The sequence below is a fragment of the Mustela erminea genome, chromosome X (genome assembly GCF_009829155.1).
Source record: "Mustela erminea isolate mMusErm1 chromosome X, mMusErm1.Pri, whole genome shotgun sequence".
Taxonomy (NCBI): domain Eukaryota; kingdom Metazoa; phylum Chordata; class Mammalia; order Carnivora; family Mustelidae; genus Mustela; species Mustela erminea.
The window spans coordinates 68,369,992-68,442,080 of record NC_045635.1 but is presented as its reverse complement, the minus strand read 5'-3'; the positions used below and the strand labels follow the sequence as shown (position 1 = coordinate 68,442,080).

The following is a 72,089-nucleotide window of genomic DNA, read 5'->3' as shown; positions in this document are numbered from 1 at the left end:
AGAGGTTACTACCTATGCTCTCCGCTAGAATTTGTGTAGATTCCTGCAAGTGTTGAGGTCTTTCATCCATTTCGAGTTTATCTATCTGTATGGTGTGAGAGAATGGTGAGGTTTCATTCTTCTATCCATAGCTGTACAGTTCTCCCAGAACCATTTATTGAAGAGATTGTCTTTTTTTCCACTGGAGATATATATATATATATATAATTTCCCTGCTTTGTCAAAGATTAGTTGACCATTGAGTTGAGGGTCTATCTGGACTCTCTACTCTGGCCCATTGGTCTTTGTGTCTGTTTTTATGCCAGTAGCATGCTGTCTTCGTGATCTCAGCTTTGTAGTAAATCTTGAAATCAGGCAACATGATGCCCACAGCTTTGTTTTGCTTTTTCAACATTCTTTTAGGGATTCAAGGTCTTTTCTGGTTCCAAACAAATTTTAGGATTGTTTGTTCCAGCATTTTGAAGAATGCCATTTTAATTTTTATCAGAATAGCACTGAATGTATAGATTGCTCTGGGAAGTATACACATTTCAACAATGTTCATTCTTCTGATACATGAGCATGGAATTGTCTTCCATTGGTTTGTGTCTTCAATTTCTTTCATGAGTGTTCTGTTGTTCCTTGAGTATAGATCCTTTACCTCTTTTGTTAGGTTTATTCACAGGTATCTTACACTTCTTGGTGCTATAGTAAACAGAATTGATTCTCTAATTTCCCTTTCTATATTTTCATTGTTAGTGTATAAGAAAGCAACCGATTTCTGTACATTGATTTTGTATCCTGCCACATTACTGAATTGCTGTTTGAGTTCTAGTACTTCAGGGGTGGAGTCTTTTGGGTGCTCCATATAAGGTATCATGTCATCTGCAAAGAGAGAGCTTGACTTCTTCTTTCCCAATTTAAATACCTTTGCCAAACAAGATAAAGTGCTGAAAATTATTCACTGAACCTAAGTTTGCCTACTTTTGACTACCTATTAGTCAAAAGAAACTAAAGATATTTGGGTCTATTATTAAACATGGCTTGTATCATGCTGCAAGATTTTTTATGACAAAGCATATGCTTCTAGAATTTATAAAAATAGAAGTCTGTCAAGCCACAGAATGTTAATATGACTCACAGTTATATATTTCTTAGTTTCCCCTAGAAATTATGGTTTTTAAGTGTCAAGAATTTGAATTACTATACATAACTAAAGCTATTAGAAACAATAAAAGAAATATCTTCTTATGCAAGGGAAGTAAAATATGTGTTTTCAGTAAAAGAGAATATGAGGAATGAAACCTAAATTTTTTGAGGAAAAACCATTGCAGAAATTTTGTGAAATAGGAATTTTGGGGAAGGAATTTTATGTGTGGTCATAACTGACTAAGATCGGAATTATAAATGTTTAATGTCCAAAGTAAGTTGCTGAAAGTTAAGATTTGGTTTTTACTTTGGTAAAAATACAAAGTTTTTTTTTGTTGTTGTTGTTCTTTTCTTTTTGTTCATTCGTTTGTTTGTTTTGTTTTATTTTTAGTTTTAGTTTTAGTTTTCAGTCTGCTTTCAGGGAGATGTGGCCCATATATACTATACAGTATTATGCCTCCATCAGTAAGGATGAATACCCAACTTTTGTATCAACATGGACAGGACTGGAAGGGATTATGCTGAGTGAAGTAAGTCAAGCAGAGAAAGTCAATTACAATACAGTTTCACTTATTTGCAGAGCATAAGAAATAACATGGAGGACATGGGGAGATGGAGAGGAGAAGGGAGCTGGGGGAAATTGTAGGCGGAGACAAACCATGTGAGACCGTGGACTCTGAAAAACAATGTGAGGTTTTGGAGGAATGAGGGTGTGTGGGAGGTTGGGTGAGCCTGGTGTTGGGTATTAGGGAGGGCATGTATTGCATGGAGCACTGGGTGAGGTGCATAAACAATGAATCCTGGAACACTGAAAAGAAATTTTAAAAATAAGTAAAAATTAAAAAAAAAGAAGTTTGTGGATGTTTCTTTACCTTTTAAGTGATATGTCTAGAAAATTTTTTTTTCTATATATTGTATTTGTATAGGTATATAAGTGTTCTAGACATTATGTGAAATTCCTAGAAATCTGGTATGTCCTGGTATAATGCATTCACTTATAATTATTCTTACCTTTGAAATCATTGTCAACAAAACTGAGGCTCAAACTAAAATACTGAACATGAGTATTAAGAAAATGTGCTAGTTGTCTTTTATGCAAAGAGAGCAACAACAAAATCTATAAAATTCGTGGCACATATAGATAAAGTCCACTCTGCTTCCATGAAAAATGACCATTGTTGCCAGACTTTTGCATCCTGATGTTCTTTTAACATGATAACAATTTGCTTCTGAATCAGACAAATTAAGATGGGTAAACAATGGCTGTAAATTAAACAAACATTTAGGGTTATGGGAAACCCAAGATAGCTCTTTGATTCATCCCATCTTCCCTGACAAACCTCGTGTGTGTGTGTGTGTGTGTGTGTGTGTGTGTGTGTGTGTGTGTGTTTATTCACCTATCAAAGTGAATTTAAGAGGTTCAAATTATGGATAGACATTTTGGGGGAAATTTCTATAAAACTAATTCTACTAGCAATATCTGACATATCATGTCCAAAATCTTGGAAAAACTGTTTTTGTTCTCAGAGCCCATAGACCTCTATCTGGAATTTTGAGCATCTGCAGTTGGATTTCATTCACCTGACAGTATAAGTTATTAATATGCACTTGTTATTGTATGTTTTCTGTATGGATTGGTTATTTACTCTGATGCAAGGCTGATATGGTTGCAGTGACATGCAAACTGTCAGGTAATATGTCTCCCACTTGAGGTATACCATCCATAATCTCCAAGGATCAAGGAACCCTCTTCTCTGGACAAATCATATGGGCCTTAATGAAACCTTGCAAATTTATTGGCACTTCCATTGTTCATAACATCCTCGATAATTATGTAAGATGACGAAAACTAGTGGTATTCTCAAACATAAAATTTCTAAACTTGCTGAAATTATTGGACTTCTGTGTCTTAAGGTATTGCCCCTGGTCTTGCTGACTGTTTATGGTACCACCATTGTAAAATGTGAACTCCCTTCACATAAGACAGTCACCAGCATACCAGTCAGTGTACACTTGTATACAATCTTCTGCTGATACCTTGTTGACTATGTTAATATGATCAGCTACTCTAAGTCTCTAATGGCTTATATTCAAGACTATTTTTAACAGGTTTAGGAAGACTTCAAGCATCCCAATTCAAAAGATTCTGTCAGTCACAGTCTAGAGTCTGGTGTTGGATATTCTGGAAGCATCATCACAGAAAGACAGCTCTAGAGCCCCATTGGAAGAGAACTTACCAAGTTCTCCTGAGGGACACTCTTGCTATATTAGATGGTGTTAAATCTTGTGTGCATATAATGCAGCTAAAGAAGACCCCAGCTGACATCTGGTCCTGTGCTGAAGACCTCTGAATCAAAGAGATGAGGAAAAGAAGTAGTTGACATTGAGATAGACTGCTCCCACCCAAGACAATGGATCAAGATTTCATACTTCAAATAAACATGAATGCTTTTCTCCTTCTTTTCCATTCTTTTACTCTGGCATCTGCCTAGAAATACAAGACCCTCATCTGTGTCTCCCAGTAGTAAGGGAGGTAAACACTGGTATTTAGAACATCCTTTTATCTTAGGGTAGGAGAAAATCTAACTGTACTAAATCAGTCAACTCCTGAATTTACATTGTCAAGTTAGAAAGGACAATCAAGAAGCTTTCATAATTCAGAGATTCACTCCTTCTTTTGGCACGGTTCCTATTTTCTTGGTTAGGAATAAATGTTAATGAGGCTATGATCAGGAACTTCTCCTCAATTCTTGAAATTCTTACACAGTGTGCTGTTAAAGGAATAGTGACCTAGCAAATGTCCTTAGACTATCTGGTGAAAACTGTTCTTAAAATAGCATAGCTCTTGAATGTACTGTAGCTGAACAAGGCTTCGGGTGCAATGGGCAATGCCACCTGCTGTACCTGGATAAACACCTCTGGCAAAACTGAAACTCGGTTACACAAGATCCCTAACCAAGCTATTTGAATTAAAGGGGAGACTCCTTCAATGGAGCCTCTCTTCACTTATTTGATTTTGATTGGTTTGGGTCTTGGGGGTTATGGCTTCAAAGTCCACTCTGAACATTGGGAATTTTCCTGTTTATAATCTTTTTGGTATGCTGTGTCCTCTCAAAAGCTTTGAATGAGTGCCTGCAACAACTAACTACCAAGCAGATGATCTCCCTGAAACTGAAGCATCACAGAAACAAAGAAAAGTACTAACTTAAAGAATATGAACATGAAGCTGCAATGTGTGACTATCACAGAGGTGAATAAAAAATGTCATTATCTATGGATATCACACAAAAGAACAACAAAACTTCAAGAACTTCAGAGAGGTAGCTGATAATGGTGCTGAATGCCTTAAAGTTTTATTACATCTCTCAGTTGAACTGAGACTTGTGCTAAAACAAAAACAAAAACAGTTGTTTAAAAAAAGGCCTAAAATACAGTGATTTAGGCCAAATCACCAAACCAGGGCGTAATACATAACCTAACTGCAGTTTCAACCTCCCCCAGAAATGTAGTCTTAACTAGTCAGTCAGGAATTCTCTGATCAGTACTGATGAGGTAATTTGTCATATGGCCCTCTTTATTCCCCAAAGGAAAATCCTTTCTTTTCTTTTGCTAATAATTTCTTACCCTACTCTCCTTCCTGTAAGACCTTTTAATTATTTACAACTGCTGGGAGTTTCTCTGTACTTGTTAGATGGGATACTGCCTGATTCACAAAGCACTTAATAAAGCCAATATGATCTTCAAATTTACTTGATTGAATTTTGTTTTCTAAAAGAACCTAAGCCAGTTAATTAACCTAACCTCAGTTTTCTTATGTACAAAGTGAATTACTTACCTTATTTATCATTACCATTAGCCACGTATTCATTGTCAGCATTTTTTTCTATTTAAAAATATGGTGGTCTTAAAGGTTCAAACACACATACATTGAACCAATTACAAAATTGTTAATTAGCATCCTGTAATTCAATTTAAGCATGCAAATTTAAATAAGGATTTGAGAAAATTAACATAGTCCTAGAATAAAAATGAATATTATTTTCAAAATTATGGGGTATATTCCCCAAATAGGTCAACCATTTAATTCTTCAAGACGTAAAACATGTAGTAAAAGAGCAGAAAATTAGGCATAATCAAATACTGGTTATCAGGAGTGAACTTGTACAGTATTTATAGAAAACAATTTGAAAATATAAATTCAGAATTTTAATAATATTTATAAACTTTGGCCAACTAATTTCCTTTTTAGAACTCTACTTAAGAAACTTACCAGAAATACACTCACAAACCTGAGCTTTTTGAAATAGCAAAAAAGTCATAACTAATATAAATATTTAAAAATAGAAAATAAATAACTTAAAATACATTAATATAGTGAAAAACTATGTAATTATAAAATCATAGTATTAAACACTTGCAGTATGAAAAAATCCTCATATAGTTTTTTGAGAAGGTTATAAAACAATACACATAATATGATCTTAGTTTTATAAAAATTAAACAAGACCATACATACATTTTTAAATGCATGCACACACACAAAGGAAAGAAATCTTACAATATTAACTTACCTATCTATACCTATGTGATGGTATTATTAATGATTTCAGGTATGTTTTATCTATGCACCTTTCCCCATATTTGAAATTTTCTATTCTAAATATACATTTTGACAATAATCAGAAAAGGGATTAACTTTAGAATATACACACATTTTTCTAAAATTTTGTTTGACACTCTGAACTTGATGGCAACACTGGCACCATCTGTACCACCATGTCACTATTCCAAATCTTTTTTTTTTTTTTAAGATTTTATTTATTTACTTGACAGACAGAGATCACAAGTAGGCAGAGAGAAAAAGAGGAGAAAGCAGGCTCCTTGCTGAGCAGAGAGCCCAATGTGGGGCTCTATCCCAGGACCCTGGGGTCATGACCTGAGCCGAAGGCAGAGGCTGTAGCCTGCTGACCCACCCAGGCACCCCTCCAAATCTTTTTTGAGCACTGCTGACTACATTTGATACACTGAATTCCTCAAATCAACAAAGAAAACATCTTTATGTCGTTAATTTAGTGTTTAAATAAGTGAATAAAACACATTCTTGTGACAAAGTTGAAACTATGTTGATAATGATTTAATGCTTAGATGCATAAGTTTTCCAAACACTTGTCTTATTATGGTAGATATATGGTTTGTAACTGGAAGAAACAGTAACAGAGACTGCAGTGATTTGTACTGTTCATAATCTGGTTACAGTATTTGTTTACCATGTAAAAGCCTCTGCTTAATTACACATTAGATAATATTAACACTTTTTCAGTGTTAATATTATCTATTAAATTTAATATTATCTATTAAAAGTGGCACTTTTTCAGTATTTATTCCTTTTATCAACATTGTAATTATTATTATAGAAAATCTTACTATTTCAAAGACTTTACTGTAGTGAAGCTAATTTGTAACATTCTTCAAACACTTTTTTCTATTATTGCTAATAATTTTCATTGAATTTTGAGCACCGATAGAATGTGCTTATCACTTTAAAATTTCTCACACAGTGTTTGGACATGAATTGCATGTAATATCATTGGTGCAAAATGAACAAAACTTTTAGACTGTCTCTAGCACAGTGGGGGATGCCCCAGAAGTAATTGAATACAGGGATGTAAGATATCTATCTGGGAAGAGTAGGCCCCTTATTGTGGATGGCTCACCCATCTCGAGTCCCCAGGCAGTGCCATGTCATAAACTCTCCTTAGGCCTACCTGGGGTCAAAGTGCTCTGAGGGGAACACAAAGCTACATTCCTAGACTCGTGGAAGTTTTCTAACTCGGTGTTGTAAAAGTCTTTGTATTTAGTGATTTCAGGATGATAAGATAGAATGTAAATTCAAATAAATCACCTTAAATATTCACTTCAATAAACTTTTAATTCACAAAAAAGGGAAAAGGGATAACTTTAAATCAAAAGTATAGCATACAGAATTCTCTTTATGTAGTGCTAGACTTTATTCACCACAAGTTTTAACTGTTCTTTGCTATTTTATCTAAGTGCTACCATTTATCTAAATTGTTGGCTGTAAAGTTAATCTAGGACAGAAACCACAGGTCATCCTAGATGCAGGAGTAAGAGTCAACTTCAGTATAACAATGAAATTAGTCAGTAGAGTGTAATGTCAAGAAGCATTAACATTTTTTTAAATTTTTTATTGACATACAATGTATTATTCACTGCAGGGGTACAGGTCTGTAAATCGCCAGGTTTACACACTTCACAGCACTCACCATAGCACATACCTTTCCCAATGTCCATAACCCAACCAACCTCTCCCTATATCCCTCCCCCCAGCAACCCTCAGTTTGCTTTGTGAGATTAAGAGTCTCTTATGGTTTGTCTCCCTTCCGATCCCATCTTGTTTCATTTATTCCTTTCCTACCCCCACAAACCCCCACGTTGCCTCTCAACTTCCTCATATCAGGGAGATCATATGATACTTGTCTTTCTCTGGTTGACTTATTTCATTAAGCCTAATACCATCTAGTTCCATCCACATCGTCACAAATGGCAAAATTTCATTTCTTCTGATGGCTGCATAGTATTCCATCGTGTGTATATACCACATCTTCATTATCCATTCATTTGTTGATGGACATCTAGGTTCTTTCCATAGTTTGGCTATTGTGGACATTGCTGCACTCAGTGGACACTCAGGAGCATGTGCCCCTTCGGATCACTACATTGGTATCTTTAGGGTAAATACCCAGTAGTGCAATTGTTGGGTCATAGGGTAGCTCTGTTTTCACCTTTTTGAGGAACCTCCATGCTGTTTTCCAGCGTGGTTGCACGAGCTTGCATTCCCACCAACAGTGTAGGACGGTTCCCCTTTCTCTGATTCCTCGCCAACATCTTTCATTCCCTGACTTGTTAATTTTAACCATTCTGACTGGTGTGAGGTGGTATCTCATTGTGGTTTTGATTTGTATTTCCTTGATGCCGAGTGAGGTGGAGCACTTTTTCAAATGTCTGTTGGCCATCTGGCCAACATGTCTGTTCATGTCTTCAGCCCATTTCTTGATTGAATTATTTGTTCTTTGGGTGTTGAGTTTGATAACTTTTTTATAGATTTTTGATACTATAATTTCACACCTCACATGTATAAAGTATAATATAAAATGAAAACAAGATACACTCTTCATTTTATTGCAAGATTTAATTTCTATAGTTAGTATAAGACAGGTTTTTCTAGGAGTCCTTACATGGTCAGAAACAGCAATAGCAAGCAGTACAAAAGATCAGGCCCAAGTAAATCAGATTACTTTAGACCAGAGTGTCATAATAAAAAACTTCACAACCTTCACAAGGTTCTCAAATAGTATATTTTTAACAAATTATCACTGTTGTTTTTTAAATCACTTTTTTTTAAATAAAATGTTTAGATTACTATTCTTCAATGCTACAGATTCTGACTGACAATAAGTTTTGAGTAAGATTTATGTATTTATTTTTAGGAGGCACACCCAAGTGATAATAATACTTGAGGGGTTTTTTTGTGCCATATTTTGAGAAACATTATTTTATGCTTTGAAAACTAGTTTAAGTAATATGTAATAAAAATAAACAACTTATTTTTTTACATTAAGAGTTTTGTCAATTTAAAGTAGCTTTAGGCACTGTCACCCAACCTACCATTTTTTTCAAACGTCAGAGCCACATCACAATCCCTGCAGTGTTTGTTTATAATTTTGAGTTTATGGGAATAATTCTCAGAATATGGAATTCCATAGGGTTATTATCTTGTCCCCAAATCTACATGTGAATGCAAGCCTTCTGGGGGTCATTTTTGAGAAACACTGTTGTCCCTGCCTTTTGCTGAATGGGAGCTGGGAGGAAGTGTAGACAACAAAACAGGTACAAAATGCAACTTCTCACTAACAAACATTAAATAAGCAGGTGTTAGAGCCAAAAGGCAAGGAAATAGACAAACATAAAGAAAGGGATTTTAAGAAACACACTTCAAATGGACTTTAGGTGCAGTCTAAAGGACAGCTACTAAATACCATGTTCAGCACAATTCTAGAAGTCTAGAAGATAGAGTGGAACAAGTTGTCCATAAAACTTTTTCCCAATATCACGAATGGAACCAGCGTTCATGTACTAGAGGCAGAACAGTTTTTGCCCAAGATGACAGATTCTCAAAAGTCCTTGAGACACCTAATAGTAAGAGTGAAGAATTACAATTGTAGGCAGACCCTCTTCAAAGCAGCTTGGACAAAGAAGCTCCATATGTACAGAGGAAAGCCCATAAGAATAACATCAGACCTGTCCATAGAGACCTGGGAAGCCAGAAAGGGCTGGCAAGATATATTCAGGGCACTAACTGAGAAAAGCATGCAGCCAAGAATACTTTATCCAGCAAGACTGACGTTCAAAATGGATGGAGAGATAAAGAGTTTCCAAGACTGGCAAGGCTAAAAGACTATGCAACCACCAAGCCGACACTGCAGGAAATATTAAGGGGGGTTCTATAAAAGAGAAAAAATCCTAAAAATATCATTGAACAGAAATATAGAGACAATCTACAGAAAGAAAGACTTCAAAGCTAACACGATGTCAATAAAAATGTATCTATCAATAATCACTCTCAATGTGAATGGCCTAAATGCATCCATAAAATGACACAGGGTTGCAGATTGGATAAAACGACAGGACCCATCCATATGTTGTCTACAGGAGACCCATTTTGAACCCAAAGATACGCCCAGACTGAAAGTGGAGGGATGGAGTAGCGTCTTTCATGCCAATGGGCCTCAAAAGAAGGCTGGGGTAGCGATTCTCATAACAGATAAATTAGATTTTAAACTAAAGACTGTAGTCAGAGACACAGAAGGACACTACATCATTCTTAAAGGGACTATCCACCAAGATGATCTAACAATTGTAAATAACTATGCCCCCAATATGGGAGCAGCCAATTACACAAGAAAACTACTAATCTAGATAAAGAGCCATACTGACATGAATACATTAATAGTAGGAGATCTTAACACGCCTCTCTCAGTAATAGACAGATCATTGAAGCAGAAAATCAGTAAAGGAACAAGAGCATTGAATGACACATTGGACCAGATGGACCTCATAGATATATACAGAACATTCCACCCTAAAACAACAGAATACCCATTCTTCTCAAGTGCACATGGAACCTTGCCAGAATAGACCACATACTGGGTCACAAAACAGGACTCAACCAATACTAAAAGACTGACATTATTCCCTTCATATTCTCAGATCACAATGCTTTGAAACTGGAGTTCAATCACAAGGAAAAGTTTGGAAAGAACTCAAACACCTGGAAGCTAAAGACCACCTTGCTTAAGAATGCCTGGCTCAACCAGGAGATCAAAGAAGAACTTAAACAATTCATGTAAACCAACGAAAATGAAGACACTTCAGTCCAAAACCTATGGGATACAGCAAAGGCAGTCCTAAGGGGGAAATACATAGCCATCCAAGCCTCCCTCAAAATAATTGAAAAATCCAGAATACACCAGCTGTCTCTACATCTTAAAGAACTGGAGAATCAACAACAAATCAAAGCAACTCCACACATAAGAAGGGAAATAATCAAGATTAGAGCTGATATCAATGAGGTAGAAACCAGAGATACAGTAGAACATATCAATGAAACTAGAACCTGGTTTTTTGAAAGAATCAATAAAATCGATAAGCCATTGGCCACACTAATCCAAAAGAAAAGAGAGAAAGCCCAAATTAATAAAATTATGAATTAAAAGGGAGAGATCACAACTAACACCAAAGAAGTACAAACAATCATCAGAAGTTATTGGGGCGCCTGGGTGGCTCAGTGGGTTAAGCCTCTGCCTTCGGCTCAGGTCATGATCTCAGGGTTCTGGGATTGAGTCCCGCATCGGGCTCTCTGCTCGGCAGGGAGCCTGCTTCCTCCTTCCTCTCTCTCTGCTTGCCTCTCTGCCTACTTGTGATCCCTCTCTGTCAAATAAATAAAATCTTTAAAAAAAAAAGTTATTATCAACAGTTATATCCCTAAGTTAAGCAACCTAGATGAAACGGAAGCATTGTGGAAAACTATAAACTCCCAAAATTGAACCAGGAAGAAATTCACAACCTGAATAGACTCTAGTAATAATAGTAATAGAATCTAGTAACGAGATTGAAGCAGTGATCAAAAGCCTCCCAAAAAACAAGAGCCCAGGACCTGACGGATTCCCTGGGGAATTCTACCAAACTTTCAAAGAAGAAATAACACCTATTCTCCTGAAGCTGTTTCAAAATATTGAAGCAGAAGGAAAACTTCCAGACTCTTTTTATGAAGGCAGCATTACCCTGATCCCCAAACCACGCAAAGTCCCTACCAAAAAGGAGAATTTCAGACGAATGTCACTGATGAATATGGATGCAAAGATTCTCAACAAGATCCTAGCACACAGGATCCAAAAGCACATTAAAAAGATTATCCACCATGACCAAGTGGGATTCATCCCTGGGTTACAAGGATGGTTCAACATTCGCAAATCAATCAATGTGATAGAACAAATAAAAAAGAGAAGAGAGAAGAACCACATGGTCCTCCCAACTGATGCCGAAAAAGCATTTGGCAAAATCCAGCATCCGTTCCTGATTAAAATGCTTCAAAGTATTGGGATAGAGGGAACATTCCTGAACTTCATCAAATCTATCTATGAAAGACCCACAGCAAATATCATCCTCAATGGGAAAAAGCTTGCAGCTTTCCCGTTGAGATCAGGAACACGACAAGGATGCCCACCCTTCGCCACTCTTGTTCAACATAGTATTAGAAGTCCTAGCAACAGCAATCAGACAACAAAGAGAAATACAAGGTATCCAAACTGGCAATGAAGAAGTCAAACTCTCCCTCTTCGCAGATAATGTGATTCTTTATATGGAAATCCCAAAAGACTCCACCCCTCAAACTACGAGAACTCATACAGCAATTCAGAAACATGGCAGGATACAAGGTCAATGTACAGGAATCAGTGGCTTTCTTAAATACTAACAATGAAAACACAGAAAGGGAAATTAGACAATCGATTCCATTTACTATAGCACCAAGAACCATAAGATACCTGGGAATAAACCTAACCAAAGAGGTAAAGGTTCTGTACATGAGGAACTACAGAACACTCACGAAAGAAATTGAAGAAGACACAAAAAGATGGAAGACCTTTCCATGCTCGTGGATCGGAAGAATAAACATTGTTAAAATGTCTATACTGCCTAGAGCAATCTATACTTTTAATGCCATTCCGATCAAAATTCCACTGGTATTTTTCAAAGAGCTGGAGCAAATAATCCTAAAATTTGTGTGGAATCAGAAGAGACCCCGAATTGCTAAGGAAATGTTGAAAAACAAAAATAAAACTGGGGGCATCACGTTACCAGATTTCAAGCTTTACTACAAAGCTGTGATTATCAAGACAGCATGATACTGACATAAAAACAGACACATAGACCAGTGGAACAGATTAGAGAGCCCAGATATGGACCCTCAACTCTATGGACAAATAATCTTCGACAAAACAGTAAAAAAATATCCAGTGGAAAAAGGACAGTCTCTTCAATAAATGGTGCTGGGAAAACTGGACAGCTATATGTAGAAGAATGAAACTCGACCATTCTCTTATACCTTACACAAAGATACACTCGAAATGGAAAAAAGACCTCAACGTGAGACAGGAATCCATCAGAATCCTAGAGGAGAACATAGGCCGTAACCTCTTCGATATGAGCCACAGCAACTTCTTTCAAGATCTGTATCCAAAGGCAAAGGAAACAAAAGCAAAAATGAATTTTGGGGACTTCCTCAAGATCAAAAGCTTCTGCACAACAAAGGAAACAGTCAACAAAACAAAGAGGCAACCCACGGAATGGGAGAAGATATTTGCAAATGACAGTACGGACAAAAGACTGATATCCAGGATCTATAAAGAACTCCTCAAACTCAACACACAGAAAACAGATAATCATATCAAGAAATGGGCAGAGGATATGAACAGACACTTCTCCAATGAAGACATACAAATGGCTATCAGACACATGAAAAAATTTTCAACATCACTAGCCATCAGGGAGATTCAAATTAAAACGACATTGAGATACCACCTTACACCAGTTAGAATGGCCAAAATTAGCAAGACAGGAAACAACATGTGTCGAAGAGGATGTGGAGAACGGGGAACCCTGTTACACTATTGGTGGGAATGCAAGTTGGTGCAGCCACTTTGGAGAAGTGTGGAGATTCCTTAAGAAATTAAAAATAGAGCTTCCCTATGACCCTGCAATTGCACTACTGGGTATTTACCTCAAAGATACAGATGTACTGAAAAGAAGGGCCATCTGTACCCCAATGTTCATAGTAGCAATGGCCACAATTGCCAAACTGTGGAAAGAAACAAGATGCCCTTCAACAGACGAATGGAGAAGGAATATATGGCCCTTATGCACTATGGAGTATTATGCCTCTATCAGAAAGGATGAATACCCAACTTTTGTAGCAACATGGACGGGACTGGAAGAGATTATGCTGAGTGAAATAAGTCAAGCAGAGAGAGTCAATTATCATATGGTTTCACTTATTTGTGGAGCAAAACAAATAGCATGGAGGACATGGGGAGCTGGAGAAGAGAAGGGAGTTGAGGGAAATTAGAAGGGGAGGTGAACCATGAAAGACTATGGACTCTGAAAAACAACCTGAGGGTTTTGAAGGGCTGGGGGGTGGGAGGTTGGGGGAACCAGGTGGTGGGTATTGGGGAGAGCACATGTTGCATGGAGCACTGGGTGTGGTGCAAGAACAATGAACACTGTTACGCTGAAAAGAAATTTTTAAAAAAGTAAAAAAAAAAACCAAACAAACAAAAAACAAAACAAAACAAAACAAAAACAAGAGGCAGTGCTGAAGGCTAGGGACCTAATCAATATGGACACTGGTAATATGTCAGATCTAGAGTTCAGAATGACAATTCTCAAGGTACTAGCTGGGCTTGAAAAAGGCATGGAAGATATGAGAGAAGCCGTGTCTGGAGAGATAAAAGCCCTTTCTGGAGAAATAAAAGAACTAAAATCTAACCAAGCCAAAATTAAAAAAAAAAAAAAAAAGCTACTAATGAGGTGAAATAAAACAATGGAGGCTCTTACTGCTATGATAAATGAGGCAGAAGAGAGCATTAGTGATATAGAAGACCAAATGATGGAGAATAAAGAAGCTGAGCAGAAGAGAGACAAACAACTACTGGACCATGAAGGGAGAATTCAACAGATAAGTGATACTGTAGGATGAAACAACATTAGAATAATTGGGATTCCAGAAGAAGAACAAAGAGAGAGGGAAGCAGAAGGTATATTGGAGTGAATTATTGTAGAGAATTTCCCTAATATGGCAAAGGGAACAAGCATCAAAATCCAGGAGGCACAGAGAATCCCCCTCAAAATCAATAGGATTCCACACAAAATCAATATGTCCACACCCTGTCATCTACTGGTAAAACTTACAAGTCTTAGTGAAAAAGAGAAAATCCTGAAAGCAGCCAGGGACAAGAAGTCTGTAACATACAATGGTAAAAATATTATGTTGGCAGCAAACTTACCCACAGAGACATGGCAGGCCAGAACAAACTGGCATGATATATTCATAGCACTAAACGAGAAAAACATGCAGCCAAGAATACTATATCCAGCTAGGCTATCATTGAAAATAGAAGGAGAGATGAAAAACTTCCAGGACAAACAAAAACTAAAAGAATTTGTAAACACCAAACCAGCTCTATAGGAAATATTGAAAGGGGTCCTCTACGAAAAGAGAGAGCCTAAAAGTGGTAGACCAGAGAGGAACAGAGACAATATAAAGTAACAGACACCTTACAGGCAATACAATGGCACTAAATTCATATCTCTCAATAGTTATCCTGAATGTAAGTAGGCTAAATGTCCCAATCAAAAGACACAGGGTACCAGAATTGATTTAAAAAAAAATCAATATGTTGTCTACAATAAACTCATTTTAGACCCAAAGACACCTCCAGATTTAATGTGAGGGGGTGGAAGACAATTTACCATGCTAATGGACATCAAAAGAAAGCTGGGGAGGCAATCCTTATATCAGATAAACTATATTTTAAGCCAAAGACCATAATAAGAGATGAGGAAAGACATGCGTCATACTCAAAGGGTCTGTCCAACAAGAATATCTAACAATTTTAAATATCTATGCCCCTAACATGGGAGCAGCCAACTATATAAACCAATTAATAATGAAATCAAAGAAACACGTCGACAGTAATACAATAATAGTAGGGGACCTTAACACCCTCATCTCTGAAATGGACAGATCATCCAAGCAAAAGATCAGTAAGGAAATAAAGGCCTTAAATCACACACTGGGCCAGATGGACATCACAGATATATTCAGAGCATTCCCTCCCAAAGCAACAGAATACACATTCTTCTTTAGAGCACATGGAACATTCTCCAGAATAGATCACATTCTGGGTAACAAATCACGTCTGAACCAGTACCAAAAGATTGGGATCATTCCCTGCATATTTTCAGACCACAATATTCTGAAGCTAGAACTCAATCACAAGAGGAAATTTGGAAATAACCCAAATACATGGAGGTTAAAGAGCATCCTCCTAAAGAATGAATGGGTCAACCAGGAAATTAAAGAAGAATTGAAACAACTCATGGAAACAAATGATAATGAAAATACAGTGCTTCAAAATCTGTGGGACACAGCAAAGGCAGTCCTGAGAGGAAAATATTTAGCGATACAAGCCTTTCTCAGGAAGCAAGAAAGGTCTCAAATATACAACCTATACCTATACCTAAAGGACTTGGAGAAAGAACAACAAAGAAAGCCTAAGCCCAGCAGGAGAAGAGAAATAATAAAGATCAGAACAGAAATAAATGAAATAGAAACCAAACCAAACTAAACCAAAATAAAACAAAATAAAAACAAAACAAACAAACCAAAAAAAAAAAAAAAAAAAAAAAAAAAAAAAAAACGATAGAACAAATCAACGAAACTAGGAGCTGGATCTTTGAAAGAATTAATAAGATTAAGGGGCACCTGGGTGGCTCAGTGGTTTAAGCCTCTGCCTTCCACTCAGGGTCCTGGGATCGAGCCCCGAGTCTGGCTCTCTTCTCAGCAGGGAGCCTGCTTCCTCCTCTCTCTCTGCCTGCCTCTCTGCCTGCTTGTGATCTCTGTCTGTCAAAGAAATAAATAAAATCTTAAAAAAAATAGGATTAATAAGATAGTAAGATTAATAACATAAACTCCTGGCCAGATTTATCAAAAAGAAAAGAGAAAGTACCCAAATAAATAAAATCATGAATGAAAGAGGAGAGATCACAACCAACACCAAAGAAATACAAACAATTATAAGAACATATTATGAGCAACTACTGGCCAGCAAATTTGACTATGTGGAAGAAATGGATGCATTCCTAGAGACATATAAACTAGCACAACTGAACCAGGAAGAAATAGAAAACCTGAACAGACCCATAACCAGTAAGGAGATTGAGGAGGTCATCAAAAATCTCCCAACAAGCAAGAGCCCTGGGCCAGATGGCTTCCCAGGGGAATTCTACCAAACACTTAAAGAATAATTAACTCCTAGTCTCCTGAAACTGCTGCAAAAAATAGAAATGGAAGGAAAACTTCCTAACTCATTTTATGAGGCCAGACTTACCGTGATCCCAAAACCAGGCAAAGATCCCATCAAAAAAGAGAATTACAGACCAATATCCTTGATAAATACAGACGCAAAAATTCTCACCAAAATACTAGCCAATAGGATCCAATAGTACATTAGAAGAATTACTAACCACAACCAAGTGGGATTTATTCCAGGGCTGCAAGGTTGGTTCAACATCCACAAATCAACCAATGTGATACAGTATATTAATAAAAGAAAGAACTAGAACCATGTGATACTCTCAATAGATGCTGAAAAAGCATTTGACAAAGTACAGCAAATTTTCTTGATCAAAACTCTTTGAAGTGTAGGGATAAAAGGCACATACCTCAATATCATCAAAGCCATCTATGAAAAACCCACGGCAAATATCATTCTCAATGGAGAAAAAATGAGAGCTTTTCCACTAAGGTCAGAAACACAGCAGGGATGTCCATTATCATCCCTGTTATTCAACATAGTACTAGAAGTCCTAGCCCTAGCAATCAGACAACAAAATAAATTAAATGCATCCAAATCGACAACAAAGAAGTCAATCTATCTCTCTTTGCAGATGATATGATGCTTTACGTGGAAAACCCAAAAGACTCTACTCCAAATCTGCTAGAACTTGTACAGCAATTCAGTGAATTGCCAGGGTATAAAATCAATGCACAGAAGTCAGTTATATTTCTATACACGAGCAACGAAACAGAAGAAAGAGAAATTAAGGAGTCAATCCCATTTACAGTTGTACCCCAAATCATAAGATACCTAGAAATAAATCTAACCAAAGAGGCAAAGAATCTGTACTCAGAAAACTATAAAGTACTTATGAAAGAAATTGAGGAAGACACGAAGAAATTGAAAAAAAAAATATTCCATGCTCATGGATTGGAAGATCAAATACTGTGAAAATATCTATGCTACCTAAAGCAATCTACACATTTAATGCAATACCTATCAAAATCCCATCTATTTTTTCCAAAGAAATGGAACAAATAATCCTAAAAATTATATGGAACCAGAAAAGAACTCGAATAGCCAGAGGAATGTTGAAAAAGAAAGTCAAAGTTGGTGGCATCACAATTCTGGACTTCAAGCTCTATTACAAAGCTGTCTTCGTCAGCACAGTATGGTACTGGCAGAAAAACAGACACATAGGCATTGGAACAGAATAGGAAGCCCAGAAATAGACCCTCAACTCCATGGTCAACTAATCTTCGACAAAGCAGGAAAGAATGTCCAGTGGAAAAAAGGAAGTCTCTTCAACAAGTGGTGTTGGGAAAATTGGACAGCCACATGCAGAAGAATGAAACGGGACCATTCCCTTACACCACACACGAAAATAGACTCAAAATGGATGAAGGACCTCAATGTGAGGAAGGAATCCATCAAAATCCTTGAGGAGAACACAGTCAGCAACCTCCTCGACCTCAGTCGCAGCAACTTCTTCCTAGGAACATCACCAAAGGCAAGGGAAGCAAGAGCAAAAATGAACTCTTGGGACTTCATCAAGATCAAAATCTTTTGCACAGCAAAGGAAACAGTCAACAAAACCAGAAGACAACTGACAGAATGGGAGAAGATATTTGAAGACAACATATCAGATAAAGGGCTAGTATCAAAAATCTATAAAAAAGTTATCAAACTCAACACCCAAAGAACAAATAATTCAATCAAGAAATGGGCTGAAGACATGAACAGACATGTTGGCCAGATGGCCAACAGACATTTGAAAAAGTGCTCCACCTCACTCGGCATCAAGGAAATACAAATCAAAACCACAATGAGATACCACCTCACACCAGTCAGAATGGTTAAAATTAACAAGTCAGGGAATGAAAGATGTTGGCGAGGAATCAGAGAAAGGGGAACCGTCCTACACTGTTGGTGGGAATGCAAGCTCGTGCAACCACGCTGGAAAACAGCATGGAGGTTCCTCAAAAAGGTGAAAACAGAGCTACCCTATGACCCAACAATTGCACTACTGGGTATTTACCCTAAAGATACCAATGTAGTGATCCGAAGGGGCACATGCTCCTGAGTGTCCACTGAGTGCAGCAATGTCCACAATAGCCAAACTATGGAAAGAACCTAGATGTCCATCAACAAATGAATGGATAATGAAGATGTGGTATATACACACGATGGAATACTATGCAGCCATCAGAAGAAATGAAATTTTGCCATTTGTGACGATGTGGATGGAACTAGATGGTATTAGGCTTAATGAAATAAGTCAACCAGAGAAAGACAAGTATCATATGATCTCCCTGATATGAGGAAGTTGAGAGGCAACGTGGGGGTTTGTGGGGGTAGGAAAGGAATAAATGAAACAAGATGGGATCGGAAGGGAGACAAACCATAAGAGACTCTTAATCTCACAAAGCAAACTGAGGGTTGCTGGGGGGAGGGATATAGGGAGAGGTTGGTTGGGTTATGGACATTGGGAAAGGTATGTGCTATGGTGAGTGCTGTGAAGTGTGTAAACCTGGCGATTTACAGACCTGTACCCCTGCAGTGAATAATACATTGTATGTCAATAAAAAATTTAAAAAAATGTTAATGCTTCTTGACATTACACTCTACTGACTAATTTCATTGTTATACTGAAGTTGACTCTTACTCCTGCATCTAGGATGACCTGTGGTTTCTGTCCTAGATTAACTTTACAGCCAACAATTTAGATAAATGGTAGCACTTAGATAAAATAGCAAAGAACAGTTAAAACTTGTGGTGAATAAAGTCTAGCACTACATAAAGAGAATTCTGTATGCTATACTTTTGATTTAAAGTTATCCCTTTTCCCTTTTTTGTGAATTAAAAGTTTATTGAAGTGAATATTTAAGGTGATTTATTTGAATTTACATTCTATCTTATCATCCTGAAATCACTAAATACAAAGACTTTTACAACACCGAGTTAGAAAACTTCCACGAGTCTAGGAATGTAGCTTTGTGTTCCCCTCAGAGCACTTTGACCCCAGGTAGGCCTAAGGAGAGTTTATGACATGGCACTGCCTGGGGACTCGAGATGGGTGAGCCATCCACAATAAGGGGCCTACTCTTCCCAGATAGATATCTTACATCCCTGTATTCAATTACTTCTGGGGCATCCCCCACTGTGCTAGAGACAGTCTAAAAGTTTTGTTCATTTTGCACCAATGATATTACATGCAATTCATGTCCAAACACTGTGTGAGAAATTTTAAAGTGATAAGCACATTCTATCGGTGCTCAAAATTCAATGAAAATTATTAGCAATAATAGAAAAAAGTGTTTGAAGAATGTTACAAATTAGCTTCACTACAGTAAAGTCTTTGAAATAGTAAGATTTTCTATAATAATAATTACAATGTTGATAAAAGGAATAAATACTGAAAAAGTGCCACTTTTAATAGATAATATTAAATTTAATAGATAATATTAACACTGAAAAAGTGTTAATATTATCTAATGTGTAATTAAGCAGAGGCTTTTACATGGTAAACAAATACTGTAACCAGATTATGAACAGTACAAATCACTGCAGTCTCTGTTACTGTTTCTTCCAGTTACAAACCATATATCTACCATAATAAGACAAGTGTTTGGAAAACTTATGCATCTAAGCATTAAATCATTATCAACATAGTTTCAACTTTGTCACAAGAATGTGTTTTATTCACTTATTTAAACACTAAATTAACGACATAAAGATGTTTTCTTTGTTGATTTGAGGAATTCAGTGTATCAAATGTAGTCAGCAGTGCTCAAAAAAGATTTGGAGGGGTGCCTGGGTGGGTCAGCAGGCTACAGCCTCTGCCTTCGGCTCAGGTCATGACCCCAGGGTCCTGGGATAGAGCCCCACATTGGGCTCTCTGCTCAGCAAGGAGCCTGCTTTCTCCTCTTTTTCTCTCTGCCTACTTGTGATCTCTGTCTGTCAAGTAAATAAATAAAATCTTAAAAAAAAAAAAAAGATTTGGAATAGTGACATGGTGGTACAGATGGTGCCAGTGTTGCCATCAAGTTCAGAGTGTCAAACAAAATTTTAGAAAAATGTGTGTATATTCTAAAGTTAATCCCTTTTCTGATTATTGTCAAAATGTATATTTAGAATAGAAAATTTCAAATATGGGGAAAGGTGCATAGATAAAACATACCTGAAATCATTAATAATACCATCACATAGGTATAGATAGGTAAGTTAATATTGTAAGATTTCTTTCCTTTGTGTGTGTGCATGCATTTAAAAATGTATGTATGGTCTTGTTTAATTTTTATAAAACTAAGATCATATTATGTGTATTGTTTTATAACCTTCTCAAAAAACTATATGAGGATTTTTTCATACTGCAAGTGTTTAATACTATGATTTTATAATTACATAGTTTTTCACTATATTAATGTATTTTAAGTTATTTATTTTCTATTTTTAAATATTTATATTAGTTATGACTTTTTTGCTATTTCAAAAAGCTCAGGTTTGTGAGTGTATTTCTGGTAAGTTTCTTAAGTAGAGTTCTAAAAAGGAAATTAGTTGGCCAAAGTTTATAAATATTATTAAAATTCTGAATTTATATTTTCAAATTGTTTTCTATAAATACTGTACAAGTTCACTCCTGATAACCAGTATTTGATTATGCCTAATTTTCTGCTCTTTTACTACATGTTTTACGTCTTGAAGAATTAAATGGTTGACCTATTTGGGGAATATACCCCATAATTTTGAAAATAATATTCATTTTTATTCTAGGACTATGTTAATTTTCTCAAATCCTTATTTAAATTTGCATGCTTAAATTGAATTACAGGATGCTAATTAACAATTTTGTAATTGGTTCAATGTATGTGTGTTTGAACCTTTAAGACCACCATATTTTTAAATAGAAAAAAATGCTGACAATGAATACGTGGCTAATGGTAATGATAAATAAGGTAAGTAATTCACTTTGTACATAAGAAAACTGAGGTTAGGTTAATTAACTGGCTTAGGTTCTTTTAGAAAACAAAATTCAATCAAGTAAATTTGAAGATCATATTGGCTTTATTAAGTGCTTTGTGAATCAGGCAGTATCCCATCTAACAAGTACAGAGAAACTCCCAGCAGTTGTAAATAATTAAAAGGTCTTACAGGAAGGAGAGTAGGGTAAGAAATTATTAGCAAAAGAAAAGAAAGGATTTTCCTTTGGGGAATAAAGAGGGCCATATGACAAATTACCTCATCAGTACTGATCAGAGAATTCCTGACTGACTAGTTAAGACTACATTTCTGGGGGAGGTTGAAACTGCAGTTAGGTTATGTATTACGCCCTGGTTTGGTGATTTGGCCTAAATCACTGTATTTTAGGCCTTTTTTTAAACAACTGTTTTTGTTTTTGTTTTAGCACAAGTCTCAGTTCAACTGAGAGATGTAATAAAACTTTAAGGCATTCAGCACCATTATCAGCTACCTCTCTGAAGTTCTTGAAGTTTTGTTGTTCTTTTGTGTGATATCCATAGATAATGACATTTTTTATTCACCTCTGTGATAGTCACACATTGCAGCTTCATGTTCATATTCTTTAAGTTAGTACTTTTCTTTGTTTCTGTGATGCTTCAGTTTCAGGGAGATCATCTGCTTGGTAGTTAGTTGTTGCAGGCACTCATTCAAAGCTTTTGAGAGGACACAGCATACCAAAAAGATTATAAACAGGAAAATTCCCAATGTTCAGAGTGGACTTTGAAGCCATAACCCCCAAGACCCAAACCAATCAAAATCAAATAAGTGAAGAGAGGCTCCATTGAAGGAGTCTCCCCTTTAATTCAAATAGCTTGGTTAGGGATCTTGTGTAACCGAGTTTCAGTTTTGCCAGAGGTGTTTATCCAGGTACAGCAGGTGGCATTGCCCATTGCACCCGAAGCCTTGTTCAGCTACAGTACATTCAAGAGCTATGCTATTTTAAGAACAGTTTTCACCAGATAGTCTAAGGACATTTGCTAGGTCACTATTCCTTTAACAGCACACTGTGTAAGAATTTCAAGAATTGAGGAGAAGTTCCTGATCATAGCCTCATTAACATTTATTCCTAACCAAGAAAATAGGAACCGTGCCAAAAGAAGGAGTGAATCTCTGAATTATGAAAGCTTCTTGATTGTCCTTTCTAACTTGACAATGTAAATTCAGGAGTTGACTGATTTAGTACAGTTAGATTTTCTCCTACCCTAAGATAAAAGGATGTTCTAAATACCAGTGTTTACCTCCCTTACTACTGGGAGACACAGATGAGGGTCTTGTATTTCTAGGCAGATGCCAGAGTAAAAGAATGGAAAAGAAGGAGAAAAGCATTCATGTTTATTTGAAGTATGAAATCTTGATCCATTGTCTTGGGTGGGAGCAGTCTATCTCAATGTCAACTACTTCTTTTCCTCATCTCTTTGATTCAGAGGTCTTCAGCACAGGACCAGATGTCAGCTGGGGTCTTCTTTAGCTGCATTATATGCACACAAGATTTAACACCATCTAATATAGCAAGAGTGTCCCTCAGGAGAACTTGGTAAGTTCTCTTCCAATGGGGCTCTAGAGCTGTCTTTCTGTGATGATGCTTCCAGAATATCCAACACCAGACTCTAGACTGTGACTGACAGAATCTTTTGAATTGGGATGCTTGAAGTCTTCCTAAACCTGTTAAAAATAGTCTTGAATATAAGCCATTAGAGACTTAGAGTAGCTGATCATATTAACATAGTCAACAAGGTATCAGCAGAAGATTGTATACAAGTGTACACTGACTGGTATGCTGGTGACTGTCTTATGTGAAGGGAGTTCACATTTTACAATGGTGGTACCATAAACAGTCAGCAAGACCAGGGGCAATACCTTAAGACACAGAAGTCCAATAATTTCAGCAAGTTTAGAAATTTTATGTTTGAGAATACCACTAGTTTTCGTCATCTTACATAATTATCGAGGATGTTATGAACAATGGAAGTGCCAATAAATTTGCAAGGTTTCATTAAGGCCCATATGATTTGTCCAGAGAAGAGGGTTCCTTGATCCTTGGAGATTATGGATGGTATACCTCAAGTGGGAGACATATTACCTGACAGTTTGCATGTCACTGCAACCATATCAGCCTTGCATCAGAGTAAATAACCAATCCATACAGAAAACATACAATAACAAGTGCATATTAATAACTTATACTGTCAGGTGAATGAAATCCAACTGCAGATGCTCAAAATTCCAGATAGAGGTCTATGGGCTCTGAGAACAAAAACAGTTTTTCCAAGATTTTGGACATGATATGTCAGATATTGCTAGTAGAATTAGTTTTATAGAAATTTCCCCCAAAATGTCTATCCATAATTTGAACCTCTTAAATTCACTTTGATAGGTGAATAAACACACACACACACACACACACACACACACACACACACACACACACGAGGTTTGTCAGGGAAGATGGGATGAATCAAAGAGCTATCTTGGGTTTCCCATAACCCTAAATGTTTGTTTAATTTACAGCCATTGTTTACCCATCTTAATTTGTCTGATTCAGAAGCAAATTGTTATCATGTTAAAAGAACATCAGGATGCAAAAGTCTGGCAACAATGGTCATTTTTCATGGAAGCAGAGTGGACTTTATCTATATGTGCCACGAATTTTATAGATTTTGTTGTTGCTCTCTTTGCATAAAAGACAACTAGCACATTTTCTTAATACTCATGTTCAGTATTTTTAGTTTGAGCCTCAGTTTTGTTGACAATGATTTCAAAGGTAAGAATAATTATAAGTGAATGCATTATACCAGGACATACCAGATTTCTAGGAATTTCACATAATGTCTAGAACACTTATATACCTATACAAATACAATATATAGAAAAAAAATTTTCTAGACATATCACTTAAAAGGTAAAGAAACATCCACAAACTTCTTTTTTTTTAATTTTTACTTATTTTTAAAATTTCTTTTCAGTGTTCCAGGATTCATTGTTTATGCACCTCACCCAGTGCTCCATGCAATACATGCCCTCCCTAATACCCAACACCAGGCTCACCCAACCTCCCACAAACCCTCATTCCTCCAAAACCTCACATTGTTTTTCAGAGTCCACGGTCTCACATGGTTTGTCTCCGCCTACAATTTCCCCCAGCTCCCTTCTCCTCTCCATCTCCCCATGTCCTCCATGTTATTTCTTATGCTCTGCAAATAAGTGAAACTGTATTGTAATTGACTTTCTCTGCTTGACTTACTTCACTCAGCATAATCCCTTCCAGTCCTGTCCATGTTGATACAAAAGTTGGGTATTCATCCTTACTGATGGAGGCATAATACTGTATAGTATATATGGGCCACATCTCCCTGAAAGCAGACTGAAAACTAAAACTAAAACTAAAAATAAAACAAAACAAACAAACGAATGAACAAAAAGAAAAGAACAACAACAACAAAAAAAAACTTTGTATTTTTACCAAAGTAAAAACCAAATCTTAACTTTCAGCAACTTACTTTGGACATTAAACATTTATAATTCCGATCTTAGTCAGTTATGACCACACATAAAATTCCTTCCCCAAAATTCCTATTTCACAAAATTTCTGCAATGGTTTTTCCTCAAAAAATTTAGGTTTCATTCCTCATATTCTCTTTTACTGAAAACACATATTTTACTTCCCTTGCATAAGAAGATATTTCTTTTATTGTTTCTAATAGCTTTAGTTATGTATAGTAATTCAAATTCTTGACACTTAAAAACCATAATTTCTAGGGGAAACTAAGAAATATATAACTGTGAGTCATATTAACATTCTGTGGCTTGACAGACTTCTATTTTTATAAATTCTAGAAGCATATGCTTTGTCATAAAAAATCTTGCAGCATGATACAAGCCATGTTTAATAATAGACCCAAATATCTTTAGTTTCTTTTGACTAATAGGTAGTCAAAAGTAGGCAAACTTAGGTTCAGTGAATAATTTTCAGCACTTTATCTTGTTTGGCAAAGGTATTTAAATTGGGAAAGAAGAAGTCAAGCTCTCTCTTTGCAGATGACATGATACCTTATATGGAGCACCCAAAAGACTCCACCCCTGAAGTACTAGAACTCAAACAGCAATTCAGTAATGTGGCAGGATACAAAATCAATGTACAGAAATCGGTTGCTTTCTTATACACTAACAATGAAAATATAGAAAGGGAAATTAGAGAATCAATTCTGTTTACTATAGCACCAAGAAGTGTAAGATACCTGTGAATAAACCTAACAAAAGAGGTAAAGGATCTATACTCAAGGAACAACAGAACACTCATGAAAGAAATTGAAGACACAAACCAATGGAAGACAATTCCATGCTCATGTATCAGAAGAATGAACATTGTTGAAATGTGTATACTTCCCAGAGCAATCTATACATTCAGTGCTATTCTGATAAAAATTAAAATGGCATTCTTCAAAATGCTGGAACAAACAATCCTAAAATTTGTTTGGAACCAGAAAAGACCTTGAATCCCTAAAAGAATGTTGAAAAAGCAAAACAAAGCTGTGGGCATCATGTTGCCTGATTTCAAGATTTACTACAAAGCTGAGATCACGAAGACAGCATGCTACTGGCATAAAAACAGACACAAAGACCAATGGGCCAGAGTAGAGAGTCCAGATAGACCCTCAACTCAATGGTCAACTAATCTTTGACAAAGCAGGGAAATTATATATATATATATATATCTCCAGTGGAAAAAAAGACAATCTCTTCAATAAATGGTTCTGGGAGAACTGTACAGCTATGGATAGAAGAATGAAACCTCACCATTCTCTCACACCATACAGATAGATAAACTCGAAATGGATGAAAGACCTCAACACTTGCAGGAATCTACACAAATTCTAGCGGAGAGCATAGGTAGTAACCTCTTTCACATTGGACTCAGCAACTTCTTTTGAGACACGTCTCCAAAGGCAAAGGAAACAAAAGCGAAATTGAACTTTTCGGACTTCACCAAGATCAAAATCTTCTGCACAGCAAAGGAAACAGTCAACAAAACAAGGAGGCAACACACAGAATGAGAAAAGATATTTGCAAATGACACTACAGACAAAGGGCTGATATCCAAGATCTATAAACAATTCCTCAAACTCAACACACACAAAACAGATAATCATGTCAAAAAAAAAAAAAAAGGGCAGAAAACATGAACAGACACTTCTTCAAAGAAGACATACAAATGGCTAACAGACACATGAAAAAATGTTCCTCATCAGTAGCCGGCAGAGAGGTTCAAATCAAAATCACATTGAGATGCCACCTTACACCAGTTAGAACGGCCAAAATCAACAAGACAGTAACAACAAGTGTTGGAGAGGATGTGTAGAAAGGGGAACCCTCTTACACTGTTGGTGAGAATACAAGTTGGGCAGCCACTTTGGAAAACAGTGTGGAGATTCCTTAAGAAATTGGGAATGATCAAAATATCCATAAGTCTCCATCATTTGATTAAACTTAGCAAAAATCCAAATTTCAAGTTATCAAAGAGATTTGGGGATCTATCTATTTAATTTACATAATAAGGGTGCCTAGCTATTTCAGTCTATAAAGCCTGAGACTCTTGATCTCAGGCTTGTGAGTTCAAGCCTCATGTTCGATGTAGAAATTACTTAAAAATAAAACCTTTAAAAATAATGATTTAAATAATATAATTCATTTAATCCCAAGCATAAAGATAATTACTTTTTGGGGGGTGGAGAGCTAAGATGCCATATAACTAGGGGACACTAAGTTTGGTCACTAGAATTCAGCTATATAGTTATCTAATCTTTCTGGACACTTGCAAAATCAGAGACCTGAGAGAAAATGCTTCAATTCTACAAATAGACAAGTGATCACTTTTTGGAAGATAGGAGGTGCAGAGACTTGAATGTTAGGAGATATATTGGATGATACAGCTGAGGGGAGGGATCTGGCTTAAGGACACTACCACAAAGTGTTATAAGCAGCAGAGCTTATAACAAAAATTGGAACTTTCAGAAGTCTGCAACAATGGGGGATGTCTCTGGCTTAAAGGAGTTCAGGTGGAAAAGTGGGACAGAATCCTAGGTGCGACAACCCAGTTTCAGGATTCCCAGGGTTACAAGAATAACAGGGGTGCCTGAGTGCAATAGAGTTCCCAGGGATCAGAACAGGAAATCCAGGTGAAAGCAGTGAGTCTAGGTGCCAGCTTTCTGGCGTTTGTTGCCCTAAACTGAAAATTGCTGCAATGTTGAGCAATCACTCTCTTGACAGGGACCCATCAAAAGGCAGAAACATGGTGAGACCCCCTCCATGCCACAGGTGTCCATAAAATTTGGAGACTTGAAACTCAGTCAGGTGCCTGAGATAAAAATGCTCGGTCACAGGTTGGATGAACACAGATTTGGATGGAAAACCAGGGAAACAAGAGTGATTGACTGCTTTTCTGTGAGACCTCACTGAAGTGTGAGGGGAGTTAACTTTCACCTGTAGGACTAGAGAGCTAGGAAGAACAATTTTCAACCAACCGACTGGTGCTAAAAGCTTCCGGGGAGCAAAACAGCACAATAGTGCAATGCGGAGCTGCTTACACTGAGACGAGCCCCCTGGCAAAGGACGCACATTTCCACAAGAGCAATGGCACTTGAGATTCAGAACAACAAACCCCTCTCTCAGAAGACCATAAAGAACAACTGGTTCACATCAAGTTTACTAATCACAGAGAATTGCAAAGCTTCACCTTTTGGGAAAAACACTTTTTAAAAATGTGCTTTAATCTTTCAGGTTTATTTTTTCAAATATTTTATTTTTTCAATAGTTTTAAATGTTTAATTTTTATCTATATGTATTATTTTTATATACATTTATTTATATAACATATATTTTATATTTTGTTTCCTTTCATATTTTATTACTTATTTATTAATTTGTTTGTTTATTTATTCACATATACATTTGGGATCTAGTGTCCTTTACCAAGCAGACCAAAATACACCCAGGATCAAGTTTTTTTGTTGTTTTGTTTCTTGTTTGATTTTTTTCTGTTTTTGTTTTGTGTTATGCTTGTCCTTTCACTCTCTTTCTTCTATTATTTTCTGGAAAAAATGATGAGATAGAGAAATTGAGACCATAAAAAGAACAAGAATAAGTGTTCCTTGCCAGGGATTTAGTAAACGAGGATAAGTAAAATGTTTGAACTAGAATTTAAAACAATGATTAAAAAGATACAAGTTGGGATTTGGAAAAAAAAAAAAACTGAGAAGACACAGGAGAATCCCTTTCTATAGAAATAAAAGAACTAAAACTAGTCAGGCCTAAATAAAAAATGTTATTACTGAGAGGTAGTCCCACATGGAAGTTCTAATAGCAGGAATAAATGAGGCAGAAGAGAGAGTTGGTGATATAGAAAATAAAATGATAGAAAATAAGGATGTTGAAAAGTAGAGACAACTTCTTGATCACAAAGGGAGAAATTGAGAACTCAGAGATTCCATAAAGCAAAAAAAATATCCATGTAATAGGGTTCCAGAAGGTGAGAAGGGGCAGAAGATTTATTTGAAGAAATTATGGCTGACATATTCCCAAATCTGGAGGAAGAAACAGGATACAAGTCCAGGAGGCACGGAGAATCCTCCTCAGAATTAATAAAAATAGGTCAACACCTAAACATTTAATAGCGAAGTTTGCAAATTTCAAAGATAAAGAGAAAACCTTCAAAGTAGCTTGGGACAAGTCGTCCTTAACCTAAAAGGGTAGCAACATAAGGCTGGAAGCAGACCTGTTCACAGAGACCTGGAAGACTAGAAAATACTGTCATGATGCATTCAAATGCTAAATGGGAAAAAAAACATGTAGCCAAGAATATTTTATCCTGCAAGGCTGCCATTTAGAATAGAAGGAGAGAAAAAGAGTTTCCAGGATAAATAAAAACTCAAGGATTTTGTGAACACTAAATGAACCCTGCACAAATATTAAAAGAGGAACTTTGAGTAGAGAAAGACACCAAAAGTAACAAAGACCAGAAAGAACAGAGACAATCCAGAGAAACAGCAACATTACAGGTAATACAATGGCACTAAATGCATATTTTTCAATAATTACACTGAATGTTAATGGAGTAAACGATTCAATCAAAAGGCATATGGAAGTGGAGGGACAAGATGGTGGAGGAGTAGGAGAACTAAATTTCATCTGGTCCCAGGAATTCAGCTAGATAGTTATCAAACCACTCTGAACACCTACAAACTCAGCAGGAGATGGAAGGGAAGAATAGCAGCAATTCTATGAACAGAAAAGCGACCACTTTCTGGAAGGTAGGGCATGCAGAGAAGTGAATCCGAGGCAATATATGGGAAGATAGGTCACAGGGGAAAGGCCCAGCTCCTGGAAAGTGAGAGAGCAATGGAGCACAAAATCAGAACTTTCAGAAGTCTTCTCCAGAGAGGGACATTGCTCGAGTGGCTAAGCAGGAGTTGGAATCCTTGCTGGGTCAGTGTGGTCTCAAGACCCTTGGGGGGGGGGGGTCACAGAAATACTGGGGGCGCCTGAGTGTGGTAGAGTTCCCAGGTATCGGAGAAGTGAAGCCAGCTGCAAAGACAGAGCCAAGGAGGGGGCTCTCACTTTGGGGTCGCTGTAAACCACGATCCAAGGCAAAGTCGGGCCACCACTCTATGAGCAACGACCACACAGATGGCAGATCTGGGCAGACCCCCCCCATTCCTCCACTGGGGGGGAACATGCTGCAGGAATATGTTGGGCTTGGAGACTCCAAACAGGGCCATGGGACAGAGATAGAAACACTTGGTCACAGGCCAGGTGCGCTCGAGTGTGGCTGGAGACCAGGGAGACAGGAGTGACTGACAGTTTTTCTCTGAGGACTCACTGAAGAGGGGGGTCCCAGGCTCTCGGCTCCTCCAGGGCCAGAGATTGGGAAGCTGTCATCTTCTTTCTCATCCTCCAAAGCTGTACAGTAAGTTTTCAGGGAGCGTTCAGGGAAGCTACCAAGACCAAACCCAAGCAGATTCCTTGGACAGGCCTGGCCCCTGGCAAGGGTGGTACAATTCTGTCTCAGGCAAAGACATTTGAGAGTCACTGACAGAGGCTCCTCCCCTCAAAGATCTGCAAGAACATCCAGCCAAGACCAAGTTTGCTGACCAATGTGAACTGCAAAACACCAATGCTAGGGGGTACAGCACATAGAATTCATGGCTTTTTTTGCCCATGATTCTTCAGGCTCTCAAAGTTAATTTTTGGAAATTTTCATTATATTTTTCTTTTTCTATTTTTTAAAAATTTTCCTCTTTTCTATTTTAACCTATTTTATCTATTTCATCCTATCAATGCCTTTTTAAAAATATTTTTTAACTTTTATTTTTATAGTGCTATTCTATTCATTCATTGGGTTTAACTTTACTTTTTCTATACATATACCTTTTTTCTTTCTTTAAAATTTTGGGATACAATTTCTTCTAACAGACCAAAACATATTCTAACTCTAGCGTATGGCTTTGTTCTAGTCTCTAGCCTGATCACATGCTCTCCTTCTTTTTTCTTTATTCAACCAAATGCTTATAGTTTCAAATCTTTTTTTTTTAATTTTTTAAATTTATTTTCAGTATAACAGTATTCATTTTTTTTGTACCACACCCAGTGCTCCATGCAATCTGTGCCCTCTATAATACCCACCACCTGGTACTCTGACCTCCCAACCCCTCCCCTTCAAAACCCTCAGATTGTTTTTCAGAGTCCATAGTCTCTCATGGTTCACCTCCCCTTCCAATTTCCCCCAACTCCCTTCTCTTCTCTTTCTCCCCATGTCCTCCATGCTATTTGTTATGTTCCACAAATAAGTGAAACCATATGATAATTGATTCTCTCTGCTTGACTTATTTCACTCAGTATAATCTCTTCCAGTCCCGTCCATGTTGCTACAAAAGTTGGGTATTCGTCCTTTCTGATGGAGGCATAATACTCCATAGTGTATATGGACCACATCTTCCTTATCCATTCGTCCATTGAAGGGCATCTTGGTTCTTTCCACAGTTTGGCGACCGTGGCCATTACTGCTATAAACATTGGGGTACAGATGGCCCTTCTTTTCACGACCTCTGTGTCTTTGGGGTAAATACCCAGTAGTGCAATGGCAGGGTCATAGGGAAGTTCTATTTTTAATTTCTGGAGGAATCTCCACATTGTTCTCCAAAGAGGCTGCACCAACTTGCTTTCCCACCAACAGTGTAAGAGGGTTCCCCTTTCTCCACATCCCCTCCAACACATGTTGTTTCCTGTCTTGCTAATTTTGGCCATTCTAACTGGTGTAAGGTGATATCTCAATGTGGTTTTAAGTTGAATCTCCCTGATGGCTAGTGATGATGAACATTTTTTCATGTGTCTGATAGCCATTTGTATGTCTTCATTGGAGAAGTGTCTGTTCATACCTTCTTCCCATTTTTTGATATGATTGTCTGTTTTGTGTGTGTTTAGTTTGATGAGTTCTTTATAGATCCTGGATATCAACCTTTTGTCATTTGTACTGTACTGCCATTTGCAAATAACTTCTTTTTTTTAAATATTTTTCAATTATCATCTTTACAGACATATTTCATCCCTTCATCGATTTTACCCATATATATTTTTTCTTTAAAATTAAAATTTCTTTAAAATTAAAACAGACCAAAACACACCCCAAATCAAGTATGTTGCTCTGTTCCATTCTCCAGTCTAATCGTTATTATTATTTTTTTCTTTTTTCCTTTCTTCTGCTCCCGGTTTTGGATCTCTTCTGATTTGGCTAGTGTATATTTTTCTGTGCTCCTTGTTACCCTTTTGTTCTCTCCTTCATCTATTCTCTGGACAAAATGACAAAACGGAAAAACCCCCTTAAGAGGAAAAAAAAAAAAAAGAATAAGAGACAGTACCGACTACTAGGGACCTAATCAATATGGACATTAGTGAGATGTCAGAACTAGAGTTCAGAAGAATAATTATAAAGTTCCAAACTTGGCTTGAAAGAAGCATAAAAGATACTAGAGACTCCTTTTTTGGAGAAATAAAATCCCTCTCTGGAGGAAAAAACAAAAAACAAAAAACAAACAAACAAACAAAAATCACTAAAGAACAAGTTGAAATTAAATATATATATATATATATATATATGAGATGCAATAAAAAATGGAGGCTCTTACTGCTAGGATAAATGAGGCAGAAGAGAGAATTAGTAACACAGAAGACCAAATGATGGAGAATAAAGAAGCTGAGAAAAAGAGAGATAAACAACTACTGGACCATGAGGGGAGGATTCGAGATATATAAGCCAAAACAATATTGGAATAATTGGGATGCCAGAAGAAAAAGAAAGGGGGGAGGGCAGAAGGCATAGTGGAGCAAATTACAGCAGAGAACTTCCCTAATTTGGGAAAGGAAACAATCATCAAAAGCCAGGATGCACAGAGAACCGCTCTCAAAATCAATAAAAATAGGTCAACAAAACTTACAAGTCTCAGAAACAAAGAGGAACTCCTGAAAGCTGTTTGGGGATAAGAGGTCTGTACCCTACAATGGTATAAATATTAGATTGGAAGCAGACATATCCACAGAGACCTGGTAGGCCAGAAAGGACTGCCATGATATATTCAGATTCCTAAACAGGAAAAATATGCAGCCAAGAATACTATATCCAGCTAGGCTGTCATTGAAAATAGAAGGAGAGATAGAAAGCTTCCAGGACAAGCAAAAACTAAAAGAATTTGCAAACACCAAGCCAGCCCTACAGGAAATATTTAAAGGGGTCCTCAACCAAAGAGAGAGCCTAAAAGCAACAGACCAGAAAGGAATGGAAACAATATACAGTAACAGTCACCTTACAGGCAATACAATGACACTAAATTCATACCTTTAAATAGTTACCTTGAATGTAAAAGGGCTAAATGCCCCAATCAATTGAAACAGGTTATCAGAGTGAATAAACAAACAAGCAAACAAACAAACAAACTAACAAGAAAAAAGACCCATCGATATGTTGACTGCAAGAAACTCATTTTAGACCCAAATACACCTCCAGATTTAAAGTGAGGGGTAGAAAACCATTTATCATTCTAATGGACATCAAAAGAAAGTTGGTGTGGCAATCCTTAAATCAGACAAGTTAGATTTTAAGCCAAAGAGTATAATAAGAGATGACGAAGGACACTGTGTCATACTCAAAGGGTCGGCCCACAAGATGATCTAACAAGAAATATCTATGCCCTTAACCTGGGAGCAGGCAATTACATATGCCATTTATTTATTTATTTGTTTGTTTGTTTGTTTATTTATCATTTTATTTATTTATTTTTTTGACAGACAGAGATCACAAGTAGGCAGAGAGGCAGACAGAGAGACATAGGACGAAGCAGGCTCCCCGCCAAGCAGATAGTCCAATGCAGGGCTCGATCCCAGGACCCTGAGATTATGACCTGAGCCGAAGGCAGAGGCTTAACCCACTGAGCCACCCATGCGCCCCTGCCATTTAATAACAAAATGAAAGAAACACATCGACAATAATTCAATAATTGTAGGGCACTTTAACAGCCCCCTCACTGAAATGAACAGATCATCTAAGAAAAAGATCAACCAGGAAATAAAGGCTTTAAATGACACACTGGACCAGATGGACATCACAGGTATATTCAGAGTATACCATCCCAAAGCAACGGAATACACATTCTTCTCTAGTGCACATGGAACATTCTCCAGAATAGATCACATCCTGGGTAACAAATCAAGGCTCACCTGGTACCAAAAGATTAGGATCATTCCCTACATATTTTCAGACCTCAATGCTTTGAAACTAGAACTCAACCACAAGAGGAAAGTTGGAAAGAACTCAAGCACGTGGAGTCTAAAGAGCATCCTACTAAAGAATGGATGGGTCAATCAAGAAATTAAGGAAGAATTTGTAAAAATTGTGGAAGCAAGTGAAAATGAAAACACAACTGTTCAAAATATTTGGAATGTAACAAAGGCAGTTCTGAAAGGAAAGTATACAGCAATACAAGCCTCTCTCAAGAAACTAGAAAGGTGTCAAATACACAACCTAACACTACACCTAAAGGAGCTGGAGGAAGAACAGTAAATCAGCCTAAACCCAGCAGGAGAAGATAAATAATAAAGATCAGAACAGAAATCAATGAAACTGAAACCAAAAGAACAGTAGAACTGAGCGGTGAAATTAGGAGCTGGTTCTTTGAAAAAATTAATAAGACTGATAATCCCCTGGTCATACTTATCAAAAAGAAAAGGGAAAGGACTCAAATTAATAAAATCATGAATGAAAGAGGAACGATCACAACCAACAGCAAAGAAATACAAACAATTATAAGAACATATTATGAGCAACTACTGGCCAGTAAATTTGACAATCTGGAGGAAGTGGATGCATTCCTAGAGACATATAAACTACCACAACTGAGCCAGAAAGAAGTAGAAAACCTGAACAGCCCCATACCAGTAAGGAGATTGAGGCAGTTATCAAAAATCTCCCAACAAACAAGAGCCCTGGGCCAGATGGCTTCCCAGGGGAATTCTACCAAGCATTTAAAGAATTAATACCTATTCTCCTGAAACTGTTCCAAAAAATAGAAATGGAAGAAAAACTTCCATACTCATTCTATGAGGACAGCATTACCTTGATCCCAAAACCAGACAAAGACCCCATCAAAAGGAGAATTACAGACCAATATCCCTAATGAACACAGATACCAAAATTCTCACCAAATTACTAGCCAATAGGATCCAACAGTACATTAAAATAATTATTGACCACGACTAAGTAGGATTTATTCCGGAGCTGCAAAGTTGGTTCAATACCTGCAAATCAATGTGATACAATACATTATTAAAAGAAAGAACAAGAACCACATGATATTCTCAATAGATGTTGAAGAAGCATTTGACAAAGTACAGCATCCTTTCTTGATCAAAACTCTTCACAGTGTAGGGATAGAGGGTACATACCTCAATATCATAAAAGCCATCTATGCAAAACCCACAGCGAATGTCATTCTCAATGGGGAAAAACTGAGAGCTTTTCCCCTAAAGTCAGGAGCATGGCAGGGCTGTCCACTATCACATCTGCTAATGAACATAGTACTAGAAGTCCTAGCCTCAGCAATAAGACAACAAACAGAAATACAAGACATCCGGATTGGCAAAGGAGAAGTCAAACTCTCACTCTTTGCAGATGATACAATATTTTATGTGTAAAACCCAAAAGACTCCACTCCAACACTACTATAACTCATACAGGAATTCAGTAAAGAGTCAGGATATAAAATCAATGCACAGAAATCAGTTGCATTTCTATACACCAAAAGAGACAGAAGAAAGGGAAATGAAGGAGTTGATCCCATTTACAATTGCACCCAAAACCGTAAGGTACCTTGGAATAAATCTAACCAAAGAGGTAGAAAATCTGTACTCAGAAAACTATTAAGTACTCATGAAAGAAATTGAGGAAGACACAAAGAAATGGAAAAACCTTCCATGCTCATGGGTTAGAAGAATGAAGTTTGTGAAAATGTCTATGCTACCTAGAGCAATCTACACATTTAATGCATTCCCTATCAAAATACCACCAAGCATTTTTTTTTTATAGAAATGGAACAAATAATCCTAAAATTTATATGGAATCAGAAAAGACCCCGAATAGCCAGAGGAATGTTGAGAAAGAAAAGCAAAGCTGGTGGCATCACAATTCCGGACATCAAGCTCTACTTCAAAACTATACTCATCAATACAGTATGACACTGGCACAGAAACACACACATAGATCAGTGAAACAGAACAGAGGGCCCCGAAGTGGTCCCTCAACTCTATGGCCAACTAATCTTCGACAAAGCAGGAAAGAATGCCCAATGGGAGAAAAAGTCTTTTCAGCAAATGTTGTTAGGAAAATTGGACAGTCACATGCAGAAGAATGAAACTGGACCATAATAGACACAAAATAGATGAGAGACCTCAACGTGAGACAGGAATCCATAAAAATCATTGAGGAGAGCACAGGCAACAACCTCTTTGACTGCAGCCGCAGCAACTTCTTTCTAGATACATCGCCAAAGACAAGGGAAGCAAGGACAAAATGAACTATTTGGCACTTCATCTAGAGCTAAAGCTTTTGCACAGACAAGGAAACAGTCAACAAAACCAGAAGAAACTGACAGAATGGGAGGAGATATTTGCAAATGACATATCAGATAAAGGGCCAGTATCCAAAATCTATAAAGAACCTATCAAACTCAAAACCCAAAGAACAAATAATCCGTTCAAGAAACGGGCAGAAGACATGAAAGACATTTCTGAAAAGAATACATCCAAATGGCCAACAGACACATGAAAAATTGCTCAAAATGACTTGCCATCAGGGAAATTCAAAGCAAAACCACAATGAGATACCACCTCCCACCGGTCAGAATGCTTAAAATTAACATGTCAGGAAAGGACGGATGTTGGCAAGGATGCAGACAAAGGGGAACCCTCTTACACTGTTGGATGGAATTCAAGCAGTTGCAGCCACTCTGGAAAACAGTATGGAGGTTCCTCAGAAAGTTGAAAATAGAGCTATCCTACGACCCAGCAATTGCACTACTAGATATTTAGCCTAAAGATTAAAATGTAGTGATCCAAAGAGACATGTGTACCTGAATGTTTATAGTAGCAATGTCCACAATCGCCAAACTATGGAAACAGTCTAGATGTCCATCAACAGATGAATGGATAAAGAAGTGGTATATATATATATATATATATATATATATATATATATATATAATGAAATACAATGGAATTGTATACTACACAATGAAAAAAAAAATGAAGTTTTCCCATTTGCAATGACATGGATGAAAGTGGCGGGTACTATGCTAAGAGAAATAAGTCGGTTAGAGAAAGACAATTATGGATTTTTCTCACTGATACAAAGAATTTGAGAAACAAGAGAGAGGATCATAGGAGAAGGGAGGGAAAAATGAAACAAGAAGAAAACAGAGATGGAAAAAAAAACATAAGAGACTCAACTCAGGAAACAAATTGAGGGTTGCTGGAGCGGATGGGGGTGGGAGGGATGGGGTGGCTGGGTGGTGGATATTGGGGAGGGTATGTGCTATTGTGAGTGCTGTGCTGTGAATTATGTAAGACTGATGAATCACAGAGCAGTGTCCCTGAAACAAATAACAAATAATACATTATAGGTTCGTATGTATATGAATCTATAATGTCAAATTTAGTTAGCTAATATTTTGTTGAGGATTTTGGCATCTATGTTCATCAGAAATATTGGCTCCTAATTCTCTTTTTTGTTGTGTATCTAAGTTTCAGGGTAAGGCTGCCTCATAGAATATTCTGGAATTTTTTCTCATTCTTACTTTTTTTGGGAAATGTTTTAGAAAAATTGGTATAAACTTTTTAAAAAATGTTTTGAGAAATTTTTTGTGAAGCCATCTTGTCCTGGAGTTCTGCTTGTTGTGAGTTTTGTGATTACATAGTCTGTTTCATTGCTGATAATCAGCCCTCAAATTTTCTATTTCTTCCTGATTCTGTTTGAAGAGGTTATATGTTTTTAGGTATTTATCCACTTCTGGGTTGTCCAATTTGTTGGCACATAAATTTCCTAATATTCTTTTGTAATCCTTCATATTATTCTGGTGTTGGTTGTTCATACTCATATTTCTGAATTTATTCAAGTCCCCCTCCCCCACCCTCTCTGGGCCTGGCTGACGTGTGTATTTATTTATTTATTTCAAAGGACTGTCCTTTGAGTTCACTGATATGTTGTATTTTTTTTCAGTTTCTATTTTATTTATTTCTGCTGTGATATTTATTATTTCCTTCCTTCTATTGTTTTGAGTTTTGTTTGTTGCTCTTTTTCTATCTCCTTTAGGCATGATGTTAGGTTGTTTATTTGAGATTTTTCTTGCTTATTGAAATAGGCCTGCATTGTTATAAACTTCCCTCTTAGAACACCTTTGGCTGAATCCCAAATATTTTGGAACATTTTGTTTCATTTTCATTTGTCTCCATGCATTTTAATTTCCTCTTTGACTTCCTGGTTGAGCCATTCATTGTTTAGGACTATGTTATTAAACCTTTATGTATTTGTGCTCTTTCCAGATTTTTTCTTGTGTTGGACTTTTGGTTTCATAGCCTTACTGTTGGTAAAGATGCATGTATGACTTTAAACTTTCTGAATGTGTTGTGGCTTGTTCTGTGGCCTAATATACAATCTCTGAACACTTGAAAAGAATGTGCATTCTGGTGTCTTAGGATGGAAAGTCTGAATATGTCTATTAGAGCCATATAGTTCAAAGTGTCATTCAGAGCCACTCTTTCCTTTATTTTCTGTTTGGATGATCTGGCGATTGATGTAGCTACAGTGTTAAAATTACCTATTATAGTATTACTATCAGTTACTTTTTTAACATTTGTTATTACCTGTTTTATGCATTTATCTGTTTTTCATATTTGGGTTATCCTATGTTGGATGCATAAATTTATAATTTATAAATATAAAATATTTAATTCATTAAATCAATCAATTTAATTATTTTCATTAAATTAATATTTAGTTAATAAAATATAAAATTTATAATTCTATTATCTTCCTGCTGAATTACTCCCGTTATGAATATACAATGTCCTTCTCTGTCTCTTCTTACACACTTTGTTTTAAAGTCTATTTTGTCTGTTATAAATATTGCTACCCTGGTTTCTTTTCACATACATTTACAGGATAAAGACTTCTCCATTCTTTCACTTTCAATCTGCATGCGTTTGTAGGCCAGAAATGAGTCTCTTGTAGGTAACATATTGATGGGTCTTGCTTTTTTATCCATTCCATCACCTTATGTCTTCTGGAGTGTTTTGTCCATTTACACTCAAAGTAATTATTGATAAGTAGGTAATTATTGATAAGTAGGTAATTATTGACAATTAGGTCCCTGTTCTATGGTTATTATGGAAGTTCTTCTCTGTTTCCTTTTCTTCTCTTGCTTTTCCCTCTAATGATAAATTGGCTTTCTTTAGTAACATATTAGATTTCTTTGTTTTATTTTTTACATATTTTTACTGTTTCTTTTTCTTTTTTTAAAAAATTTAATTTAATTTATTTTCAGTGTAACAGAATTCATTTGAATCTCCCTGATGGCTAGTGATGATGAACATTTTTTCATGTGTCTGATAGCCATTTGTATGTCTTCATTGGAGAAGGGTCTGTTCATGTCTTCTGCCCATTTTTTGACGTGATGATCTGTTTTGTGTGTGTTGAGCTTGAGAAGTTCTTTATAGATCCTGGTATCACCCTTTTGTCTGTACTGTCATTTGCAAATATCTTCTCCCATTTCTTGGGTTGCCTCATTGTTTTGTTGACTCTTTCCCTTGCTTTGCAGAAGCTTTTGATCTTGATGAAGTCCCCCAAATTCATTTTTGCTTTTGTTTCCTTTGACTTTGGAGATATATCTTGGAAGAAGTTGCTGTGGCTGATATCGAAGAGGTTACTGCCTATGTCCTCCTCTAGGATTCTGATGGATTCCTGTCTCACGTTGAGGTCTTTTATTCATTTCAAGTTTATCTTTGTGTACGGTGTAAGAGAATGGTCGAGTTTCATTCTTCTACACGTAGCTGTCCAATTTTCCCACCACCATTTATTGAAGAGACTGTCTTTTTTCCACTGGATATTTTTTCCTGCTTTGTCGAAGATTATTTGACCATAGAGTTGAAGGTCCATATCTGGGTTCTCTACTCTGTTCCACTGGCTTATGTGTCTATTTTTATGCCAGTACCATGCTGTCTTGGTGATCACAGCTTTGTAGTAAAGCTTGAAATCAGGCAACATGATGCCGCCAGTTTTGTTTTCGTTTTTCAACATTTCCTTAGCGATTTGGGGTCTCTTCTGATTCCACACAAATTTTAGGATTAGTTGCTCCAGCTCTTTGAAAAATGCCAAAGGAATTTTAATCGGAATGGCATTAAAAATATAGATTGCTCTAGGCAGTGTAGACATTTTAACAATGTTTATTCTTCCGATACAAGAGCATGAAATGCTCTTCCATTTTTTTGTGTCTTCTTCAATTTCTTTCATGAGTGTTCTATAGTTCCTCGAGTACAGATCCTTTACAAATTTGGTTAGGTTTATTCCCAGGTACCTTATGGTTCTTGATGCTCTAGCAATTGGAATCAATTCTCTAATTTCCCTTTCTTGTGTTTTCATTGTTAGTGTATAAGAAAGCCACTGATTTCTGTACATTGACTTTGTATCCTGCCTCAATACTGAATTGCCATATGAGTTCTAGTAGGTTGGGGTTGGAGTCTTTTCGGTTTTCCATATAAAGAATCATATCATCTGTGAAGAGAGAGAGTTCGACTTCTTTATCACTAATTTGGACACCTTGTATTTCTCTTTGTTGTCTGATGGCTGTTGCTAGGACTTCTAATACTATGTTGAACAAGAGTGGCGAGAGTGGGCATCTTTGTCGTGTTCCTGATCTCAACGGGAAGGACGCAAGCTTTTTCCCATTGAGGATGATATTTGCTGTGGGTTTTTCATAGATGGATTTTATGAAGTTGAGTAATGTTCCCTCTATTCCTATACTTTGAGCGTTTTAATCAGGAAAGGATGCTGGATTTTGTCAAATGCTTTTTAGGCATCAGTTGAGAGAACCATGTGGTTCTTCTCTCTTTTCGTACTGATTTCTTCTATCACATTGATTGATTTGCGAATGTTGAGCCATCCTTGCAACCCAGGGATGAATCCCACTTGGTCATGGTGGATAATCTTTTTAATGTGCTGTTGGATCCTGTGTGCTAGGATCTTGCTGAGAATCTTAGCATCCATATTCATCAGTGATATTGGTATGAAATTCTCCTTTGTGGTGGGGTCTTTGCCTGGTTTGGGGATCAGGTAATGCTGGCTTCATAAAAAGAGTCTGGAAGTTTTCCTTCTGCTTCAAATTTTTGGAACAGCTTCAGGAGAATAGTGTTATTTCTTCTTTGAAAGTTTCGTAGAATTCCCCAGGGAATCCGTCAAGTCCCGGGCTCTTGTTTTTGGGGAGGTTTTTAATTACTGCTTCAATCACGTTACTAGATATTGGTCTATTCAGGTTGTCAATTTCTTCCTGGTTCAATTTTGGAAGTGTGTAGTTTTCGAGGAATGCATCCATTTCATCTAGGTTGCTTAACTTCTTGGCATATAACTGTTGATAATAACTTCTGATGATTGTTTCTACTTCCTTGGTGTTAGTTGTGATCTCTCCCTTTTCATTCATAATTTTATTAATTTGGGCCTTCTCTCTTGTCTTTTGGATTAATTTGGGCAATGGTTTATCAATCTTATTGATTCTTTCAAAAAACCAGCTTCTAGTTTCATTGATACGTTCTACTGTATCTCTGGTTTCTATCTCATTTACCTCTGCTCTAATATTGATTATTATACTTCTTGTGTGTGGAGTTGGCTTAATTTGTTGTTGATTCTCTAGTTCTTTAAGGTGTAGAGACAGCTGGTGTATTTTCAATTTTTCAATTTTTTTGAGGGAGGCTTGGATGGCTGTGCATTTCCCCCTTCAGAGGGCCTTTGCTGCATCCCATAGGTTTGGGACCAAAGTGTCTTCATTCTCATTGGTTTCCATGAATTCTTTAAGTTCTTCTTTGATCTTTTGGTTGAGCCAGGCATTCTTAAACAAGGTGGTCCTTCATTTCGAGGTATTTGAGTTCCTTCCAAACTCTTCCTTGTGGTTGAGCTCCAGTTTCAAAGCATTGTGATCTGAAAATATGCATGGAATAATCTCAATCCTTTGGTATCGGTTGAGTCCTGATTGGTGACCCAGTATGTGGTCTATTCTGGAGAAGGTTCCATGTGCTCTCGGGAAGAATGAGTATTCTGTTGTTTTTGCATGGAATGTTCTGTATATATCTATGAGGTCCATCTGGTCCAAAGTGTCATTCAATGCTCTTGTTTCTTTATTGATTTCTGCTTGGTTGATCTGTCTATTCCTGAGAGTGGCGTGTTAAGATCTGCTACTATTAATGCATTCATATCAATATGACTCTTTATATTGATTAACAGTTTTCTTATGTAATTGGTTGCTCCCATATGGGGGGCATACATATTTACAATTGTTAGATCATCTTGGTGGGTAGTCCCTTTAAGAATGATGTAGTGTCCTTCTGTATCTATGACTATAGTCTTTAGTTTAAAATCCAATTTATTTGATATGAGAATTGCTACCCCAGCTTTTTTTGAGGCCCATCGGCCTGAAAGACACTTCCCCATCCCTTCTCTCTCAGTCTAGGTGTATCCTTAGGTTCGAAATGGCTCTCTTGTAGACAACATATGGACGGGTCCTGTCATTTTGTCCAATCTGCAACCCTGTGTCATTTAATGGGCGCATTTAGGCCATTCACATTGAGAGTGATTATTGATATATACGTTTTTAATGACATCGTGTTACCCGTGAAGTCTTTGTTTCTATAGATTGTCTCCATATGTTTCTGTACAATGATATTCTTAGGATTTTTCCTCTTTTATAGAACCCCCGCTTAATATTTTATGCAGTGTCGGCTTGGTGGTGCATATTCTTTTAAACCGTGCTGGTCTTGGATGCTCTTTATCTCTCCATCCATTTTCAATGTCAGTCTTGCTGGATAAAGTATTCTTGGCTGCAGGTTCTTCTCATTTAGTGCCCTGAATGCGTCTTGCCAGATTTTTCTGGCTTGCCAGGTTTCTGTGGACAGGTCTGATGTTATTTTGATGGTCTTTCCTCTGTATGTAAGGAATTTCTTTGTCCCAGCTGCTTTCAAGAGCTCCTGTCTACAATTATGATTCATCATTCTCACTATCAGGTGTCTTGAGGTCTTTCTAGATTCTATAATCCTGCAGGGAGACAGTTCTGCCTCTAGTACATGAACGCTGGTTCCATTCACGAGATTGAGAAAATTTTCGTGGAGAATTTGTTCAACTATATCTTGTAGTCTTTTTTTCTTTCTCCTCCCCCTCAGGGATTTCAATAATTCTGACGTTGGAACGTTTCATGGCGTTATTTATTTCCCTAATTCTGTTTTCTTGGCTTCTAAGCTGTTTGCTCCAGGCTTCCTTCTGATCCTTTTTCTCTGTTTGTCCTCCAGATCACTAATTCTATCTTCTGCCTCAGTTACCCTAGCTTTTAGAGAATCTAGATTAGATCAGGAACTCATTGAGAACATTGTGAACATCATCCCTGGTGGCTTTCAGTTCTGCCCTAATCAATTCCATTTGGTCATCCATGGCTTTTTCCAACCTACCTATTGCCTGGATAATTGTTAGCTTGAATTACCTTTCTGACATATTGTCTATGTCCATAGCCATTATCTCTGTTGCAGAAGGCCCAGTCTCTGAATTTTTCCTCTATTGGGCATTCCTCCTCCTAGTTATTTTGGTGAGAGCTGGCTCAATGGATGTAGCTGAATGTATCAACCGTGGTGCAGTCAAGGTGCACCTTGCAACATTTCTGAGCAGAGTTTCCACCCAAAGAAAGAAAAAAAAAAAAGGAAGAAAAAAGAGAGAGAGAGAGAGACAGGGAAAAGTGAAGGATAAAATAAAAGAGAAGACCCAGCCCAAATGCGCCCCAAGTTAAGATTAATTAAGTATACAAATAAAAAGACTTATAAAAGTAGATGACAAGGGGAATATATATATATGTATATATGTATATACATACATGTATATATACATATATATATATATATATATACAGATATATATATATATATATATATATATATATATATACAAAAAAAAAAAGAGAGAGAACCTCATCAGAAAGAACCCCAAGTATAGGAGTGATATACTACCAGGACAAAAACAGATACACTGAAACACTGGTGGAAGAAAAAGATGAGAGAGTGGTTATAAACTCTTAGTGTGGGCGAGAAAGGTTATTTTGATTCTTCCTGGATGTATCTTGTTATCTCTGTTAAAGGACTCAACGTTCCTAGGATAAAGGGGGATTAAAAACTGGTTTACCTATAGGGGTAGCATTGATTGGGGAAAGGGGATTACCTTGAAGTTTAACTCTATATGAATATTAAAAAAATTAAAAAAGAATAAAATTAAATTAAATTTATAAATTATAAAAAAAGAAAAGGAAAAGAAAAACACAAGTATATGTATCAAAGAGTTCAGGTTAAAAGGTTATTGTGGTATTTGATGTACTGGACATCACACTGTGATGGTAAATAGGTTAAAAAATTATCTATTAAAAAAAAAAGGAGGGGCGCCTGGGTGGCTCAGTGCGTTAGATCCTCTGCCTTCAGCTCAGGTCATGATCTCAGGGTCCTGGGATTGAGCCCTGCGTTGGACTCTTTGCTCAGTGAGGACCCTGCTTCCCTCTCTCTCTGCCTGCCTCTCTTCTTACTTGTGGTCTCTGTCTGTCAAATAAATAAATAAAATCTTTTTTTTTCTTGTTTTTTTTAATTAATTTTTTATTTTTTATAAACATATATTTTTATCCCCAGGGGTACAGGTCTGTGAATCACCAGGTTTACACACTTCACAGCACTCACCAAAGCACACACCCTCCCCAATGTCCATAATCCCACCCCCTTCTCCCAAACCCCCTCCCCCCAGCAACACTCAGTTTGTTTTGTGAGATTAAGAGTCACTTATGGTTTGTCTCCCTCCCAATCCCATCTTGTTTCATTTATTCTTCTCCTACCCACTTAAGCCCCCATGTTGCATCACCACTTCCTCATATCAGGGAGATCATATGATAGTTGTCTTTCTCTGCTTGACTTATTTCGCTAAGCATGATACGCTCTAAATCTTTTAAAAAAATAAACCAGAGTAGTGGGAATGAATTCAAAATAAAAGTTGTATCTATGAAGTAGTTGTGGTTGTTCTCTTGTCTTTTTTTTTTTTTTTTTCTTTTTTCCTGGTTGGCTATCTGGGAGAGGAGCCTACCACCTGGATTTTCAGGCAGTGTTCCCTGAGTTAAGTCCTCCTGCCCCCATCAAGGGGGTGGGCTCTGAGGAAACCGGCTTTTAGGCTTTTGTTCTCTGGAGGTTGTTTTGTCTGTTTGTTCCGTTGTTGTCTCTCGCCTTGGCAGCTTTTGATGGTTTTTGGAGGTTTAGAGGAAAGCAAACTGCCCCTAGACCTCACTCTCAGAGAGAAGCCCGTTTCTTCCCCTCTGTGTGATCTAGAGCACATAAATTCCCCCTCAGCTGCGGGCAGAGCACGTTTCCAGTCACAGTCTCTGGGGTCACAGGAACTCCCACTTGTACCCAAACCCTCCATAGCCACGGCTCTCTGGGCCCCTCCAGACCTCCAGAGTGGTACCAAGCAGTGATAGCGCACTGAGATTTTCCCGCTGGCCGGGGCAGGGAGTGCTCAGACTCTCCAGGTCCAAGAGAGTGCCAACTGATGCCTGCACACCCCTGTCTCAGGGAGGGGTGAGGGGCGTGACTCAGACTCTGGTAGTGGGGCACTTGGAGAGTGCAAAAGGCTGTGGTTCTGCCGTTTGGCGCCTATCCACACCTCTCTGGCCATGGCTGGGGGTGGGGGAGTAGTGGAACTTAACTTAGGCTCTGGTAGCGCGGCACACGCATGGAGGTGCAAAAGGCTGTGGTTCCGCTGGCTGGCGAGGGTCCCTGCTCTTCATGGGAGCCACCACCCAGATGCTCTCAGGGGCACTGGTGGCTCAGGGACCAAGAACTGGCTTATTTGCCACACTCTCTCTGGCTCAGCGCCAGGGGTTGCTGTCCTGGATCTGGGTACTTAAGCCCCTGTCCCTAACTGCCCCAGTTCCCACAATTTCCCTCCATGATCCTTTGCTCTTTTTGAATGCTTTCAACCAGACTCCAAGTTAATGCTGGTCCCCAATCACAAGGCACTCTCATATTGGGTATTACTTTCCAATGGGTCACTATTGGTGGCTCCCTCCCCCTTTGTTTATCTTCCAATATCAGTCCAATGTTCCCACTCTGATTTAGCTGCTCACTGGTATCTTCTGTCCCCATAGAGATCCAGAAGTGTATAATTCTAATCTCAGGCTGATTTCATGGGCGATCCGAGTTCTTTGGTAGGTAATCAGCTCACTTTAGGGTACAGGTACATCCTTCTAGCTTATCAGTACTTTGGTTTTTGAAGATATACTTATTTTTACTGACTTTTTGCTTCCTACTTTTCTTACTCCTAATTAAATTCTTTCAATTTCACTCAGTGTCTCCTCAAACAATTCTTACTGGGCTGGTTTAGTGGTTATGAATTCCTTAAAATTTTGCTTTTCTGGGAAACTCTCTTTTATTCTAAACAACCTCCTTTCTGGATAGAGTATCCTTGACTGAAGATTCTTTCCTTTCCTTTTTATTTTTTCTTCAAGTTCTTATTTAAATTCTATTTAGTCAACATAAAGTGTAATATTGATTTCAGGAGTAGAATTTAGTGATTCATCACTTACATAGGAACATCCCATGCTCAACACAACACGTGCTCTCTTTAATATTCATCACCTACTTAGGACATCTCCTACTAACTTTGCTCCATCAACCACCAGTTTGTTCTCTGTAGTTAAAAGATCTTATGATTTGCTCTCCTCTGTTTTTGCCTTTGACTATTTTCATCTGTTTTGTTTCTTAATTTCCACATATGAGTGAAGTCATATGAAATCTTTCTCTGACTTATTTCATTTAACATAACACATTTTATTTCCATCCACATCACTGCAAAATATTTCATTGTTTTGTGTGGCTGAATATACCGCATACATATAAAATCTCCACTTCATCTTTATCCCATCAATCAGTGTACCCTTGGACTCTTTCCATAATTTGACTATTGTTGATTATACTATTATAAACATTGGGGTACACATGCCCCTTTTTTTAAGATTTTATTTATTTATCAGAGAGAGAGAGAGCGAGAGAGAGCGAGCACAGGCAGACAGAATGGCAGGCAGAGGCAGAGGGAGAAGCAGGCTCCCTGACGAGTAAGGAGCCCGATGCGGGACTCGATCCCAGGACGCTGGGATCATGACCTGAGCCGAAGGCACTGCTTAACCAACTGAGCCACCCAGGCGTCCCCACATGCCCCTTAGAATCAGCATTTTTGTATCTTTGAGTAAACACCTAGTAGTGCAGTTTCTGGGTCTTGGGTAGTTCTACTTTTACTTTTTTAGGGAACCTCCATACTGTTTTCAAGAGTGGCTGTATGAATTTACATTCCCACCAACAAAGTAAGAGGGTTCTTTTTTCACCAAATCTTCACCAACATCTGTTCTTTCCTGTATTGTTAATTTTAGCCATTCTGACAGGTGTGAGTTGGTATCTTATCATACATTTGATTTGTATTCCCCTGATGATGAGTGATGCTGAACAATGTTCCATGTGTCTATTGGATATGTGGATGCCTTGTTCAGAAAAATGTTTAGTCATGTCTTCTACCCCTTTCTTCACTGCCTTATTTGCTTTTTGGGTTTTGAGCTTGATAAATTCTTTATATACTTTGGATACTAACCCTTTATCAGATATGTCATTTACAAATATCTTCTCCCATTCTATAAATCGCCTCTTAGTTTTGACTTTTTCCTTCACTGTGTAGAAGGTTTTTTTTTTTTTTTTTAAATCTTGATGAAGTCCCAATAGTTCATATTTGCCTTGCCTCCAGAGACATGTCTACTAAGAACTTGTTACAGCCAAGGTCAGAGAAGTTGTTACCTGTGTTCCTCTCTAGGATTTTGATGGTTTCCTATCTCACATTTAAGTCTTTCATCCATTTTGAGTTGTGTATGTGTGTGTTTGTGTGTGTGTGTGTGCACACACGCGTGTGCATGTGCGTGTGCTTGGTGTAAGAAAGTGGTCTAGTTTCATTTTTCTCCATACTGCTGTCCAGTTTCCCCAACATTATTCGTGGATAAGACTGCATTTTTTCCCTTTAAATATTAATTCCTGCTTTCTCAGAGATTAATTCATCATCTCGTTTTGGGTCAATTTCTAGGTTTTTTGTTCTGTACCATTGATCTATGTGTCTCTTTTTGTGCCAGCACCATACTATCTTGATCTTTATAGTTGTGTAATATAGCTTGAAGTCAAAAATTGTGATGCCCCCAGGTAGATTTGTTTTTCTTTATCAAGATTGTGTTGGCTATTCCTAGTCCTTTGCCATTCCATACAAATTTGGGGTTTGTTTGTTCTAATTCTGTGAAAAATGCTGGTTGTTTTTTCATAAGGATTGCAGTAAAAGTATACATTCCTTTTGATAGTGTAGACGTTTTAACAATATTTATTCTTCTAATCCATGAGCATGGAACATTTTTTCCATTTCTTTCTGTCCTCTTCAATTTCTTTCATAGGTGTCTATAATTTTCAGAATATAGATCATTTACCTTTCAGGTTATATGTATCCCTAGGTATCTTACAATTTTTGGTGCAATTGTAAGTTGAAACAATTCCTTGATTTCTCTTTCTGCCCATTAATTATTGATGTGTAGAAATTCAACAGATTTTTCTACATTGATTTTATATCCTGCAACTTCGCTGAATTGGTCTATCAGTTCCATCATTTTTTTGGTGGGGCCTTTAGTGTTTTCTACTTAGAGTGTGATGTCTTTTGTGAATAGTGAAAGTTTGACTTCTTCCTTGCCAATTTGGAAGACTTTATTTCTTTTTGTTGTCTGGTTGCTGAGGCTAGGATATCCAGTACTATTACATAACAATGGTGAGAATTGACATCTTGTCTTGTTGAATATAGAGGAAAAGCTCTCAGTTTTTCCCCATTGAGGATGATATTAGCTGTATATTTTTTGAATATTGCCTTTATGATGTTGAGATACATTATCTCTATCCCTACTTTACTGAGGGTTTTTATCAAGAATGGTTGCTGTACATTGCTAAATGCTTTTTTCTGCTTCTATTGAAAGGATCATATGGTTCTTATCCCTTCCTTCATTAATGTGGTTTATCACATTGATTGAACTCCCACTGAAATTTGTTTTTGGTAAATTAATGAAATATAGTTTTTAACTCTTCTTTACATGTCCTGGCAGAATTCTCCTGGGAAGCTATCTGGCCCTTGACTGTTTAGGGGAGATTTTTGAATCGTGATTTTTTTTTTTTTTTCAGGTTATGCATCTGTTCAAATTTTCTATTTTGTCCCATTTCAGTTTGGGTTGTTTCTATACTTTTAGGAAATTATTCCTTTCTTGCATATTTCCCATTTTTGGCATGTAATTTTTCATAATATTCTCTTATAATTATATGTATTTCTGTGATGTTGGTTGTGATCTCTCCTCTTTCATTCATGATTTTATTTATTTGGGTCATTTCTTGTTTCTTTGGATAAGTCTGGTTAAGGGTTTATCAATTTTCTTAATTCTTTCAAAGAATCAGCTCTTAGTTTTGTTGGTCTTTTCTACTCTTTGTTTGTTTGTTTGTTTTTTGTTTGTTTGGTTCTATATCATTTATTAGTGTTCTATTCTTTATTATTTCCCTTCTGCTGGGTTTAGTCTTTTTAAAAAAAAAATATTTATTTGTTTGAATGAGAGAGTGCTCTTGCGAGGGAGAGAGCATAAGCAAGGGGGGTAGCAAATGCAAAGGGAGAGGGAGAAGCAGGCTCTCCTTAACCAGGGACTCTGGGATCATGACGTGAGCCAAAGGCAGACAATTAACTGACTGACTGAGCCACCTAAGTATTTTGGATTTAAGCTGCATTTGCTATTCTTTTTCTGACTTCTTTAGGTATAAGGTTAGGTTGTGTATTTGAGCTTTGCTTGCTTCTTGATGTAGCCCTATATTGCTATGTAATTCCCTCTTACAACCATCTTCACTGCATTGCAAAGATTCTGTACTGTCTTGTTTTCCTTTTTGTTGGCTTCCATTTATTTTTTTTAAATTTCTTCATTAATTTCCTACTTAAATCCAGTCAGTCTTTAGTAGTATGTTCTTTAACTTCCATGTATTTGTGTTCTTTCCTAACTTTGTCTTGTGGTTAATTTCAAGTTTCATAGCATTGCGGTCTCCAAATATCATGGTATGATCTCAATCATTTGTACTGAGGGCTGATTAGAGACCCAGTATGTGATCTATTCTGGAGAATATTCCATATATATTTGGAAATAATGTGTATTCTACTGCTTTAGGATGAAACGTTCTGAATATATCTGCTAAGTCTTTCTGATCCAGTGTGTTATAGAGAACCATTATTCCCTCATTGATTTTTGGTTTAGAGGGTCGGTCCATTGCTGTAAGTGGGGCATTAAATTTCCTACTATTATTGATTATTTTCAGTGAGTTTATGTTTGTTATTTATCAATTTATATATTTGTGTCCTCCCAAGTTTGTGGTATAAATATTTAAAATTGTTAGATTTTCTTGTTGGATTGACCCCTTTATTATTATATGGTGGCCATCATCTGTTACAGTCTTTGCTTTAAATTTGGGGTGCCTGGGTGGCTCAGTGGGTTAAAGCCTCTGCCTTCGGCTCGGGTCATGATCCCAGGGTCCTGGGATCAAGCCCCACATCAGGATCTCTGCTTAGGGAGCCTGCTTCCTCCTCTTTCTCTCTACCTGCCTCTCTGCCTCCTTGTGATCTCTGTCTGTCCAATAAATAAATTAAAAAAACATTAAAATTGAGTTGACCTGATAAAACAGGTACTCCAGCTTCTTTTGACATTCAGTAACATAATAGATGGTTCTCCATCTCCTCACTTTTAGTTTAGAGTTGTGTTCATGTCTAATATGAATCTCTGGTAGGCAACTATAGGTGGTCTTGTTTTTGTTTGCTTGTCTGTTTTATCCATTATGATATCCTATCTGATTTAATTTAAACTTTTACCCTATTTACATTCAGAGTAATTATTGATAGATATGAATTTAGTGCCATTGTATTATCTGTATAGTTGTTGCTTCTGTAGATTTTTGCTATTCATTTCTAGTCTTTGTTTCTCTTGGTTTTTCTTTCCCAAAGAGTCCCTGTTAACATTTTTTGAAGTACTGGTTTAGTGGTCACTAACTCCTTAATTTTTGTTTGCCTGGGAAACTTTTTATCTCTCCTTCTTTTCTGAATGGCAGCCTTGCTGGATAAAGTATTCTTGGCTGCATATTTTTCCAATTCAGAATGTTGAACATATCATGCCACTCTCTTCTGGCCTGTCACGTTTTCATGTAGACTTGCTGCTAACCTGATTTGTCTTCTCTTACAGGTTAGGGATTTATTTTCCCTTTTTGCTTTCAGGAATCTTTCCTTATCTCTGTATTTTCCAAATTTTAATATGATATCTCTTGATATTGGCCAGTTTTTGTTGATTTCGATGGGCATTCACTGTGCTTTCTGAATTTGGATATCTGCTTTATTACCAAAGTTGGGAAATTTTTCCGCTATAATTTACTCAAATAAGACTTTTGAACCATTTCCTTCTCTTCTTCTTCTGGGATTCCTAGGATACAATGCAATTATGGTTTATGGATTCATTGAATTCCCTATGTCTATGTATGTGATCATATATTTTTCTTTCTCTCTTCTTTCAGCTTCATCATGTTCTATAATTTTATCTTCTATACCACTTATTCATGCCTCTGTTTTTTCTGTCCTTATTGTCATTACCTCCAGTCAGCTCTGCATCTCAAATATATCATGTTTGTTGTTGTTGCTTTGTTTTATTTTGTTTTGTTTTAATTTCAGCCTGACTAGGTTTTAGGTCTTTTATCTCTGTGGTAAGGGTCTCTCCGATTTCCTCTGTTTCTTTGTGAAGCCCAACTAGTATTGTTATGATTTTTGTTTTAAAAGCTTTTAGGCATGTTACTTATGTCCATTTTGATTAGCTCCCTGCCCATGACCTCTTCTTGCTCCTTTTTTACGTGGTGAATTCCTCCATCTTGGCATTTTGTTTAGGTCTCTGTCTTTTGTTGGTTTGGAAAGCACATGCCTGGATCTATTTCCACTTGAGCTGAAGCTTTGCAGCTCTCTATGATCAGTAGACCTGGTATGCGTGGCAAGTTTATGCTGGTCTTCTGGGGGAGGGACCACCTTCTGCTCTGGCTCTGAATCACACTTGCCCTAGTAAAAAGGGCACCTGCAGAGCTCACAGGTCAGGGCTTTGTGGAGATGGATCAATCCTCTACTGTGTGTGCTGTGCCACTTCCTGAAGTCTGTCTGTGCTGATGGGAAGGGTGAAAAATGATGTCAGCCCTCTCTCTTCCTGAGAGGTGAGTTCACCTCTGCCACTCTCAGAGAAAAAAAAATATAGAACAGTAACCAATATTCCTTCTTATGATCTGGACTTTCATAAGATCCTTGCCTTCATCTGTGTCCAAGCCATCTGCAGTGTTTTACCTCAGGCACATGGCTAAGTTCCAAAACTCCAAATTTTAGGAAATTAGCATGGCATGAACCACACTGATCCTCTAGGGGAGGGTCTCACTGTTCTGTGGTTGGTACTAGTTTGTTTGTTCCAGAAAACCAGTCACACAACTGCACAGGGGATTTTTTTTTCCAAGTGTTACAAGAAGCTATCATCCAGGTTAGCTGCCCTCAGCAACTGTCTCTGCTCAAATGCTAATGAATTGAGCAGCTCAGTAGTACCCACTGGCCCTTTTGTTCCCTTAGAGGCAGTGCCACTTCTCCCAGATGTACTCTCAGAACCTGACTGTCTTTCAGAGCGTGACCCAGGGGATCCACAGAGCACTCTGTCTGCTCCTGGGCCTCTGCTCTCCTTCATTACAGGAGATCTGCTATGTCCACCAGGCTCAACCCAGAAGATGGCACCGACTTCTAAAACTTCTGTCTTCCAGCTCTGCTGCTTGTAAAAAGTTGGGATAATCAGCAACTTGCTTTTTTTTTTTTTTTTCAGTGAATAGTTCTTCACAAGTGTTTTTCTTGCACAATCCCTGGAGTGTTGCTTTATCTCTCTCTCTTTCTCTCAGTCCTCTCTCCACGATCAGGGCTCCCTCCCTTATGTGGCACCTATGATTCTTTTCTCCCACAAATCACACTACTGTAGTTCTTTCCTTCCACAATGTGGTCTCTTTTCTCTGTGTACTTGTACAGTGTGTTCTCTTAGTCCTCAGGTCAATTATCTGGGTGTTCAGGATAATTTGACAGCTATTTAGCTGTGTTTGAGGGATAAGGCATGCAAAAAGTCCCCCTCTTACTCTCCCATCTTAACTCTTTTTTTTTTCTTTTAGCATTCTGAATATGTCTTTCCATTCCTTTCTGGCCTATATTGTTTCTGCTGAAAAATTCGGCCAATAGCCTTATCGGGTTTTCCTTACATGTGATTGTTTTCTTTTCCTTTGCTACTTTAAGAATTTCATCTTTATCATGACATTTTGCTATCTTAATCACTATGTGTCTTGGTTGTGGACCTCCTTGGGTTGATTTCCTTTAGGAAACCATGAATCCTGGATCTGGACTTCTCTTTTCTTCCACAGGTTTGGGATGTTTTCAGCTATTATTTCTTCAAAAAGTTTTGCCTCATTTTCTCTCTTCTCCTTTTGGAATCTGTATGATGTGAATGTTATTATACTTGATGATGTCACTGTGTTCTTTATTTAAAGTCATTTTGTATTATTTTTCCCTCACCTGCTCCAAAGATACAAATGTAGTGATCCAAAGGGCAATGTACTCCCCAATGTTACAGCAGAAATGTGTACAGTAGCCAAACTCTGGAAAGAGACTAGACTTCCATCTACAAAGGAATGGATAAGAAGGAGTGGTATATATACAATGAAATATTATGCAACCATAAAAATGAAATCTTGCCATTTACAATACTGTGGCTGAAACTTGAAGGTATTATGGTAAGTGAAACAAGTCTTTCAGAGAGACAATTATCATATATCTCACTGGTATGTTGAATTTGAGAAGCAACGCCAAGCTTCATGGGGAATAGAGGGTAAAGTGAAACAGGATGAAACCAGAGAGTGAGACAAACCATAAGAGACTCTAAATATCAGGAAACAAACTGAGGGTTAATGGATTGCAGCAGGCAAGAAGGGAGAGGAGCTTGGGTGATGGACACTGGCAACTGTATGTGCTATTCTAAGTGCCGTAAATTATGTAAGATTGATTAATCACAGACCTGTTCCCAGGAAAAAAAATGATACATTATACGTTAATAAATTTTTTTTAAAAAAATCTCCCAACAAACAAAATTCCAGGGCCTTAGGGCTCCCGATATGAATTATAACAAATAGTTAAAGAAAACGTAATGCCCATTCCTCTCAAAATGTTCCAAAAATTCAAAATGGAAGGAAAACTTCCAAAATCATTCTATAAGGACAGCATTACCTTTGTTCCAAAAACAAAGACCACACTAAAAGGGAGAATTACAGGCCATGAACATTGATGCAAAAATTCTCAACAAGATACTAGCAAGTCCTATGCAACCATACATTAAAGGAATTTTTCACCATGATCAGATGAGTCTTATTCCTAGGTTGCAAAGGTAGTTCAGTATTTGCAAATCAATCAGAGTGATGCACCATATTAGTAAAAGAAATGATAAGAACCATGTGATCCTCTCAATAGATGCAGAAAAAAACATTTGACAAAATACAGCATCCATTCTTGATAAAAACTCCTATCAAAGTAGAGATAGAGGCAGTATACCTCAACATCACAAAGGTCATATGTGAACAACCCACAGCTAGTATCATCCTCAATGGGAAAAAAGTGAGAGCATTTCCTCTATGTTCAGCAACATGACAGAGATGTCCACTCTCACCATTGTTATTTAACATAGATAGAGATGGGGAAAAATAAGGGAGGGTGGCAAACCATAAGAGCCTCTTAATATACAAAATAAACTGAGGAGGGGAATTGGATGGGGGAATAGGCAAAATGGATGATGGGTATTATGGAGAGCACTTGTGATGAACACTGGGTATTATATGTAAGTGATGAATCACTAAATTATACTCGTTTTTAGAAAATATAATATTTATTTAGTTATTTGACACACAGAAAGAGAAAGTGCATAAGCAGGGGGAGCAGCAGGCAGAGGGAGAGGGACAAACAGACTTCCCACTGAACAAGGAGCCAGTTGTGGGGTTTGATCCCAGGAACCTGAGCCAAAGGCAGATGCCCAACTGATTGAGCCACTCAGGTGCCCCACTAAATTATACTCCTGAAATTAATATTATGTTATACATTAACCAGCTAGTATTTAAATAAACATTGGAAACACACACAAAAAAGAAAAAGTAAAAAAAAGATCTATTAAAAATGCCATCAGAATAGAAAGACAATTCACACAGGATTACTAGAATGAGTACTCAAAGGAAAATAGAGTGAAACAGTAGGATTCATGCCAATCTTATACATCCATCTTATTGCAATTTGTTTTAGTACCTTTTATCTCTAATTTTTCATTAGCTTCTTGGCAGTGGATCTTTAAGTGAAACTATTTTAGAATTTTGAAGCATTTTGGAGCCTTTTGCATGCTATTTCAAATAAATATTCCATTCTCCATATTTAATTGGGAACTTTTGCTTTCAAGGCACTTAAACAAACTTCTCTAATTGGAGAGTTCCCCATAATGGCAATTGTAATTCCAGGTTATTATCAGTAATTTTTTCCAACTTGATAGATATCTACAAGTTCTAGAAGTATCATTCTCAGACATAAAATAAGCAGGCATGTTAAAATGTAGTGCACTCAACCCTTTGGATTTAGAGGATTCCATTTATTTTAGTTGTTCATCTTCATGTCCTCGAACCACACTAATAATCTGAGGAATGGGGACAAGACTAAGCTTACAAGCCTCAAAGTATGCAGACTGTAGGCTGATTCCAAACAATTAGAGAACTGCATCTACTATCAGCAGTTTCTGAAATGTAATTGGGGTACCTTCAAACAAAAGCAAAGGGCTAGGATTATTTTTGGATTCTGTCAATGCGAAATGAATGAACTTTTTAGATTCTCTAAAAGAAAGAGTGTTATTCAAGCCCAAGTTCGGACAGGAAAGCCCAAGTTTCCCAGGAAACACATTCTTTACAAGGAGCAAAGTGCCCCAGAGAATGACCAATTCGTACAGGGTTATATGCTTTTTACATCTTGTAAAGTCTCAAAAGATTATATATAGCATATAGGCAGGAATAACAAGTTTTAATGACAAAGGATGCAAGGAGTAGGAACATTGACATCTTAAGGACAAGATGGCTCCTAATGCACAAAGCAGGGACACAATGTATCCTTGGTGGAACATAAATCAGGCTTTTGGTCTAAACAAAGTTTATGTAAAGTCATGTTGACTTAGAAGGAAATCTAAAATGGGTTCCCTTGCATACCAGGCCTTTGGAATTTTTCTCTCATCACTTTTTTTTTTTTAATTGTGTTAGTCACCATACAGTACATCATTAGTTTTTTGTGTGTTTGTTTGTTTGTTTGCTTTAGGTTTAAACATTTTAAAGTGCTTTATTACATTCTTACATCATTAGTTTTTGATGTAGGGTTCCATGATTCATTATTTGTGTATAACACCCACTGCTCATTACACACTTGCCCTCCTTAATACCATCACCAGGCCACCCCATCTCCCCACCCCACCCCCAAAACCCTCAATTTTTTTCTCCAGAATCCATAGTCTCTCATGATTTGTCTCTCCATCTGATTCCCCCTTCCCCTTCATTTTTCCCTTCCTTTCCTAACTTCTCATCACTTTTGAGATACCAATAAATAATGACCTTTATCTACACAAAACAAGGCAAACAAACCTGTTCACTTTAATATATCAGAAGTAACCAAGAGTTGTTACTGCATCTTGGCCATAAGAAGGTCCTGTGCACAGGACCAGTGATTTCCATGAAGCCTTGAAATTCAGGAAATATTTAGATCAGCAAACTCCAAGGAATTCAGGCTTCAGATTGATTCCAAACAAATGGAGAACTAAATCTGCCACCAGCAATTCCTGATATCTAATCTGGAGGAGGATTTGAAGCAAATGGAAAGTTGCAGAATAAACCATGAGTAGTTTCCAGTGTGGAATCCAGTTAAGGTCTGGGATCCTCTACATGAGGAAATGTAGACTAAAATGATAGGGACTTAGCCCTAGGCAGTTCCCTCTGCTTGTTCAAGCTGCCCTATAGATAAAAGCCAATTAGGTTGGGAGCTCAAACTCAAAAAAAAAAAAAAAAAAATGAAGTTCAACTGAGGAACTCACCAATGGCCCTCAGAAATGGTGAGAAGGTCAACTAAAAAAGCTCATTTTTCTCATGCTTATGTTTGTTATTGTTCCCCAAAACCAACTGAGGTTCATTTCAGGTTTCACTGCTGCAATCAAACTTGCTAAAAAAACAAAATTCAACTAAGTAAATGTGAAGATCTAAATGGCTTTATTGAGTTATTCCTTAATTGGGCAGCATTCCATGTAGCAGGTGCAGGAAGCTCCAAGGATTTGTTAAAAAAAAAAAAGAAAAGAAAAAGGAAAATTTTTATAGGAAGGGTGTTTTTGCAAGAAGATATTAGCAAAAGAAAAGATTGTTTAAGGCAAAACTAGTGACTGACTATTTAAAACTAGATTTCTGGGGGAAGTTGTAACTGCCTGTCGTTAGGTTAGATATTAAGACCTGATTTGGTGAATTGGCCTAAATGACCACATTAATGTCCTATGGTTTACTTTTTAACATGACATACAGCTGGTTTTGCGTATAACTGGAAATAAAACCCTCTTCAGTTTGATTCTAGAGTCCATGAGTTGAAGCACTAAGATACTACTTCTCTTCTTTGAAATGCACATTAAAAATTCTACAATTTTTTTTCTAATTTGTCCTTCAATTCTAAGTAAACAAAAAAGAAAAAAAATAGGCTTATACCTCTAGAGAGACTTCCCTTGTGAAAGTAGATAAATCTAGCCATTTCCCCTTTGAGTCCTCATACCGAACTTACCACATAGATATTCTGTATTTAGTAGTGCTACAAAACATGTTAAGTAAGGCCTTTAAAAAAAAAAGAAAAACTTCTATTAAAACATAATCACCTTGGTAAGACAAAAACCAGGGATTTTTGATGTGAGGAATAGAGGCAGTTTGGGAACCTAAGGAATTTGGGAATAGATGATCAGTTTTAGCTGCCTGCAGAAGGCAGCTATGGCCAATCAGAGAACATCTCAAAGGTAATGAAAATATAGTGGCTAAGAAGAGTGAAACTTGTGTTAAGACTGGGTGTTGTGTATAAGTGTTGAATCACTAAATTCTACACCAGAATCTAGTTTCACTGTAAGTTAACTAACTCAAATTTAAACAAAAATGAGGAATAAAAGAAAAACAGAGAGAGAGAAGAGAGTTAGAAAAAAAAAAGGTAACACACACACACAGACACACACACACACACACACACACACAGGGGTGCCTGGGTGTTCAGTCAGTTGAGCATCTGTTTTTGACTCAGGTCATGATTCTGGTGCCCTGGGATCAAGACTCACAGTGGGTGCCCCACTCAGTGGGTAGTCTGCTTCTCCCTCTCCTTCTGACCTTTTCCCCCTCAAATACATAAATAAAATCTTTTTTAAAAGGCACAAAAATAAAAATGGTAGGGGACATAATTACAACTTAACTGTTTTACTGATGTCCAATTAGTCATTTCAATTATTGAGCTTATGGGAACAGTATTCGCAATTTTAAAGCAAGTTTTATTTCTATATTATCTTATTACTATAATACAATCTGCCTTCTTTAACATTTAAAGTTAGTAGAATTAGTAGATTATATTATGATGAGTAGATGATACTATCTTCATCCACAAATCACAGAATATCACTTGAACTATCTTGAATATCAGCTAAACCAGTAAAGCAAATATAGGGGGATACATAATTTTTTAACCACAAACATTTTTAAAATATTTTATTTATTTGATAAATAGAGAGCTTGAATGGGGTGGAGGGGCATAGGGAGAGGGAGAAGCAGGTTCTCTGCTGAGCAGGGAGCCCAATGCAAGGCTTAGTCCCAGAGATCTGTGATCATGACCTCAGCCAAAAGGAGATTGTTAACTGACTGAGCCACTCAGGTGCTCCCAAACCAATCTTCTTTTAAGAAAGATAATCAAAACATAACTTTGGTAAGTACTTTTCAGTAAGGTCCTAACTAAACTGGATTTTTGCATGTTATCATTTGATACTATTCTATGTAGAGAACAATAAATAATTAGGAAGTCAAGAGGTGGGAAAGGTATTCATTTCTGGTAAAGTCATTGAATTAGTAGTAAATAGCAGTGTTCTGAAACATATTTAAAATTATCATATATAACACAAAAATAAATTCAAAATGGATGAAAGACCTAAATGTGAGACAGGAATCCATCAAAATCCTAGAGGAGAACACAGGTAACAACCTCTTTGATTGCAACTACAGCAACTTCTTGCTAGACACCTCTTCAAAGGCAAGGGAAACAAATGCAAAGATGAACTATTAGGACTTTTTTTTAAAAGATTTTATTTATTTATTTGACAGAGAGAGAGATCACAAGTAGGCAGAGAGGCAGGCAGAGTGAGAGGGGAGAAGCAGGCTCGCCGCTGAGCAGAGAGCCCAGTGTGGGGCTCGATCCCAGGACCCTGGGCAGAAGACATGAACAGACATTTCTCCAAAGAAGGCATACAAATGGCCAACAGACACAAGAAAAAATGCTCCACATTACTCACCATCAGTGAAACACAAAAACCACAATGAGATATCACCTCACATCATCAGAATGGGCAAAATGAACAACTCAACAAATAACCAGTGTTGGTGAGGATATGGAGAAAGGGGAAAGCTTTTACACTTGGTGTTGGTGGGAATGCAAATTGTTACAACCATTCTGGAAAATGTATGGAGTTTCCTCAAAATTTAAAAATAGAACTTCCTGGGCGCCTGGGTGGCTCAGTGGGTTAAGCTGCTGCCTTCGGCTCAGGTCATGATCTCAGGGTCCTGGGATCGAGTCCCGCATCGGGCTCTCTGCTCAGCAGGGAGCCTGATTCCTCCTTTCTCTCTCTCTGCCTGCGTCTCTGCCTACTTGTGATCTCTCTCTGTCAAATAAATAAATAAAATCTTAAAAAAAAAATAGAACTTCCTTATAACCCAGCAATTGCACTACTGGTATTTTCTAAAGGATACAAACATAATGATTCAAAGGGGCACATAAACCCCAAGGTTTATAGTGTCAATGTCCACAATAAAAAATATATAGAAGGATCCCAGATGTCCATTGACAGATGAATGGATAAAGAACTTGTGATATATATCTAGAATATCATATATATCTGTCTATATCTATCTATCAATATCTATCTATATCTATCTATATTGATAGATAGATATATAGATATAAAGATATGACATATATATTATACAGATATATAGATAATGGAATATACTCACCCATTAAAAAGAATGAAATCTTGCCATTTGCAACAAAATGAATAGAACTAGAAAGTACTATGATAAGTGAAATAAGTCAGCTGGACAAAGACAAATATATGATTCCAATCATGTGTAGAATTTAAGAAACAAAACAGGTGAACATAGGGGAATGGAAGGAAAAAGATGAAATCAGAAAGGGAGAAAAATCATAAAATACTTTTTTTTTCATTATTAATTTGACAGAAAGAGACACAGTCAGAAAGGGAACATAAGCAGGTGGAGTGGGAGAGGTAGAGGCAGATTTCCCGCTAAGTGGGGGTCCAATGTGGGGCTCAATCCCAGGACCCTGTGACCACAACCAGAGCTGAAGGTAGACATCTAATAACTGAGTCACCCAGGTGCCCCACACAAGAGACTCTTAACTATGGGAAACAAACTGAGGGGTGCTGGAGGAGCAGTAGGTGGGGGATGTGGTAACTGGGTGATGGTCATTAAGGAGAGCATTTGATGTAATGAGCATGGGGTATTATATGGAACTGATGAATCACTAAGCTCTACCTCTGAAAGTAGTAATACACTATATGTTAATTAATTGTAAATGAAAAAAAAGGTTATAATGTATGAAATATTCCAATATTTCTGTTTATTATATATTCAAAAATAACACTTTGGAATCTGTTGGTGTGAGAAATATTAGTCATTATGTCTTTGTATATTAATTCGTGGTAAAATTAAGCCTACTAATCTGGTAGTAATTTATAACAATCAAACACAAGCACTTTGGAATGAATGCATATTATTCTCCTTTGATAAGTCTCACTTTGAATGATGGCTGAATTTCCCTGTCCTCAAAATAATAGTACCATTTACTATGTAGAAAGCATAGATTGTTATTTTTTATTCGATTTACTGTCAATTTCTGATTTTATTATTAGTTACTTTTAAACACAATTTTCAGTGTTTGAATTAATATGACCAATATTCTGGTGCTAATAGAGAATATTGCCTTGACTAGAATTTACTTACTGTAAATTTGGAAATAATATCCATTTTTGTATGCTTATATACTAGTCCCAAAAAGACCTTCAATGAAAGAAAGTTTCTTGAAACTTAATAAAGGTGGCCAAACTTCAAGATTTGATTCATTGGTTATGGTGGATACTTTGTCAGACTTTGTGCTTATTATGCCTCTGTTACACTACAAATATTTTTGCATAAGGGACATAAGCATCTATACATGAGCCATCCAAAAGGCAAGAAAAATGATCTCTGCCAAGGAACTACACATAAAAATGCATTAAACAATAGGTCTCAGTACAGGAAAGGACACCATTTTAAGTATAGGTTTGAGGAAATATTAATAAAAATATGATTTATACCATTTGGGGCCATCTTCCTTTGTATTAAATTTAAAAAATATGGAAGGATTTTTAGTCCTGGAGGGCTAAGAAGCTAATAATAGTGTATTTTTCATAGTTTTTAACTGACCTTCCAGAGGAATATTTAGAGGGCTTTTCCTCCTCAGGCAGTCATCACCAAAGTAGTTTTTCATCTGGTAATTTACAGCACTACTACAACTTCCAATTAACAAAACATACATTAAAAGCCACTGTAAAGCACTCTAGGAGATCTGCTGATGGCTGTGATTAATGACTATGCATCTACGGCTATTTCACATAGGTCTTAACAGACTATTTGTAAATTGTCAACAGAAACTCATGCATCCTTAGGCTATCAATCAGGAAGGTATGCATTGGAGTTGGTTAATTACAATACTTCTTTTACAGCACCAAAATATGTATAATATTTCTCAGTGACTGAAAACTTCCAAAGAAAAGCAATGAAGCTATTTTGAAATCAAAATCCTACAACAGATGTATACTTGCTTCTTCCTGCTAGTTAGGTCTCACAAAAAGAAACATGGGTCTTATTTAAGTGTATAAAGCTTTTTCCCATCCAATTTCCATGGGCCTTCCTTTGCTATACATGTCTTCAGAAATCAGAAATTATTTTGTTGCTATAGCAATATTTTTCTAAGTTGTAGAATCAAATCTGGCAAAAATGGTATTTGTAGAACTCACAGTTATGGCAGTTTAAATTCTTAAAATCTATAGTTTCAAAAGTGTCTATCACCCAACTGTGGGCCAAAATGTTACTGTTCTGTGTGGCTTTTTTCTGCCTTAAGTTGAGCTACGTTTTGCAATACTTGGCTCATGGATAGACTATTTTAGGCCTGAACAGAAACAACAGTTATTTTATATGGTACAGTGCTTTTTATTTGTCAGTGCTTTTATATCCATTTTTTCTTGTGACTTTAAAACATCCCAGTAAGCAGGGCAGGAATTTAGTTTATAACAAATGGTGATATTGTAATTAATAATATGGGAAGGTATATATAGTGTTCTGATTATTATGATTACTTAATATCTATATAATATTGCTTTTGTGTTTACATTTTAAGAACATTTTAAAAGCTCTGTTAAAATCAGAATTGATCAATTGCAGTTAAAAATCTTACCTCAGAAATGCATTAAAATTTTAATCAGTGTTGACCAACTAATTTCTATGGGATCCAAGATTAGATATATATAGGAGTAACACTAGAAAAAGTTTTATCATTTTTGAGCCAATAAGTTTCCTTAATAATTCTTAAAATGCTCAAATTGCTTTTTCTAAAAGACTCAGCATAATTTGAAAATTGAAATGTTAAAATCAATCATTTAAGTTTCATTTAAGTTTCTTTACTCTCATTTAAATGACTGTTAAGGGACTTATGTCATCTAATACTTTTGGAGTACCATAGGATGCCAACAAAATGTTTAAGTTAGAATAAACACAATAAATGAAAACACGTTTTTGCCCTTCACATTACAAATTAACCACGACAGGAAGTTCTACCAGGAGGATTTTTTTTGAGACAAATTTCACTTAAGCAAGTAACTTAAAATGTGGTATGCTATCAAAACTAAATCCAACTGCAAATTTGTATCGTAATGAAAATAGAGTAAATATGACAGATGAAAAATGGCATTAGGTAGTACCCAAGAGGTGATACTATGCAGGAACAATTATTGGGAAGGAGACTAGTACAACAATAAAGTAAAGAATAATTTATCTTGGATCCTTCTCCAACCACTGACTCAAATCTATTACTAGACACCAAATGTGTTTCTGTTGCATCAGGCTGCCCGGAGGCCACTCAGTCCCCAAAACTTTATGACTCCATGAAGTGTTCTGTGCTCCATCCCCTTCTGCTTTCTGGAAATAAAAACTTACCTCTATTATAAACTACTCTTCCTGGAGTTTGTCAGATAACATGATTAACTTTTTAAAGCATTTCTTTTGTGTCAGGTATTTGTGTTTTCACACATCTATTTGGATAGAGTTCCCTAAAGGGGTGATTCCAGCAAAGAGGTGAAATTCAGGTTTGGGAGGTTTTTTGGTCCCACAGATTCCACCATCTGTCAATTTGCCTACTATACCTAAGCTTTGTATTGACCCTAATAATTCTGCATGACTGAGATATGAGTCTTCCCATCCTGTTCATAGTGGCAGTCCAAGCACACTCTGAATTTGGCACACATTTAGAAATGTAGTGCTGAAATATAAATAGAACATGTGAAACAGACAAGTTGCTTTTTCTTTAAAATATTTTATTTATTTATTTGGCAGACAGAGAGAGCACAAGCAGGAAGAGTGGCAGGCAGAGGAAGAAAGAGAAACAGGCTCCCCATCGAGCAAGGAGCCTGATGCGAGACTCAATCTGAGGACCCTGGGATCATGACCTGAGCCAAAGGCAGACTCTCAATGACTGAGCCACCCAGGTGTCCCAACAAGTTCCTTTTTAAAACAAAATACTAGCCCTTTCTCATCCAATAATGTCTCTACTGAATCTAAAATTTGGTTATCTGAACCCATACTGAAGTATTCTGATGCCTCTTGCATTTAGTCCAACTGAGGAAAGGTCTCCCAGATGCTTTTTTCAATACTTCCAAAACAAGACACAACTTCAGCAGCCTCTCAGAGCTAACCTAATTTGTACCCTAGTGAATGTGTAGATTATTAAACTCTTAATGAGTTATGCAAAAGGTCTCCTTTATAATTGACATAAAAAAGTATTTTTAATGGTTTTCTAGCTTCTGCCAAGTTCCCCTGCTAAGATATTCATATGTGTAATAAATGTATGTTTCACATAAAAGTAACATGAGTGCTGGAAATGAAAAACAAAACAAAACAAAACAAGACCTCTCTGAATTCCCCTCAGCTCTTTACCTTGGAATTCCTGACTTAAGAACCACTAGTGCCCTCCTCTGGTCATAAGAAAGACAAATTTCATTTTATCCAGTTACAGGAGAGCAGTTAACAAAGAATAATCAAGAATTTTTATGACATCTTTCCAAAGATATTCTCACCTATAGGAACAAATTTAGAAAACATAAACTTTTTTTTTATTTTAAATATTTCTATTAATTTATTTGACAGAGAGAAAGAGATCACAATTAGGCAGTGAGGCAGGCAGAGACAGGAGGAAGCAGGCTCCTCACTGAGCAAAGGGCCAATGCGGGGCTCAATCCCAGGACCCTGGGAACATGACCTGAGCCAAAGGCGGTGGCTTAACCCACTGAGCCACTCAGGTGCCCCTAGAAAACATAACTTTTATGTGATGTGTTACTTATCTCAGAAAAGCAATACTACTACCTCTAAGTACTAGATACACAGCCAATTTACATTTCTCCTTTCAAAGATGACATAAGCATATTTCGGGTTGTAAGATTGTCCAAATATAAGATATTGCAAAAATTATACATTAATAAGTTCTTGTCATATTATTTGTGTCAATGTGAAGAAAAGCTGATGAGAAAGTGTTATACAGAATGTGAAAATCTTCTTGCAAAAGTTTGTTTCATAGCAAATTCATATTTTTTCCATGCACAGTATCTTTTTTGCACCCAGATGCAATTCTGAGGTGCAAGAGACAAATCTACAAAAAACTATGATTATGTAACAAAGGAATTTGAAACACATATGTATATGCAAACACAGAAGTCAAACTTCTTTTTGCCATCTTCTTCATAGTTATTTTTGTAGGCTGTACTCATACTGTGAACCTTTTCAAAACTTCCTTAGAAATTATAGTCAAAGTAAAAAATGCATTAACATTACTTTCTGCTAACTTTATCTTTGACCCATGGCTGTATTACTTAGCTTGAGCTCCCATACAATTTAAAAAGTGAAACTCTGAATCCCACTTATCAGTTTCCAAAATTTCAAATCTATTTTCCTAGAAGAAAGATTTATGAAAATAAATGAAACTCAAAAGGATTCATCACCCACTCAGCATATAATTTTTAAATAGGACAAACCTCCAAAGATGTCTCAAATGTTTTTGAAATGGGAATAAGTGGAGAAGCTAGAATATTGACTAATTTGAATGAGATAGGGTTTAGATGTCTAAATTTGTCAAACATCATTCATACCTCTTTTTTGTCACAGCTAAGGAAATGTATTTTTTAACATCTTAATTTAATTTTATTTTTTTCATGTTCCAAGATTTATTGTTTATGCACTACACCCAGTGCTCCATGCAATATGTGCCCTCCTTAATATCCACCACCAGCTCACCCATTCCCCCAGCTCTCTCCCCTCCATAATGCTCAGTTTGTTTCCCAGAATCCACAGTCTCTCATATTTTGTCTTCCCCTCTGATTTACCCCAATTCATTTTTCCTTTCCTTCTCTTTGATGTTATTCCTTACGCTTATTCCTTATGCTCCACAAGTAAGTGAAACCATATAATAATTTAATTTATCTGCCTGACTTATTTCACTCAGTATAATCTCCTCCAGTCCCAAGCATGTGGATACAAAAGTTGGGTATTCATCCTTTCTGATGGCTGCATAATATCCCATTGGACCATATTTTCTTTATCCATTAGACTGTTGAAGGGCATCTTGGCTCTTTCCACAGTTTGGTGATTGTGGGCATTGTTGCTATGAACATTGGGGTATACATGGCCCTTCTTTTCACTACCTCTGTATCTTTGGAGTAAATACCCAATAGTGCAATTGTAGGGTCATAGGGTAGCTGTATTTTTAATTTTTTGAGGACTCTCCACACTGTTTTCCAAGGTGGCTGCACTAACTTGCATCCCCACCAACAGTACAAGAAGGTTCCCCTTTATCCACATCCTCTCCAACACTTGTTGTTTCCTGTCCTGTTGACTTTGGCCATTCTAACTGGTGTAAGGTTGTATCTCACTGTGGTTTTGATTTGAACCTTCCTGATGGCTACTGACGATGAACATTTTTTCATGTGTCTGTTAGCCATTTGTATGTCTTCTTGGAGAAGTGCCTGTTCCTGTTTTCTGTCCACTTTTTTGAAATAATTATCTGTTTTTTGGGTGTTGAATTTGAGGAGTTCCTCATAGATCTTGGATATCAGCCCTTTGTAGTGTCATTTGTGCATATCTTCTCCCATTCCATGGGTTGCCTCGTCGTTTTGTTGACTGTTTCCTTTGCTGTGCAGAAGCTTTTGGTCTTGGTGAAGTCCCAAAAGTTAATTTTCGCTTTTGTTTCCTTTGCCTTTGGAGATATGTCTCAAAAGAAGTTGCTGTGTTCAGTGTCAAAGAGGTTACTGCCTATGTTCTCCTCTAGGATTTTGATAGATTTCTGCATCATGTTGACGTCTTTCATCCATTTCAAGTATATGGTGTGGGAGAATGGTCGATTTTCATTCTTCTAATCATAGTTGTTCAATTCTCCCAGCACCATTTATTGAAAAGACTGTCCTTTTTCCACTGTATATTTTTTTTCCTACTTTGTCAAAGATTATTTGGCCATAGAGTTGAAGGTCCATATCTGGACTCTCTACTCTGTTCCATTGGTCTATGTGTTTGTTTTTGTGCCAGTACCACGCCATCTTGGTGATCACAACTTTGTAGTAAAGCTTGAAATCAGGCAATGTGATGTCCCCAGTTGTCGTTTTCTTTTTCAACATTTCCTTAGGGATTCGGGGTCTTTTTTGGTTCAAAAAAAAAATAGGGTTGTTTGTTTCAGCACTCTGAAGAATGCCAATGGAATTTGGATCAGGATGACATTGAAAGTATAGATTTCTCTGGACAGTATAGACATTTTAACAATGTTTATTCTTCCAAACCATGAGCATGAAATGCTTTTCCATCTTTTTGTGTCTTCTTCAATTTCTTTTATGAGTGTGCTGTAGTTCCTCTAGTACAGATCCTTTAACTCTTTGGTTAGATTTATTCCCAGACATCTTACGGTTTTTGGTGCTATAGTAAATGGAATTGATTCTCTCATTTCCCTTTCTATAATTTTGGTGTTAGTGTATAAGAAAGCAACTGATTTCTGTGCATTGATTTTGTATCCTGCTACATTACTGAATTTCTGTATGACTTCTAGTAGTTTGGGTATGGTGTCATTTGGGTTTTCCATATAAAGTATCATGTCTCTGCAAACAGGGAGAGTTTGACTTCTTCTTTGCCAAATTGAATGGCTTTTATTTTTTTTTGTTGTTGTCTTTTTGTTTCTTTTTGCTGTTGCTAAGTATTCTGGTACTGTGTTGAACAACAGTGGTGAGAGTGGGCATCCTTGCAGTGTTTCTTATCTCAATGGGAAGGATGTCAGTTTTTCCTCATTAAAAATGATATTCATTGTGGGGGTTTTATAGATAGATTTTATGAAGTTGAAGAATGTTCCCTCTCTCCCTATACTTTGAAGCATTTTAGTCAGGAACTCATGCTATATTTTGTCAAATGCTTTTTCTGCATCAGTTGAGAGGACCATGTGGTTCTTCTCTCTTCTTTTATTGATTTGTTCTAGCACACTGACTGACTTGCACATGTTAAACCATGCTTGCATACCAGGGATAAATCCCACTTGATCATGATGGATAATCTTTTTAATATATTGTTGGATCCTATTAGCTAGGATCATGTTGAGAATCTTGGCATCCAGATTCATCAGGGATATTGGCTTAAAATTCTCCCTTTTGATGGGGTCTTTGCCTGGTTTGGGGAATCAGGTTAATGCTGGCTTCACAGATAGAGCTGGAAGTTTTCCTTCTGTTTTTATTGTTTGAAACAGCTTCAGGAGGATTGGTATTATTTCCTCTTTGAATGTTTGGTAGAATTCCCCAGGGAATCCATTAAGTCCTGGGCTCCTGTTTCTTGAAAGGTTTTTGATCACTGCTTCAATCTCGTTACTAGATATTGGTCTATTCATGTTATCAATTTGTTTCTGTTTCAGTTTTGGAAGTTTATAGGTTTTCAGGACTGTATCCATTACTTCTAGGGCTTAACTTATTGCATATAACTCTTGATAATAATTTCTGATGATTGTTTCTATCTTCTTGGTGTTAGTCGTGATCTCTCCACTTCCATTCATAATTTTATTAGTGTGGGTCCTCTCTCTTTTCTTTTGGATGAGTTTGGCCAGTAGTTTATCGATTTCATTCTTTCAAAGACAAGCTTCTATTTTCATTGATGTTTTCTACTGTATCTCTAGTTTCTAACTCATTGATCTCTGCTCTAATCTCAGTTATTTCTCCTCTTGTGCTTGGATTTGGCTTAAGTTGTTGTTGATTTTCCAGTTCTTTAAGGTGCAAAGAGAGTTAGCATATTTGGGATTTTTCAGTTTTTTTGAGTGAAGCTTGTATGGCAATGTATTTCCCCCTTAAGACTGCCTTTGCTGTATCTCATAGGTTTTGTACCAATGTGGCTTCACTCTCTTTGGATTCCATGAATTGTTTAAGTTCTTCTTTGATTTCCTGGTTGATCCAAATATTCTTGAGAAGGATGGTCTTTAGCTACCAAATGTTTGAATGCCTTCCAAACGTTTTCTTGTGGTCGAGCTCCAGTTTCAAAGCACTGTGGTCTGAGAATATGCAGGGAATAATCTCAGTCTTTTTGTATCATTTGAGTCCTGATTTTTTGACCCAGTATGTAATCTATTATGGAGAAAGTTCCATGTGCACTCGAGAAGAATGAACATTATGTTGTTTTAGGGTGGAATGTTCTGTAAAAATCTATGAGGTCCATCTAATCCAATGTGTCAATCAATGCTCTTGTTTCTTTGGTGATTTTCTGCTTAGATGATCTGTCTATTGCTGACAGTGGTGTGTTAAGATCCTGTACAATTAATGTAATTCATATCAATATGACTATTTTGTTTAACAGTTGGCTTACGTATTTGGCCTCTCCCATATTGGGGCCATAAATACTTGCAATTGATAGATCTTCGTGGTGGAAGAAACTTTAAGAATGATGTAGTGTCCTTTTGTATCCCTGGCTACAGGCTTTAGCTTAAAATCTAATTTATCTGATAAGAGAATCGCTGTCCCAGGTTTCTTTTGAGAACCATTAGCATGAAAGACAGTTCTCCATCCCTTCGATTTTAGTCTGGATGTATCTTTAGGTTTAAAATGTGTCTCTTGTAAACAGCATATGGATGGGTCTTGTTGTTTTATCCAGTCTGCAACCCTGTGCCATTTTATGGGAACATTTAGACCATTCACATTGAGAGTGATTATTGAAAGACAAGTTTTTATTGACATCATGTTGCCTGTGAAGTCCTTGTTTCTATAGATTGTTTCTGTAACTTTCTGTTCTATGTCACTCTTGGGTACTTTCTTCTTTTATAGAACCCCCTTTAGTATTTCTTGTAGTGCCAGGATGGTGGGTATGTAATCTTTTAGACCTTGCTGGTCTTGGAAGCTCTTTATCTCTCCACCCATTCTGAATGTCAGCCTTGCTGGATAAAGTATTCTTAGCTGCATATTCTTCTCATTTAGTGCCCTGAATATGACTTGCCAGCCCTTTCTGGCTTGCCAGTTTTCTCTGGACAGGTCTGATATTTTACTGATGGTCCTTCCTCTGTGCATAAGGAATCTCTTCCCCATAGCTGCCCTTAAGACCTCCTGTCTGAAATTGATTCATGAACTTCACAATTGAGTGTCTGTGTGTTTTTCTAGACTGGTTGATTTTGGGGGATGTCCTCTCTGCCTCTAGGATGTGAACATTTGTTCCATTCCCCAGATTAGGGAAATTTTCATCCAATACTTAATCAGCTATATCTTCTCGTCTTCTCTCTTTCTCCACCCTCTCATGGATCCCAGTAATTCTGACATTGGAACGTTTCATGGCATCATTTATTTCCCTAATTCTGCTTTCATGGCTTCTAAGTTGTTTGTTCCAGGCCTCCTCCTGATCCTGCTTTTCTATCAGTTTGTCTTCTAGATCACAAATTCTATCTTCTGCTTTGGTTACCCTAGCCATTAGAATATTTAAAGTGGATCTCCTTGATAGTATTTTTAACTTCTGCTAGATCAGCTCTCATTTCTACCTTTAGAGATTCTATGTTGTCACTAATGGTCTTCTCCAACCTAGCCATTGCCTGGAGAATTTTTACTCTGAATTCCATTTCCACTCTATTGTTGATGTTCATATTCAATAGTTCTGTCTCTGAATTTTTCCTGTGTTGGGTGTTCCTCCTCCTATTCATTTTGGTGAGAGGTTGTTGAGGGAATACATAGCTGAATATATCGACCACAATCCAGTGAAGGTGCCCCTTTCCACTGATGATCTCCTGCCCCCATAGGATCCAGAAGTGTATAATCTTACATCTCAGGCTGATTTCATGGGTGTTCAGAGTGTTCTGGTAGATATTTATTTCACTTCAGGGGGCCAGTTGAAACAGGGTCTCCTACTTATCTGCTATCTTGCCACTTCTCTATAAGGAAATGTATTATTGAATCTCAAATTAGGGCATGGAACTTGAATCACAGAGAGCATGAGTGATTGAGCATGTATCCATAGAGATTCATGGTACTTTTAGGTACATCCCTTCTCCTTCTCCACTAGTATTTTATGGCTCCTTATAACCTCCTGAGAGCATATGTCTAGGCTTTTCACTTGGCC

The 72,089-nt window shown here is 37.0% G+C and overlaps 1 long non-coding RNA gene across 1 annotated transcript; it reads right to left on the bottom strand.

Annotated features, from left to right (window-relative positions):
* Positions 1–25,013: 25,013 nt before the first annotated feature.
* Positions 25,014–57,235, bottom strand: LOC116583617. The gene is made up of 5 exons (XR_004282806.1): positions 57,225–57,235; positions 42,232–42,237; positions 38,908–38,993; positions 29,132–29,136; positions 25,014–25,025 (listed from the first exon to the last, which is right to left on the bottom strand). It is a non-coding gene; the product is annotated as an uncharacterized LOC116583617 (long non-coding RNA).
* Between the last annotated feature and the right edge of the window lie 14,854 nt (positions 57,236–72,089).